The 72,089-nt window shown below is 46.9% G+C and overlaps 2 protein-coding genes across 2 annotated transcripts in view; both read left to right on the plus strand.

Annotated features, from left to right (window-relative positions):
* Nucleotides 1-4,199: 4,199 nt before the first annotated feature.
* Nucleotides 4,200-38,309, plus strand: PSMD12 (proteasome 26S subunit, non-ATPase 12). Its single transcript, XM_077460646.1, has 11 exons — nucleotides 4,200-4,422; nucleotides 9,079-9,138; nucleotides 19,268-19,396; nucleotides 21,885-21,992; nucleotides 22,291-22,395; nucleotides 23,701-23,850; nucleotides 24,159-24,293; nucleotides 26,349-26,461; nucleotides 29,560-29,734; nucleotides 31,419-31,496; nucleotides 37,843-38,309. Exons 1-11 carry the CDS (start codon nucleotides 4,318-4,320, stop codon nucleotides 38,050-38,052), a joined length of 1,368 nt encoding a protein of 455 aa, XP_077316772.1. The 5' UTR covers nucleotides 4,200-4,317; the 3' UTR covers nucleotides 38,053-38,309.
* A 26,550-nt stretch (nucleotides 38,310-64,859) lies between these two features.
* The window catches only part of HELZ (helicase with zinc finger), a gene marked incomplete in the record, with an annotated part of 102,107 nt that continues 94,877 nt past the window's right edge, over nucleotides 64,860-72,089 (plus strand). Inside the window, 1 exon segment of the mRNA XM_077460648.1 lies at nucleotides 64,860-65,018.

A 72,089-nucleotide genomic window follows, 5' to 3' on the forward strand; every position in this document is an offset into this window, starting at 1 on the left:
AGTCCAGCGCTAAAAATAGAAAATAGTCCAGCGCTAAAAATAGAAAATAGTCCAGCGCTAAAAATAGAAAATAGCCCAGCGCTAAAAATAGAAAATAGCCCAGCGCTAAAAATAGAAAATAGTCCAGTGCTAAAAATACAAAATAGTCCAGCACTAAAAATACAAAATAGTCCAGCGCTAAAAATACAAAATAGTCCAGCGCTAAAAATACCACAGTCCCCACTGGGGAAATCATAAGATGTATATCTGTCTCTCAGCCGATCCAACGATCGTAATGCAGCCTCAGTAGTGCAGTAGCAGTATAACGCTCTCTCATGCAGTCATGGTTCATGTAAAATCAATGAGACATACATAGAGCTCTCCGTTTTAACTAAAAAATTGAAAATAAAATTGCTACTTACAAACACAGCACTGAATCCCCAGTGCTGGGATGCCAGGCATTCAGCATTACACATGTAAAACCAGGAAGGTGGCTGTAATGACGTCACTGTACCCTCCCGCACGCGTATCGTCCCTGTGGGCGGGACTTTTTCCGCAAATTACGGGGGCTCGTGAGTCAGCTTCTATTTATATATTCCACCTTACTAAACTGGTATATAAGAACCCGCCCCTACGGCGTGCACCACTGGATATGCCCCAGTTGAAGGCTATTCAGTCGAAATGCGTCGGCCCAGCTCCTCCTGCTTCCCACATTGCTTTTTATACTATTTTTGTGATGACTTTTTAACCTTCACCTGCATTTCATTGTATGGCTATTTTTTTTAATAAACCAATCGTGGTTGACTTACGCCATGTGGGGCTTTGAGTCCTTTTTCTTTCACCATGCTTGAGGATTGATGATTGCCCCCTGAGCACCCCGTGTGGGACCGGTTTGGATTCTTTGGGAATCTCGGCTCTGGAACTTCCATCTAATTCCATCCAGATTGGCGTTACAGTCTTCATGCCTTTTTCCAGCCTGGCATCAACCAGTATTACAAGCCTTCCTGACGCACCGCCGTGTGGTTTGTGCCTCCATCTGTACTGGTAAGAGAACCCGCTCCGTCATCAGAATACGTTCTATGATGTCATCTTCTCCTGCTGTGATCACATGACATTTGCCTCTGTATGGGACTGGCAGCTCTTCCTCTACCCAGAGGACTTTTCATATGAGGACATTGACTATTCCATTTATGTTTGGCATTTGCACATCACTGTGTTATTATACTATATATCATTTACTTATGTTTTTTAGGTTATCTGCGATCTACTGACTTTGATCCTTTCATTGTGTACCTCTGTCTGGGGATTTTATTAGCGCTACACTTATTTTTCAACATATATCTAGTGCTATAAGCCATGTGTTTAAGTTAAACAAAAGTAAAAAAACATATTTCTGCATTGACTTGAAGGTCAGGATACTAGAACCCAGCCAGCACAGAGTCCCCCTTACATCAGAGTGTGCAATATTCCCCCTTACATCAGAGTCTGCAGGATCCCCCCTTACATCAGAGTCTGCAGGATCCCCCTTACATCAGAGTCTGTAAGATCCCCCCTTACATCAGAGTCTGCAGGATTCCCCCTTACATCAGATTTTGCAGGATCCCCACTTACATCAGAGTCTGCAGGATCCCCTGTTACATCAGAGTCTGCAGGATCCCCCCTTACATCAGAGTGTGCAGGATCCCCCTCTACATCAGAGTTTGCAGGAGTCCCCCTTACATCAGAGTCTGCAGGATCTCCCTTACAACAGAGTCTGCAGAATCCCCCCTTACATCAGAGTCTGCAGGATCCCCCCTAAAATCAGATTCCGCAGGATCCCCCCTTACAACAGAGTCTGCAGGATCCCCCTTACAACAGAGTCTGCAGGATTCCCCTAAAATCAGAGTGTGCAAGATCCCCCCTTACATCAGAGTGTGCAGGATCCCCCCTTACATCAGAGTCTGCAGGATCCCCTGTTACATCAGAGTCTGCAGGATTCCCCCTTACATCAGAGTGTGCAGGATTCCCCTTACATCAGAGTCTGCACGATTCCCCCTTACATCAGATTTTGCAGGATCCCCACTTACACCAGAGTCTGCAGGATCCCCTGTTACATCAGAGTCTGCAGGATTCCCCCTTACATCAGAGTGTACAGGATTCCCCTTTACATCAGAGTGTGCAGGATTCCCCTTACATCAGGGTCTGCAGGATTCCCCTCTACATCAGTCTGCAGGATCCCCCCTTACATCAGAGTGTGCAAGATCCCCCCCCTTACATCAGAGTCTGCAGAATCCCCCCTTACATCAGAGTCTGCAGGATCCCCCTTACATGAGAGTCTGCAGGATCCCCCTTACATCAGAGTGGGCAGGATCCCCCTAACATCAGAGTGTGCAGGATCCCCCCTTACAGTGAAACAAAATTCTTATGTAAAGGGGAACATTGAAAATCATGATCTAAGGTGGAACTCTGAGGTAGAGGGGGGCTTTGGTGACCAGAGACCACCTTATATCAGAGACCACTGTGTTCCCTTTACATCAGAGTTCCCAATCACATCAGGGTCCGCAGATTGAGTTCCTCTTTGCACTGTATGGGGGAATCCTGCAGACTCTGATGTAAAGGGGAATGCCAGGAACTCTGATGTGGGGGAGGGGACTCTGGTGACCAGAGACCACCTTCTGTAGAGTGAATATACTAAGGGAAGGTTACTAATATGGGGGGGGACCTTTATATCAGTGCCCCCTTACATTATTGTATTCACCCCCCCCTTACATCAGTGACCCCCCCCCCCCTCAGTCTGACCTGGTAGCGCTGTCACTGACCTCCTCTCAGATGCACCGTGCAGGGATCAGTCAGACGGCTCCAGCTTGGTTGCTCTGGGTTTTATCGTACAGGAGACGGTCAGAGACTGCAGACATAATACAGGAGATGATCAGAGACTGCAGACATAGTACAGGAGATGATCAGAGACTGCAGACATAGTACAGGAGACGGTCAGAGACTGCAGACATAATACAGGAGATGATCAGAGACTGCAGACATAGTACAGGAGATGATCAGAAACTGCAGACATAGTACAGGAGATGATCAGAGACTGCGGACATAGTACAGGAGATGATCAGAGACTGCAGACATAGTACAGGAGATGATCAGAGACTGCAGACATAGTACAGGAGATGATCAGAGACTGCAGACATAGTACAGGAGATGATCAGAGACTGCAGACATAGTACAGGAGATGATCAGAGACTGCAGACATAGTACAGGAGATGATCAGAGACTGCAGACATAATACAGGAGATGATCAGAGACTGCAGACATAGTACAGGAGATGATCAGAGACTGCAGACATAGTACAGGAGATGATCAGAGACTGCAGACATAATACATGAGATGATCAGAGACTGCAGACATAGTACAGGAGATGATCAGAGACTGCAGACATAATACAGGAGATGATCAGAGACTGCGGACATAGTACAGGAGATGATCAGAGACTGCGGACATAGTACAGGAGATGATCAGAGACTGCAGACATAGTACAGGAGATGATCAGAGACTGCAGACATAGTACAGGAGATGATCAGAGACTGCAGACATAGTACAGGAGATGGTCAGAGACTGCAGACATGATACAGGAGATGATCAGAGACTGCAGACATAGTACAGGAGATGATCAGAGACTGCAGACATAATACAGGAGATGATCAGAGACTGCAGACATAATAAAGGAGATGATGAGAGACTGCAGACATACTACAGGAGATGATCAGAGACTGCAGACAAAGTACAGGAGATGATCAGAGACTGCGGACATTGTACAGGAGATGATCAGAGACTGCAGACATTGTACAGGAGATGATCAGAGACTGCAGACATAGTACAGGAGATGATCAGAGACTGCAGACAAAGTACAGGAGATGATCAGAGACTGCAGACAAAGTACAGGAGATGATCAGAGACTGCAGACAAAGTACAGGAGATGATCAGAGACTGCGGACATAGTACAGGAGACCAAATGCGGTCACTAATTACTCAGATAAAAATATATGAATAAACACCTGAAGACCATCAAGCATAATCCATAATTTTATGCCCATCCAGACACAGCCCCTCCCCTCCCGCCCACTATGACACTCTTTCAGTCTCCCCCCCACACCTCTCCCTCAGGACTCTGTCACTTTTTTTCCTCGTTGTTAATAAAGCTTGTTGACAGAAATCGTTCAGTCACTTAGAGAGGGTCCTTCTTCGGTCGGAAGTGACGTCGGCTCGGGCTGTCTTCCTCGGTGCCTGTACTCCCCGTGCTTTCCATTGTCATCCCCCGGGTTTTGTTGTGTCAGTCGGTGTCGCCGTTCTCCCGCCATGGCAGAAGACCGGGAGCTCAGCGAGGGTCGCATCGTCAAGATGGAGGTGGACTACAGCGCCACGGTGGACCAGCGGCTGCCCGAGTGCGAGAAGCTGGCGGCGGTGAGAGGGGCAGGCGGGGGTCAGGCTGAGTCACTCCAGCCCGGGGATTGTAGGCCGCACATGGCTCGGGCTGCCTGTCCGGGGCAACTACAAGGCCCAGCGTGTGGTAGGAGGGGGTGCAGGGGGTTGTAGTTCTCTCTGTGCTGGATACCAGAATCCCGGGTGGGTGAGGGGTTAGAACCTCTGACTTATATGCCCTGTGACACCCACACCCAGCATTTCATAGGAAGTGAGGGGAATTCTCCTAATGGGTGTCACAGGGACAGGAAGTGAGAGGATATTTCCCCAGTGGGTGTCACAGGGACAGGAAGTGAGGGGAACCCCCCCATGGGTGTAACAGGGACAGGAAGTGAGGGGACCCCCCCCCCATGGATGTCACAGGGACAGGAAGTGAGGGGACCCCCCCATGGGTGTCACAGGGACAGGAAGTGAGGGGATCCCCCCCATGGGTGTCACAGGGACAGGAAGTGAGGGGATCCCCCCATGGGTGTCACAGGGACAGGAAGTGAGGGGATCCCCCCCATGGGTGTCACAGGGACAGGAAGTGAGGGGATCCCCCCCATGGGTGTCACAGGGACAGGAAGTGAGGGGATCCCCCCCATGGGTGTCACAGGGACAGGAAGTGAGGGGATCCCCCCCATGGGTGTCACAGGGACAGGAAGTGAGGGGATCCCCCCCATGGGTGTCACAGGGACAGGAAGTGAGGGGATCCCCCCCATGGGTGTCACAGGGACAGGAAGTGAGGGGATCCCCCCCATGGGTGTCACAGGGACAGGAAGTGAGGGGATCCCCCCCATGGGTGTCACAGGGACAGGAAGTGAGGGGATCCCCCCCATGGGTGTCACAGGGACAGGAAGTGAGGGGATCCCCCCCATGGGTGTCACAGGGACAGGAAGTGAGGGGAACCCCCCCCCCATGGGTGTCACAGGCACAGGAAGGGAGGGGGAACCCCCCCCCCCCATGGGTGTCACAGGGACAGGAAGGGAGGGGGAACCCCCCCCCCCCCCCATGGGTGTCACAGGGACAGGAAGGGAGGGGGAACCCCCCCCCCCATGGGTGTCACAGGGACAGGAAGGGAGGGGGAACCCCCCCCCCCATGGGTGTCACAGGGACAGGAAGGGAGGGGGAACCCCCCCCCCCCCATGGGTGTCACAGGGACAGGAAGGGAGGGGGAACCCCCCCCCCCCATGGGTGTCACAGGGACAGGAAGGGAGGGGGAACCCCCCCCCATGGGTGTCACAGGGACAGGAAGGGAGGGGGAACCCCCCCCATGGGTGTCACAGGGACAGGAAGGGAGGGGGAACCCCCCCCCATGGGTGTCACAGGGACAGGAAGGGAGGGGGAACCCCCCCCATGGGTGTCACAGGGACAGGGAGGGGGAACCCCCCCCCCCCATGGGTGTCACAGGGACAGGAAGGGAGGGGGAACCCCCCCCCCCCATGGGTGTCACAGGGACAGGAAGGGAGGGGGAACCCCCCCCCATGGGTGTCACAGGGACAGGAAGGTAGGGGGAACCCCCCCCCCATGGGTGTCACAGGGACAGGAAGGGAGGGGGAACCCCCCCCCCATGGGTGTCACAGGGACAGGAAGGGAGGGGGAACCCCCCCCCATGGGTGTCACAGGGACAGGAAGGGAGGGGAACCCCCCCATGGGTGTCACAGGGACAGGAAGGGAGGGGAACCCCCCCATGGGTGTCACAGGGACAGGAAGGGAGGGGGAACCCCCCCCCATGGGTGTCACAGGGACAGGAAGGGAGGGGGGAATCTCCCTAATGGGGGTCACAGAGACAGGAAGGGAGGGGAAATCTCACAAATGGGGTCACAGGCAGTTACATCCGGGAAGTATTCAGTGTTTCACATTTTATGTTGGCCTTATTCCAAAGTGGGATAAATTTATTATTTTCCTCAAAATGCTACAAACACCCCCCATAATGACAACATGAGACGTTTGTTTGAAATCTTTGTCAATTTATTAAAAAATAAAACAGGAAAATACCCCGTGTACGGGCTCCCCCCCCCTCCCCCACCCCGTGTACACAGGTCTCTCGGGCTCCTCCCCCTCCCTGTATACACAAGTCTCTCGGGCTCCTCCCCCTCCCTGTATACACAAGTCTCTCGGGCTCCTCCCCCTCCCTGTGTACACAAGTCTCTCGGATAGTGGATCTTGTTCCCTTCTTCCCAGATGAGGGGGGAGCTTTGGGTTTCTGGCTCCCCTTCTTCCCAGGGGGTTTGTTGCTTGCTCCCCATTCCCCTTTTTCCCATAGGTCTAGGGTTCCTCCTCTTACAGGGTATGGGGGTGGTGATCTGGCTCCCCCTCTTCCCTGGTGGGGTTGGCCTGCTTCCTCATTCGGGAGGGGGGGGTTTCCCTTTTTGGGGTTGGGTTGTCCCTGTTTGTTCCCATTCTAATCCCCGTGGAGGAGTGTAGTTGGAGCCGACGTCGCTCGGGGTGGGGGGGGGGGTTGGAGGAGCAGCGTAATTGGAGCCGATGGGGGGGTGCAGCTTAGTTGGAGCCAATGTGGGGGGGGCAGGGGGGAGGATTGCAGTTGGAGCCAGTCTCTGGGGGGAGTGTAATTGGAGTCGATGTCTGGAGGGGGCAGGGGGGAGGAGCAGTGTAGTTGGAGCCGATGTCTGGGGGGCAGGGGGGAGGAGTTTAGTTGGAGCCGGTGTTGTGCCGTATAGTGTCCGGCCATCATATAGTGTCCGCGCCGTACTGCGCATGCGCAGTACGGAACAGACGAAGCTTCGGAAAATCTCCGAAGCTGAACGGCGCCTGCGCCGTGAGTGGAGGTGGTAGCCCCACCATCCAAGCGGACATGGAGTTGTGAATATTAGAGGGCCCCTTCGCTCGCCACGTTTCGGGCTCGGCCTCGCTGCGCTCGGCTCTTTTATATTCCTACTCTATGTCCACTTGGATGGTGGGGATAGAACCTGGACTCACCGCGCAGGCGCCGTTCATCGGCAATTTTCGGAATCTGTGTTGCTGTGTACTGCGCATGCGCAGTACGCAGCGGACACTATCGGATGGAGGACCTTATATGATAAGACACCGGTCTCTGGGGGTGAGGAGTGTAATTGAAGTCGATCTCTGGGGGGGGGGCGGAGTCCAGTTGGAGCGGGCCTCTGGAGGGGGCGGACGGAGTCCAGTTGGAGCGGGCCTCTGGAGGGGGCGGGCGGAGTCCAGTTGGAGCGGGCCTCTGGAGGGGGCGGGCGGAGTCCAGTTGGAGCGGGCCTCTGGAGGGGGCGGACGGAGTCCAGTTGGAGCGGGCCTCTGGAGGGGGCGGGCGGAGTCCAGTTGGAGCGGGCCTCTGGAGGGGGCGGGCGGAGTCCAGTTGGAGCGGGCCTCTGGAGGGGGCGGGCGGAGTCCAGTTGGAGCGGGCCTCTGGAGGGGGCGGGCGGAGTCCAGTTGGAGCGGGCCTCTGGAGGGGGCGGGCGGAGTCCAGTTGGAGCGGGCCTCTGGAGGGGGCGGGCGGAGTCCAGTTGGAGCGGGCCTCTGGAGGGGGCGGGCGGAGTCCAGTTGGAGCGGGCCTCTGGAGGGGGCGGGCGGAGTCCAGTTGGAGCGGGCCTCTGGAGGGGGCGGGCGGAGTCCAGTTGGAGCGGGCCTCTGGAGGGGGCGGGCGGAGTCCAGTTGGAGCGGGCCTCTGGAGGGGGCGGGCGGAGTCCAGTTGGAGCGGGCCTCTGGAGGGGGCGGGCGGAGTCCAGTTGGAGCGGGCCTCTGGAGGGGGCGGGCGGAGTCCAGTTGGAGCGGGCCTCTGGAGGGGGCGGGCGGAGTCCAGTTGGAGCGGGCCTCTGGAGGGGGGGCGGAGGCGGAGTCCAGTTGGAGCGGGCCTCTGGAGGGGGGGCGGAGGCGGAGTCCAGTTGGAGCGGGCCTCTGGAGGGGGGGGCGGAGTCCAGTTGGAGCGGGCCTCTGGAGGGGGGGCGGAGTCCAGTTGGAGCGGGCCTCTGGAGGGGGGGGCGGAGTCCAGTTGGATCGGGCCTCTGGAGGGGGGGGCGGAGTCCAGTTGGAGCGGGCCTCTGGAGGGGGGGCGGAGTCCAGTTGGAGCGGGCCTCTGGAGGGGGGGGCGGAGTCCAGTTGGAGCGGGCCTCTGGAGGGGGGGGGGCGGAGTCCAGTTGGAGCGGGCCTCTGGAGGGGGGGGCGGAGTCCAGTTGGAGCGGGCCTCTGGAGGGGGGGGCGGAGTCCAGTTGGAGCGGGCCTCTTGAGGGGGGGCGGAGTCCAGTTGGAGCGGGCCTCTGGAGGGGGGGCGGAGTCCAGTTGGAGCGGGCCTCTGGAGGGGGGGGCGGAGTCCAGTTGGAGCGGGCCTCTGGAGGGGGGGGCGGAGTCCAGTTGGAGCGGGCCTCTGGAGGGGGGGCGGAGTCCAGTTGGAGCGGGCCTCTGGAGGGGGGGGCGGAGTCCAGTTGGAGCGGGCCTCTGGAGGGGGGGGCGGAGTCCAGTTGGAGCGGGCCTCTGGAGGGGGGGGCGGAGTCCAGTTGGAGCGGGCCTCTGGAGGGGGGGCGGAGTCCAGTTGGAGCGGGCCTCTGGAGGGGGGGGGCGGAGTCCAGTTGGAGCGGGCCTCTGGAGGGGGGGGCGGAGTCCAGTTGGAGCGGGCCTCTGGAGGGGGTTATTATTGTTGGTTTCCATCCTCCTGTCCCCTATATGATAATTGTTTTCTTTCTCTTACAGGAGGGAAAGCTCCAGGAAGTGGTGGAGACGTTGCTGTCCCTGGAGAAGCAGACCCGGACGGTGAGTGCCGGTCATACCGCTGTGCCGTGTCCTTCCCGGACTGGATAACTGACAGTCCATTATCACAGAATGATGAGCTGACACTCTTTTCCAGGATTTCGTGCCTATACATCGATCGTTTTGTTTATTCCAATGCAGGCTGGTATCAGAGTACAGAATCATATACAATGACCTTTATTTATAATACACTTCTAGGCCTGGGCAGCAAGTAACTCCTCCTCCTTCCTTATGACCTCAATGTGTACCTTGTGATTGGCCCGGCGTTGTCACATGGGGTTCCCTCTAGGAACTCTGACCAGTCATTATACACTCGCCGGCCATTTTATTAGGTACACCTGTTCAATTACTTGGTAACACAAATTGCTAATCAGCCAATCACATGGCAGCAACTCAATGCATTTAGGCATCTAGACGTGGTGAAGACGACTTGCTGAAGTTCAAACCAAGTATCAGAATGAGGGAAGAAAGGGGACTCTGAACGTGCTATGGTGGTTGGTGGCAGACGGGCTGGTCTGAGTATTTTGGGGATTACAGAGAATGGTGGGGAAAAGAGAAAATATCCAGAGAGCGGCAGTTGTGTGGAGGAAAATGTCAGAGGAGAATGGGCAGACCATCTGTGTACACACAACACATCCAACCTTGAAGCAAATGGGCTACAGCAGCAGAAGATCACATCGGGTGCCACTCCTGTCCGCTAAGAACAGGAAACTGAGGCTACAACTGGCACCGGATCACCAAAATTGGACAATAGGAGGTTGGGGAAAAAAACATTGTTTGGTCTGGATTTCACCTCCGACATTCAGATGGTGGGGAAAGAATGTGGTGCATAGAGCCATCCTGCCTTCTATCACCGGTCCAGGCTGGTGGTGGCGGCGGCGGCGGCGGCACACTTTTCTGGTGGTCGGTTTCTTGGCACACTTTGGGCCCCTTAGTACCACCTGAGCATGGTTTATCACTTCCTGTTCTTGGGCCAAAACAATTTATTTTCTTTCTTCTTAACCACTTGCCAACCGCCGCACGCCGATGTACGTCGGCAGAATGGCACGGGCAGGCATAAGGGCTTACATGTACGTCCCTTGCCTCCCGCGGGTCGGGGGCCCGATCGGGCCCCCGCCCGGTGCCTGCGGCGGTCGGTATTCGTTCGGGAGCGATCCCGGACGAGGGGACGGCCATTCATTCATGGCCACCCCCTCGCGATCGCTCCCGGCGAATGAAATTGTCCGGTGACATCACTTCCTCTCCTGTAATGTAAACACAGGAGAGGAAGTGATGTATTCTCTCCTCCGTGTCGGTAGTTTTCGTTCCGGCACCGAGGAGAGAACATCGGTGAGTTGCACAAGCACTACACTACACAGTAGAACATGCCAGGCACACTCGCACCCCCCCTTTACCCCCCGATCACCCCCCAATTACCCCTGCCCCCCCCCAGTCACAGTGACACCAATTGCTTTTTTTTTTTTTTTTTTTTTGCATTGGTGTCATTTGTGACTGTAATAACTGTTAGGGCAGTCGCCAGTGTCACATAAGGCAGGGTTCACATTGCAGCGGTTTATGAGAACGAATGTGATTCGCACCGCACTGCAGTGCAAATCACATCCGATCTCTGTGCGATTCGAGTTCAGCCATTCGCCGCACCCGCCACACCCGCCGCAAATTCGCACGGGACCCTTTTTTTGGCCCGCAGCAGAATCGGATCGCATGGGTGTTCACACCATGCGATCCGAGTTTGCAGATCGCACTGCGATATGCGAACTGATCTGGGGGTGTCAGTAACATTTCACTGACACTCCCAGCAGTTCGCATAGGGCAGTGTGAACTGCCGCCGGGAGGCATGTGATGCGGGAACCCGCCGCGCATTTGTGGCGTTCCCGCATCGCTCCAGTGTGAACCCAGCCTAATAAGCGATCGTTTTTCTGATCGCTGTATTAGTGTCACAGGTGACGCTAGTTAGGCAGGTAGGTATTTAGGTTCGCCGCAGCTTTTTATAGCGCCAGGGACCCCCATATACTACCGCATAAAGCCCCCTGATTGCCCCCTAGTTAACCCTTTCACCAGTGATCACCATATAACTGTTACAGGTGACGCTGATTGGTTAGTTATTTTTTTTATAGTTTCAGGGCACCCGCCATTTATTACCTAGTCTCACTAGTGTACCCCTAAATTTAGGGGTGTCTACTTTCCAAAATGGGGTCATTTGGGGGGGGGGGGGGTTTGTGCCATCTTGGCATTTTATGGCCTTCAAAACTGTAACGCCCTTAGAAAGCCTGAAGGCGGTGCTTGGTTTTCGGGGCCCCGTACGCGGCTAGGCTCCCAAAAAGTCCCACATATGTGGTATCCCCGTACTCAGGAGAAGCAGCAGAATTTATTTTGGGGTGTCATTTCACATATGCCCATGGCATGCGTGAGCAATATATCATTTAGTGACAACTTTGTGAAAAAAAAAAAAAAAAAAAAAAAAGTTTGTAATTTTCCCGCAACTTGTGGCAAAATATAAAATATTCCATGGACTCAAAATGCCTCTCAGCAAATAGCTTGGGGTGTCTACTTTCTAAAATGGGGTCATTTGTGGGGGTTTTGTGCCATCTTGGCATTTTATGGCCTTCAAAACTGTAATAGGTAGTGAGGCGTGAAATCAAAAATTTACGCCCTTAGAAAGCCTGAAGGCGGTGCTTGGTTTTCGGGGCCCCGCACGCGGCTAGGCTCCCAAAAAGTCCCACATATGTGGTATCCCCATACTCAGGAGAAGCAGCAGAATTTATTTTGGGGTGTCATTTCACATATGCCCATAGCATGTGTGAACAATATATCATTTAGGGACAACTTTGTGTAAAAAAAAAAAAAAAAAATTTTTTTTTGTCATTATTCAATCGCTTGAGGCAAAAAAATAAAATATTCAATGGGCTCAACATGCCACTTATCAATTTCCTCAGGGTGTCTACTTTCCAAAATGGGGTCATTTGGGGGGGGTTTGTACTGCCCTGCCATTTTAGCACCTCAAGAAATGAGATAGGCAGTCGTAAACTAAAAGCTGTGTAAATTCCAGAAAACGTACCTTAGTTTGTAGATGTGACAACTTTTGCGCAAACCAATAAATATACAATTATTGACTTTTTTTTTACCAAAGACATGTGGCTGAATACATTTTGGCCTAAATGTATGACTAAAATTGAGTTTATTGGATTTTTCTAATAACAAAAAGTAGAAAATATCATTTTTTTTCAAAATTTGCGGTCTTTTTACGTTTATATCGCAAAAAATAAAAATCGCAGAGGCAATCAAATACCATCAAAAGAAAGCTCTATTTGTGGGAAGAAAAGGACGCAAATTTTGTTTGGGTACAACATTGCATGACCGCGCAATTACCAGTTAAAGCAGCGCAGTGCCAAAGTGTAAAAAGACCTCTGGTCATTGACCAGCAAAATGGTCCGGTCTGAAGGTGGTTAACCACTTTCAGACCGGACCATTTTGCTGGTAAATGACCAGAGGTCTTTTTACACTTTGGCACTGCGCTGCTTTAACTGGTAATTGCGCGGTCATGCAATGTTGTACCCAAACAAAATTTGCGTCCTTTTCTTCCCACAAATAGAGCTTTCTTTTGATGGTATTTGATTGTCTCTGCGATTTTTATTTTTTGCGATATAAACGTAAAAAGACCGCAAATTTTGAAAAAAAAATGATATTTTCTACTTTTTGTTATTAGAAAAATCCAATAAACTCAATTTTAGTCATACATTTAGGCCAAAATGTATTCAGCCACATGTCTTTGGTAAAAAAAAAGTCAATAATTGTATATTTATTGGTTTGCGCAAAAGTTGTCACATCTACAAACTAAGGTACGTTTTCTGGAATTTACGCAGCTTTTAGTTTACGACTGCCTATCTCATTTCTTGAGGTGCTAAAATGGCAGGGCAGTACAAAACCCCCCCAAATGACCCCATTTTGGAAAGTAGACCCCCTAAGGAAATTGATAAGAGGCATGTTGAGCCCATTGAATATTTTATTTTTTTGCCTCAAGCGATTGAATAATGACAAAAAAAAATTATTTTTTTTTTTTTTACACAAAGTTGTCACTAAATGATATATTGCTCACACATGCTATGGGCATATGTGAAATGACACCCCAAAATAAATTCTGCTGCTTCTCCTGAGTACGGGGATACCACATATGTGGGACTTTTTGGGAGCCTAGCCGCGTACGGGGCCCCGAAAACCAAGCACCACCTTCAGGCTTTCTAAGGGCGTAAATTTTTGAGTTCACTTCTCACTACCTATTACAGTTTTGAAGGCCATAAAATGCCAAGATGGCACAAAACCCCCACAAATGACCCCATTTTAGAAAGTAGACACCCCAAGCTATTTGCTGAGAGGCATGTTGAGTTCATGGAATATTTTATATTTTGCCACAAGTTGCGGGAAAATTACAAACTTTTTTTTTTTTTTTTTTTCACAAAGTTGTCACTAAATGATATATTGCTCACGCATGCCATGGGCATATGTGAAATGACACCCCAAAATAAATTCTGCTGCTTCTCCTGAGTACGGGGATACCACATATGTGGGACTTTTTGGGAGCCTAGCCGCGTACGGGGCCCCGAAAACCAAGCACCGCCTTCAGGCTTTCTAAGGGCGTTGCAGTTTTGAAGGCCATAAAATGCCAAGATGGCACAAACCCCCCCCCAAATGACCCCATTTTGGAAAGTAGACACCCCTAAATTTAGGGGTACACTAGTGAGACTAGGTAATAAATGGCGGGTGCCCTGAAACTATAAAAAAATAACTAACCAACCAGCGTCACCTGTAACAGTTATATGGTGATCACTGGTGAAAGGGTTAACTAGGGGGCAATCAGGGGGCTTTATGCGGTAGTATATGGGGGTCCCTGGCGCTATAAAAAGCTGCGGCGAACCTAAATACCTACCTGCCTAACTAGCGTCACCTGTGACACTAATACGGCGATCAGAAAAATGATCGCTTATTAGGCTGGGTTCACACTGGAGCGATGCGGAAACGCCGCGAATCCGCGGCGGGTTCCCGCATCGCATGCCTCCCGGCGGCAGTTCACACTGCCCTATGCGAACTGCTGGGAGTGTCAGTGAAATGTTACTGACACCCCCAGATCAGTTCGCATATCGCAGTGCGATCTGCAAACTCGGATCGCATGGTGTGAACACCCATGCGATCCGATTCTGCTGCGGGCCAAAAAAAGGGTCCCGTGCGAGTTTGCGGCGGGTGCGGCGAATGGCTGAACTCGAATCGCACAGAGATCGGATGTGATTTGCACTGCAGTGCGGTGCGAATCACATTCGTTCTCATAAACCGCTGCAATGTGAACCCTGCCTTAGTGACACTGGCGACGGGGGGTGATCACGGGGTTAAACCTTTATTGGGGGGGTTAGGGGGGTACATTAGAACTAAAGGGGGCTAACTCTAACTGCCCTAACAGTTATTACAGTCACAAATGACACCAATGCAAAAAAAAAAAAAAAATGACATTGGTGTCACTGTGACTGGGGGGCAGGGGTAATTGGGGGGGTGATGGGGGGTAAAGGGGGGGTGTGAGTGTGCCTGGCATGTTCTACTGTGTGTGTAGAGTGTTGGTGCAACTCACCGATCCGCTCTCCTCCGTGTCGGAACGAAAAATACCGACACGGAGGAGAGAATACATCACTTCCTCTCCTGTGTTTACATTACAGGAGAGGAAGTGATGTCACGGGGGATTTCCATTCGTCGAGAGCGATCGCGAGGGGGTGGCCATGAATGAATGGCCGCCCCCTCATCCCGGATCGCTCTCGAAGGAATGCCGACCGCCGCAGGCACCGGGGGGGGGCCCGATCGGGCCCCCCACCCGCGGGCAGGCAGGGAATTATATATACGCCCATATGCCTGCCCGTGCCATTCTGCCGACGTATATCGTCGTGCGGCGGTCGGCAAGTGGTTAAAGAGGGACTCCGCGTTTTTTTTTTTTTTTTTTTTGAAAAGCCAGCAGCTACAAATACTGCACCTGCTGACTTTCAAAATAGTGACACTTACCTGTCCAGCGCGCCCGCGATGTCGGCACCCGAAGCCGATCTCTAGATCGTCTCTCGGGTCCCGCCGCCGCCATCTTGGCTATGGGAATCGGGAAATGGAGCCTTTCGGCTTCATTTCCCGGTTCCCTACTGCGCATGCGCGAGTTGCGCTGCGCAATAAGGACGCTCCCCGCTGCCTCTGGGATCTGTGTGTTTCCCAGCAGGCAGCGGGGGACCTTCGGAAAGGGGCGTAATCTACGCCCCTTTCCGCAGAGAGCTATCCCGGAAGTGGGTGCAGATACCTGTACTGTACAGGTACCTGCACCCCCCCTCCCCCCTGAAAGGTGCCAATTGTGGCGCCGGAGGGGGGGAGGGTTCCGATGAGCGGAAGGTCCACTTTAGGGTGGAGCTCCGCTTTAAGGTAAAGAAGAGTTTTGGGTGGTCTTTTTGACACCCCCCCCCCCCCCATCTCAATAGAGGACCCGTCATCATTATTTCTATGACAAGGGATGTTTACATTCCTCGTAACAGGAATAAAAGTGATCCAAAAAATAAATAAAGGGACAGTATAAAAATAAAAAGTTTAAAATAAATAAGAAAAAAAAAAGTTTTAAGCGCCCCATCCCTCCGTGCTCATGCGCAGAAGCAAACGCGTATGTAAGTCACTCACACATAAGTAAACAATGTTTAAAACGTAACTCTAAATAGGGAACCTGTAATCATTTTTTTAAAGCACCGTAGTTTGCCGCCATTCCACGAGTGTGCGCATTTTTAAACCACGACCTGTTGGGTATCTATTTACTCGGCCTAACATCATCTTTCACATTATTCCAAAAATTGGGTTAATTATTGTGTGGTTTCCTTTTTTTTTTTTTTTTTTCCCTTTTTGTTCAATCATTAACCACTTCAGCCCTGGAAGGATTTACCCCCCCAACCTCCCCCCCCCCCCCCCCCATTCCTGACCAGAGCATTTTTTGTGATACGGCACTGCGTCGTCGTAACTGACAATTGCGTGGTCGTACGATGCTGTACCCAAATAAAATTGACATCCTTTTATTTTTCTCACAAATAGAGATTTCTTTTGCTGGTATTTGATCACCTCTGCGATTTTTATTTTATTTTTTTATTTTTTTGCGCTATAAACAAAAAAAGCGTTTTTTTTTTTTTTTTTTTTTTTTTAGAATATCCCTGAAAATATATATAAAACTATTTTGTTTTCTTCTCCGTTTTTAGGCCAATAATGTTTTTTCTTTTACATATTTTTGGTTAAAAAAAAAAAATCACAATAAGTGTATATTGATTGGTTTGCTCAAAAGTTATAGTGCCTACAAAATAAGGGATAGATTTATGGCATTTTTATTATTTATTCATTTTTTTAGTAATGGCGGCGATCTTTTTTTTTTTTTTTTTTTTTTTATCGTGACTGCGTCCTCATGTCGAACACATTAGACACTTTTGACACTATTTTGGGACCATTGTCATTTTATACAGCGATTACTGTATAAATGACACTGGCAGGGAAGGGGGGTTAAACACTAGGGGGGAGATCAAGGGGTTAAGTGTGTCCTAGGGAGTGATTCTAACTGGAGGGGGGGGAGAAGTGGGCTACCACTGACATCAGTGATCACTGCTCCCGATGACATGTAGATCATGTCACTAGGCAGAACAGGGAAATATCTTGTTTCCATAGGCATCTCCCCATTGTGTTCGCGTGGGACCCGCGGGCACACCCACAAGGCGGCAAATTTAAAGGGACATAAAAGTATGCCCATTTGCCTGTACATGACATTCTGCTGACGTATGTGCGTGCAGCGGTCAGCAAGTTGTTAAAGTGTATTTCTTTTTCTCAAAAAATTGCATTTGAAAGACTGCTGCACAAATACTGCGTGATATAGTATATTGCAACGCTCGCCATTTTATTCTCTATGGCCTTTTTTTATATATTCATTCTATCTATATGACAAAAGTAAGTACACCCCTCAGTGACATTTCTTCTCTCTTTTCATGTGACAACACTGAAGAAATGACACTTGTCTACAATGTAAAGTAGTGAGTGTACAGCTTGTATAACAGTGTAAATTTCCTGTCCCCTCAAAATAACTCAACACACAGCCATTAATGTCTAAACCGCTGGCAACAAAAGTCAGGACACCCCCTAAGTGAAAATCTCCAAATTGGGCCCAATGTTAGGGGGTTTGAAAGTAATTTTCTATCAAAAAAATAAATACTAATTTTAAACTTGTAAACAAAAAGTTCCAAAAAAGGCCGGGTCAGCAACTGGTTAATCACCGCCGCCTACCTGAGTCTTGTGGCTGACATGTCCATCCAGTTATGACTGCAATGTCCCCATCTTCTAGCCCAGCGGTTGTCAGCTCCAGTCCTGAGGACCCACTAACAGGCCAGGTTTTATGTATTACCTTGGGGGGAGATGCAGACTAGAATACTGCAATCACTGAGCAGTAGATGATCTGACCTGTGATGTATTTCGGTTATCCTGCAAACCTGGCCTGTTAGTGGGTCCTGAGGACATGAGTTGAAAACCTCTGGTTTAGCCGTTTGGACATGCTCGCGGGATGAGCAGGACCTGTAGTAGAGTCGTCCTGGTAGGCAGGAAGCCCTCTGTGCTGTGTGATAACTGATACGATCGGCACACAGGATAAAATCATGGAGTCTTGGCGGAGAGGACGAGAGAGACATCTGACTACATCTGTTGCTCAGCCATGCCCCCCGTGTCCCCCATCTTATGATGGTTCCTTCCAGCAGGATAATGCACCATGTCACAAAGCTCCAATCATCTCACCACTGGACAATGAGGTCACTGTCCTCCGATGGCCTCCACGCTCATCACGTGTCACCATGGACCAAAATCTCTGAGGAACGTTTCCAACACCTTCTATCTATGCCACCAAGAATGAAGGCCAAAGGGGGTCAAACCCGCTACTAGCAAGGGGGGACCTAATAAAGGAGGTAAAACCCACTACTAGCAAGGGGGGACCTAATAAAGGAGGTCCATCCCGCTACTAGTAAGGAGGACCTAATAAAGGAGGTCCAACCCGCTACTAGCAAGGGGGGGATCTAATAAAGGAGGTACAACCCGCTACTAGCAAGGGGGGACCTAATAAAGGAGGTACAACCCACTACTAGCAAGGGGGGACCTAATAAAGGAGGTACAACCCACTACTAGCAAGGGGGGACCTAATAAAGGAGGTACAACCCGCTACTAGCAAGGGGGGACCTAATAAAGGAGGTCCAACCCGCTACTAGCAAGGGGGGACCTAATAAAGGAGGTCCAACCCGCTACTAGCAAGGGGGGACCTAATAAAGGAGGTCCAACCCGCTACTAGCAAGGGGGGACCTAATAAAGGAGGTCCAACCCGCTACTAGCAAGGGGGGACCTAATAAAGGAGGTACAACCCGCTACTAGCAAGGGGGGACCTAATAAAGGAGGTCCAACCCGCTACTAGCAAGGATGACCTAATAAAGGAGGTCCAACCCGCTACTAGCAAGGAGAACCTAATAAAGGAGGTCCAACCCGCTACTAGCAAGGGGGGACCTAATAAAGGAGGTCCAACCCGCTACTAGCAAGGGGGGACCCTAATAAAGGAGGTCCAACCCGCTACTAGCAAGGGGGGACCTAATAAAGGAGGTCCAACCCGCTACTAGCAAGGGGGGACCTAATAAAGGAGGTCCAACCCGCTACTAGCAAGGGGGGACCTAATAAAGGAGGTCCAACCCGCTACTAGCAAGGGGGGACCTAATAAAGGAGGTCCAACCCGCTACTAGCAAGGATGACCTAATAAAGGAGGTCCAACCCACTACTAGGAAGGAGAACCTAATAAAGGAGGTCCAACCCGCTACTAGGAAGGAGGACCTAATAAATGAGGTCCAACCCGCTACTAGGGGATCTAATACAGTGGCCACTGAGTGTATGTCGGGGCGATCACTGGGCTTGTTTCCTCTGGTTCAGCCTTTGAGTGGAAGTGCGGTGGTGTGGGGGGTGTTGGAAGTGCGGTTGGGGGGGGGGGGTTGGAGTAGCGATATCCTGGGATGTAGTAGCACTTGCTGAATTATTTTCTTCCTCCTTGTCCTTCCTATAAAGCTGATTGTGTTGTGTTCTGCAGGCGTCAGACATGGTGTCCACCTCCCGTATCCTGGTGGCCATCGTGAAGATGTGTTATGAAGCCAAGGATTGGGACTCGCTGAATGAGAATATCGCGCATCTGTCCAAGAGGAGGAGTCAGCTGAAACAGGTCAGGTGACACCGTCCGCACATCTCCCCTCCCTGTACCCCAGATTTCCTATAGTCCCCAATCTGAGCCTTCATTCTCTTTGTACTTCAGTACAAACTTCCCGGCCTGTTTGTCCTTATTAACCACTTCAGCCCCAGAAGATTTACCCCTCTTTCATGACCAGGGTATTTTTTTTTTTTGCTATTCAGCACTGCGCTACTTTAACTGGCAACTGCGCAGTCATACAACTCTGTATCCAAATTTCATTTTATCTTTTTTTTTTTTTTTCACACAAATTAAACTTTCTCATTATATTTGATCCCTGCTGGGGGTTTTGTTATGCTTGTTTTGTTTTTTTATTTATCTTTTTCTGTGATATAAACGAAAGACTGAAAATTGTGAAAATAAAAAATATTTTCTACTTTGTTATAAAATACATATCCAATAAAATCTAATCTACATTTTATTTATTTAAAGCTGGGGTCAACCCATTGATTTTCAAAAAACATTTCTATTTCCTGCATACCGGGATTGCCAACTGTCACATTGGTTATGCCCTCAACCAAACTGTCAAACCATCCAATGGCCGCTGTCATAACAGATCACATGTGCAGCATCATGGCAGTTAAAGTTCAAACAGAGGCCAAGATGGCGGCTTCCTTGACTGACAACGATAGGAGGGTTTATTTCCACTTAAGGCTCCTTTTCAGACTACCGCGACTTTAAAGTCATGAGATTTCGCAGCTACGATTTCCGGGAATGTCCGTGTAAACTTGAGGTCTGTGGACCTCAACTCAAATCAAAGTCAGACCAAAGTAATCCAGGGACTACTATGAAGTCACACAGATATGAACGGTACTCATTGGAAATCGTGGGGTATGACTTCTCATGCGACTTTGCAGTCGCAAGACGATTCGTACAAGTGTGAAAGGGGCCTTAAAGTTGCTTTAACCACTTTACCTTCGGAAGGTTTTACCCTCTTCATGACCAGGGCATTATTATTATTTATTTAAAATTTTTTTTTTTTTTTTTCCTTTTGCTATTCAGCACTGGGCTAATTTAACTGGTAATTGCGCCCAACTATGAAATTTGTAATCTTTTTATTTTTTTTATTTTTTTCCCACACAGATACAGCTCTCTTTTAGTGGTATTTGATAACACCGTATTTTTCATTTTTTTTTCATTTTTTTTTTTTATTATATAAATGGAAAAAAAAAAAAAGTAAATTGAAGGAAACAAAAAAATTAAAATATTTTCTACTTTTGTTAGACCATTTATCCAATGAAATCTAAGGAGGAGATCAGGGATTTGATTTTTACAATGATGATCATTGTAACAGCAATATTTTATATATATATTATATATGTGTGAGTGTGTTACATTCATAACAGATGTGATTATGTGGCCACCAGTGCAATACAGCATCATCATATGACTGGAGACAGCTTGTTAAAAAAAAAAAAAAAAATGATATATATATATCATACTGACTGTTGAAAGCATGCTTAAAATGAAAAAAAAAAAAAAAAAAAATATTATATATATATACTTTTTTTTTTTTTCATTTTAAGCATGCTTTCACCAGTCAGTATCCCTGATCATCGCCATACCGGTCATATGATGATGCTGTATTGCACTGGTGGTCACATTATCACAACTGTTATGAGTGTAACCCACTCATGGCAATACAGAACATTGTTATTAGTGCCGGTTCACATGGTGGGGGGGCAACCCAACTTACAGCGTGACTTACCAAGGCGATTTCTGCGCCACTTTGAGAAACTCACAACACCTCCAGGACAGGAAACTGTGGCTTTGGCCGATCACAGAATAATCAGCTCTGTGGGAGGCAAGGGAGTTGCCTGGGTAAATTCTTTTTTTTAAAGTTGCTTCAATATAGATGGAGATCTGACTTGGAGGCGACTTCCATTGAAATCTATGGGTCCAAGTCGCCTGGAAGTAGTACAGGAAAGTAGAAGCGACTCCAGTAGTGTACATTAAGACGGCTCTCGTTTACTTCTATGGCACTTCTTATGTCCAGCAACTTGAGGACTTACAAGTCGGATCCCAAGTTGTTGTAGCGTGAACCGCCACTCACAACAATGATTATCATTGTAACTGCAATCAAAGTGTAAAAAAAAAAATCCATGATTACCCCCCGTGTGTGTATATGTGTGTGTGTATATATATGTATGTGTGTGTATGTATGTATGTATGTATGTATGTATGTTATAATTTTAGTGCTGTGATAGCTGTATCACAGAATGGCAAGCTGAGCTGTTATGCATTCAGTTTTAACAGCTTTGTTGACATTGTGATCACTGTGTCCCCGGATCCGCTTTGTCTGGTCGTGGTGCGGTCATCACATGCGCACCCCTAACCCGGAACAGTTTGGGTGACGTACCTGTACATCATCCAGCCTGCCGCCCCTCCCCCCAGTATAAGTACCATGGGTGTTCGGCAAGTGTTTAACATCCACAGCTTACATCTCTTTTTTTGTTTGTGACAGGCCGTTGCGAAGATGGTCCAGCAATGCTGCAAGTACGTGGAGGAGATCACAGACCTCCCTATCAAGCTGCGACTAATTGATACTCTGCGGACGGTTACAGAGGGGAAGGTGAGAACGGGAATATCATTCCACTCTGCTTCTAAAGCTTTCACAATATTCTTTGATCTGTTGTGAGCTCCCAGTAAGGTAATAATTCCCAATCACCCCAGTATGTATATGGCAGGTGGTTGGATCTGTTCTCTCCTCTGGACCAAAACTGACCGACTTTGTAGGAAATTTTGAATAATGTGGTCTTTGTTTTTTTTTTTTTTCTTTTGGTTTTCTTTTTTGGGCCTGGTTACCCTTAACTCTGCCTGGTGTCTGGATTTTCAGTCAATAAATGCAGCACCGTGTTTTTGTCTTTTAGATCTATGTAGAGATTGAGCGCGCTCGGCTGACGAAGACCCTGGCCGCTATAAAGGAACAGAGCAATGCTGTGGATGAGGCCGCCGCCATCTTGCAGGAGCTTCAGGTAACTAGGAGCAAAGAGTACATAAGTATCCGATGACATCCGACAGGATGTGTGTGCAGATAAATATTAGATCTGCCAGCTGAATTGGCATCCTGAAGACATAGATTATTTTTTTTATTCCTAAGACCTCTTCCAATAGAGTTTTATTTCAGATATATGTGACCCTTCACTTTCTAAAACTGCCACTTCAGTTTAAAATAGAAATTAATGAAAGGCAAAATATTTGTGGATATACATCTATCTATCTCCATTACAGGCATTTGGTATTTCAAATGCCTCTGAACATCCATCCTAAATGGCTTTGTTTTTTTTGTTTTTTTGCTTTCCAAAAAAATCTTCTAAAATCAACTGCTTAGAAATTGCTATAAACGATCCTGTGTACATGTACTGATAAGATAACAACATAGATTAGAGTTTAGGGGCAGCTGAAAAAAAATGCCCAACTGCTCCTAAACGTCTGTTTACCAGCAGCAGTGTACGTGAAGCCTTATGCAATAAAAAAAAAAAAAAAATGTCCCTTTTTGTAAGTGACGTTTGACGTGGCTCCGGTCCTCCAAGGGCATAGAATTGAGGGTAGGCCATCATTCCCTCACTCGACTACCTGCCCATCAGGCCACAGGATCGGGTAGTCTCCGCTGCTTCCAACGGCACCTCTCCTGCTGCCCATAAGTCATCTCGTGGCAAATCCGCCGCAGAGACCACTTATATCTTAAAGAGGACCGTCCACTGTAGAGAAAAATACCAGGTTTATGGCAGCTACCTGCTGCCATAACAACAGTATTCAACGTCCAAGTAGCAACGTATAGCCACGGTTGGGCGGTCCGGAAGTGGTTAAATCTACAGAATATCGGCTCCTGATATCGACCTTAAAGGCAGCTGAAAAATCGGTATCAGCCCTGAAAAAAAAAAAAAAAACTATATCGGTCGATCCCTACTAAGGAGTACCAAGATGGTTGCACAGGACCCAGGTAGCTACACATGATCAGTGGATTACAGCAGGGCAACGCTGGATCCACAGGGCGGGCATTTAAATTGAGGATAAGCCTGAATAACAGGTAAGTGAGAGGGTTTAAAAATAAAAAATTAGGGGAGTAAGTGACGTTTTTCTTTAGAATCTGTGTATTATGTAATTCTAAAATCTTTTAGAAGTTTTGGGCAGATTGTGACATCTTGGCTCTCTTTTAGAAATTGACCTCTTAATTTTGACGAGATACTTTGTTTCCTAAACCTACAAGTATCCGATGGATTGATGTGTGGCCAGGATGGGGGTTGTCGTCTGACACATTTTCTGTTTTTTGGATCCAGGTGGAGACGTATGGCTCCATGGATAAGAAGGAGAAGGCGGAGTTTATTCTGGAACAGATGCGCCTTTGCCTGGCAGTGAAGGATTATATCCGAACTCAGATCATAAGCAAGAAGATCAACACCAAGTTTTTTCAGGATGACAACACCGAGGTAACGGCTGGACGTGGGGTGACACGGGGCGGGGGGGGGGGGGGGTGTAGAATATCAATTGGCAGCTGTCTTGTTGGGGTTGTCTCTTGTCTTCTTTTGGATCGTTATTTCTAAATTATTGGCACTCGTTCTTTAACCCCCTTGAACCTCCGTCCCCAAATTTTAATTTTTATTTACTTTTTAAGGTGTGATTTTTTTTTTTTTTTTTTCAATTTATTTATTTGACTGCTTGTTCCAGTATATGTTTGCAGTTATTTTGTGTCAGGTTTAAAAATGTTAACTGTGTTTCCCTATCTGTTACCTCACAGGAGCTGAAGCTAAAATATTACAACCTCTTGATTCAAGTGGATCAACACGAAGGTTCCTACCTCTCCATATGTAAACACTACCGGGCCATCTATGACACCCCCTGCATCCAGGCCGAGAGCGAGAAATGGCAGCAGGTGAGGTGAACTTTCCCAAACATTGTTGCTTGAAAATCATGACTATGCTGACTTTTCTAGGTAAAGCATGCAACATATGGGTGTCTCTGTACAGAAGCCGTGCTCCCAAATCTCAACTGTAAGGCTTGTTGACACCATACGTGCATGACAACTGATGGGAAAACCGCACAGATACATCAGTTTACATTCACATCTTTTTATGTGCAGACTGACATCACATTCTGTGTCTTCATCCCCCTCATCAGTCATACCCACATCCTGAGACTCCAACATTGTTTCCCCTCAGCAGTGACCCTTTCACATCAGAGAACTCTCGTCAGGGATGCCCACTGTCACCCCCCCAACCCCCTCGTTTGTCTGCCGCCGTCAGTCTCTCCCCTCCTGTCTGTCTGCTGCCTGTCGTTCCCCCCCCCCCGCCATTAGTCTTCCCAACCATCAGTGTCCCTCTCATCACATACCGCCATTCTGTTATCCGCATCTCTGCCCACCATTTGTGTCCCCCTCATTGCATACGCCACTCCGTTCCTTGCTATGAGTGCCCTTCCAGCTTTACAAACCTGCCCGAGGGGCTGCATCCCAGCCACACCCAGCATGAGGAGGAGAAGGCAGGCTGTAAACTCTGAGTGGCGCTCTTCATTCCCTCCCACTTCCTGTCACATGAGAGGCATGCAGAGTGGTACTTTCTGTTTTTGCCTGCGTTGTATTGTGGAACTGTGAGGGAAACTGCAGACATGGTGCATGATCCCGCACAGCTCCGCACCGGACATCCCACCTCCCTTTTCTTGTGAACAAGACATGGGAAACCATTTGTTTTCTGTGTGTCTTGCAGAGACCTGCAATTTTCTGCTGCAGATGTGAATGATCCAAAAGGGGAAGTTCAGCTTATTTGCTGCCTCCTCCGCCTCTCCTCTTTAACAGTTGGCGCTTCTTCTTTTTTTGGGGCGAGGGGTGGGTGCAGCAGGTACCTAGCTTTGACAGTTACCCGATCCAACTTCCACCTAGATTGCCTAGGGAATCGGAGCAGGAGATCACAATTCCCCCCCACTTCACCTGCAGCCTTGTGGGACACATCACAGGTCCCAGAAGACTGCAGGACCATTCACTAAGCGTGGCTGGCGCATGCACAGTGGGAAGTTGGCTGTGAAGCCGTGAGCTTTAATGTGCTGGCATCTGGATCCGAAGTCCATTGAAGAATCAGCTCAGGTGAGGATTGTGTAGGATCCCTGGGCAGGAAAGTGTCCTCATATTAAAAGTTGTTTTTAATTTTGTAGGGGAGACTGGAGCTCCTCTTTTAAAGTGTAAATTCACCTTTACAGAAAATCTGTAAGTGAACTTACACTGGACCCTTCCGGTCCCTCCCTACCGGAGTCCCGCAATCCCCCGCTCTTAGGCACCGGGACATCACTTCACCTGTCTGGGTATTTGAAATCCCTGTGGCTTAATCTCCTATCCACACCTCTTGTACAGACAAGAGTGGGTTCTAATTGGTCAGCACCATCGCATGGATAGCGCTGACCATTCAGAATCTGTCTAGCCCGTGCTGCCAGGAGGCTTTTATATCCCTGGACCAAAGATGAGGCCTCCCGGTGCCTGATGGGATGGGGTATCTCGGGACTGCAATACAGCGGGACTTTGGTCGGGGGGGGGGGGGGGTGTTTCTGGGTGTGGTGTCCAGTGCAAGTTCACCTTACAGATGTTCTGTAAAGGAGAACTTACCCTTTAAGTAGGAGCTCTGGTTCATCTTCCTTGGCACTCTCACAATGCAGTTTTGGCCCCCCTCTGTAGGTTGCTTTAGTATCTACATTGTGTTGAATAATGGGGCAGTGGCAGGGCTTTTCTTTGTGCAAATTCAGATCTGCACAGCCTGTCCTGCATTTTGAGGGGTCAGAGCTGTATGATGTTTGGTATGTAATGATCTCTTATGATGACTGCTATCCCCTCGTTATCCATTCAGTCAAAGCTTTGTTACTGCACAATTCTTATGCTAAGAGCTTCCCCAGGGAAGTATTGCACAGATTTTGTATCCTGATCGGAATATCTAAATATTGTCTCCAGGCTCTGAAGAGCGTTGTACTCTACGTGATATTATCGCCGTATGACAACGAGCAGTCTGACCTGGTCCACAGAATAAGCACTGATAAGAAACTGGAGGAAATCCCGAAATACAAGTAAGTGTGTGTGTGTGTGTGTGTGTGTGTGTGTGTGTCTGAACTGGTCTATTTATACCTGTCTGTGTAACTTTCCAATTTGCAGTGACTGACTGGCAGTGACATCATTTCCTGCTTGTGCAGTTGGCTCGCTGATTTTTTTTTTTTTTTTTTTTTTTTTTAAGAAGTCTCCACTAAGTTGGATTTTTGGCATTCCCTGCAACAAAAATGTAATTTTGTTGCTGAGATACTCCCAATAGGAAATGCCACTTTCCTCATTTGAGCCCTGCAAGTTCAGCAGCTGAATGATAATTATGAAAGCACCTCCATTACATAGTTAAATAGTAGGTGAGGTTGAAAAGACACAACTCCATCAAGTCCAACCCATGTGTGTGATTATATGTCAGTATTACATTGTATATCCCTGTATGTTGCGGTCCTTCAGGTGCTTATCTATCTAATAGTTTCTTGATTCACTTTCCACATGGTCACAGAAAAACACACAGCTATTAATTCAGAATAACAAAAGGGAGGATTCTGCTACAATCCCTGCAATGTAGAGAGATTCCCCCCTGAGGGGAATGTTTATTTTATGTTTATTTTTTCCCCAACAAAAGTGTTGTTACTCTTTAACTGAACAAACTGAAGTTAGAAGCTGATTGGTTCCCATGCACCAGATTTTGTGCTCTCCAACTTTACTAAATCAACCCCAGTGAGTCTATTATACAGTGTATATAGAACGAAAGCCCTTATATCCTTATATATCATATAGATTGAGATATAGATAATTGTTGAAGTGAAATAAAAATACTAAAGCCAAATGGGTTTCAGAAAAAATAATCAAAATCCTGCAAATTCAAAGAGAAAGTGTTCCAACACCATCTGCAGCTTTCCTCAGTCACAAAGAATTATTCTGCGCTTCCTTTTTTTTTTCCCCTTCAAAATTATTATTATTGAGATATACATACATATATATATATATATATATATATATATATATATATATATATATATATATATATATATATATATATATATATATATATATATATATATATATATATATATATATATATATATATATATATATATAAAAATAAAAAAAATTATATTATATCAAAGCATATACATACTATTTCATGATAATACTATTCTTCTTACATACAGCATTCACTACAACATAATACAATTACCACATTATTATACATTTCTCACAGGTTGACATCCCACCTACCATTTAATCCCACTTTCTTTTAAATGTATCATTCCTCTTCTATCTAAAGTCATTGGGGAATTATAACACATCTCCCCTATTTTATAGTACTTTTTGGGTACTCCTCTGTGTTAGTACAACATTTTCTCATAGGTCATTATTTGATTAACTGCTTTTAAGCCATTGATTTAAGGTTGGTGCTAGTGGTTGCATCTATCTTCTAATGATATTTGTTTTACGTGTATGGATAATTTTTCCTGTAATATAATTATATTATTCTCCTGAAAATGATTGAGCTTAAAGCAGTATCTGGTATGCTCCGTAGGCCCCTCCAGCAGCGCTGTCACTGCTCTCTGTGCTTTCATTTTCGCCTGGTCTTCCTTCCAGGTTCGTGGGCTACGGCCATGTGAATGCACGCTGCAGTCACATTCAGGGCACAGTGATCTGGATTGATGGCACACTCGGTGTGCCCCACATTCAGGGCACAGTGCGCATTTCTGTCAAGGACCTCATCAGCTGTGGAAACAGTCAATATCTCCCTTAATAGTCCACGTCTAGGAGATATTCATTGTTCTTACAGGTAGAGCTAGTGTTGCCCTCTGAAAGCAGATCTGCAGGGGATCACTCTCTTCAGGGGGTGTTTAATAGTTGGTGAGGGGGCATTATGGGGCTGTACAAAGCTTCACGGTTGCTGCACATGGACAACTCTGTCAATTGCTTTTGCAGCTTAAAGGGGTATTAAAGTATAGGCTTTTAAAAAAAAAACAAAAAAAAAGCTAAATTATAAAAACATGTTATATTTATTGTATTTTTTTTTTTTCTACAAAGAATTGCGCTTGTAAGACTGCTGCGCAAATACAGTGTGACATAAAATATTGCAACGGCCACCATTTTATTCTCTACAGTGTCTGGGGGGGAAAAAAAAAATTATGTTTGGGGGGTTCTAAGTAATTTTTCTAACAAAAAAAATATAATTATTTTAATATTTAAACCACCCACCAGTTTGAAAAATAGGCCTGGTCCTTAAAGCGGTGTTCCACCCCAAAGCGGAACATTTGGATTGTCATTTTTTTGTGGGGGGGGGGGGGCGGGCGGAGAGTGTGTGTAGCTTCCCCCCCACTTCCTGCTTCCTATCTTCAGCTGCCTAGGCGGTCCCTCCCTGCTGCCATTCTTCTGGGACACAACTCGGGTCCCAGAAGATCGGCTGGCCAATAAGAGCGAAGTGCGACTCGTGCATGCGCAGTATGCGCGCGGCCCATGAAGCTGTAAGTGGTCACGGCCTGGTGCCCACAGTTACCATGGCGATGCAGAGGAGGGCGAGAGGAGCTAGCCTCCGGGCAGCCACATCGCTGGACCGTGGGGCCAGCTAAGTGTCGGTTTAGTAAAAGCCAGCAGCTATGCTTTTTGTTGCTGCTGACTTTTAATAAACTAAAAAATGGGTGGAGCTCTGCTTTAAGTGGTTAAAGGGGGAGTGGTTGGGGACGGTTGTTTTTACTGCCCCCACACAAGTGTAAACCAGGCCTTAGGGTAATGGATTATACTTGGTGAGAGGCTGGGTTATTTTCTCCTCTTCTAATGTAGGGATCTGCAATTAGCGGGCCTCCAGCTGTTGCAAAACTACAAGTCCCATCATGCCTCTGCCTCTGGGTGTCATGCTTGTGGCTGTCAGAGTCTTGCAATGCCTCATGGGAGTTGTAGTTCTGCAACAGCTGGAGGTCCGCTAATTGCATATCCCTGTTCTAGTGAATGATCAGAGAAGGTAGGTTCCCTTCCTGCCTTTCTCTTGTCACCAGCACAATGTAGGATTTGTACGCTTGGGTCATGTGACTTGACATTACACAACAAAGATGTCTTCCTATCTCTTTCTTTTATAATATTTGACTTTTTTTTTTTGTTCTTACCCCAGAGATCTGCTGAAGCTCTTCACCACCATGGAGCTGATGCGATGGAGCACATTGGTCGAGGATTACGGCAAGGAGCTGAGGGAGGGCTCGCTGGACAGCGTGGCTACTGATGTCTTCAACTACTCCGAGGAAGGAGAGAAGCACTGGAAGGACCTGAAGAATCGTGTAGTGGAACATGTAGGTTTTTTTTTTTTTATCTTGGCATGTGTGTTCTAATGAGGTGCAAATCCCCACCGCATTGCAGCAGCTGAAGACACATAGGAGGAAATCTACTAAAGGCCAATAGACTGAGCGCTCTGCAAGTGTAGTTGCTTCAGAGCTTGGCAAACGAGGGAAAGCTCTGCTGACTTCCATCATCCCAATCGTGTGTGTGTTTATTTTTTTTTATTTTTTTTTTCCTTGCATGTGATTGGGTATTTGCTAAGTGAAGCTTCCCCTCATTTACTAATCTCTGAAGCAACCGCACATGCAGATTGAACCGTCTGTTTGCCTTTAGTAAATGAACCCCATAGTGATGTAGCCTGCACAATGAATGTGCCTGCGTTTGTGAGCTCTGGGGCCATTTTTGGAGTGGGACAATCTCTAAGTCCTGGTTCACACATGCGCTTTTTACAGAAACGCGCTACAGTCCTTTTGAAGGAGAAGTACAGGGAAAGCTGGTTTGGCTGTACCTCTCTTCTGTGGATCGAAGTTCATTCTGCACTCCTGTGACCCGTTCTCAGCAGACAGCGGGCAGAAGCAAACATCACACAGCCAGTCCAGGCTTGGGAAAGATTGTGACCATATGATCGAGATCCACCCATATGCCTGGACCAACACCCGACTCAGCCTCTCTGTGAGCCGCTGAGAGCCTTAGCTGGCTGCTCTCGTCCCCTCCATAGCCCAGCACTCCAGTGAGCATGGAGGGGGGGGGGCAGAGCAGTGAGCTGCTGAGAGCCTGAGCTGGCCACTCCCGTCCCTCCACAGCCCAGTGCTCCAGTGAGCACGCGGGGGAGTGGAGAGCAGAGCAGGGAGCCACTGAGAGCCTGGGCCGGCTGCTCTGGTCTCTCCACAGTCCAGTGCTCCAGTGAGCATGGGGGGGCAGAGCAGGGAGACGCTGAGAGCCTGAGCCTCCTGCTCTCACCTCTCCACAGCCCAGTGCTCCAGTGAGCATTGGGGGGGGGGGGGGCAGGGAAGAGGGCAGAGAGCCGCTGATGGCTTGAGCCAGCCGCTCCTGGCCCTCCATAGCCCAGTGCTCCAGTGAACGCACAGGGGTGGGGGGCAGAGCAGGGAACGCTGAGTCGTCTGCTCCCACCCCTCCACAGCCCACCATTCCAGTGAGCACGGGGCATGGGGGCAGAGCAGTGAGCCACTGAGAGCCTGAGCCTCCCGCTCCTCCACAGCCCAGTGCTCCAATGAGCACATGGGGCAGAGATCCGGTGGCTACAGTGACCAGCTCACAGAGCTGTGAGAATCGAGCAATTGGCTGTGTTTGATCGCTTGTTTTTCAGTGTTACAGCCAGCTAGGCAAGTATGATTTAAAAAAACAAATAAAAAATCCATACGTCTCTTTAATCATGTACACACCTATGCTTTTTTTTTTTTTTTTTCAGCTGCTACATTTTCAGAAAGGGTCGGGTAATATCCTAGGGCTGGGTTTATATATCCTAGGGCTGGGTGTATATATCCTAGGGCTGGGTTTATTGGCCTTCTTTATGTCCTGACTTGTCCTCTCACTCTAATATTTATGTCTGTCTGTCTTCGGCAGCCAATGATAGACGAGTGCCGCCACTTCCACTAATCCTCCGATGATGCATTGAATCTAGTGGGATGGGAGGGGCCGTCTGTCTCTCTAACAGCGTGTTGTGTCTTCATTTTACAGAACATTCGGATCATGGCGAAGTATTACACCCGGATCACAAGGAAGCGAATGGCCCAGCTTCTGGATCTCTCCATCGATGTGAGTAATCGGGAGCCTATGTCTGGGGGCGGGGGCTGGTCATAAATCTCCTGCGCCATCCTTGGGCTGTGGGGTGTGCAATTTGCATGTCTTGTATCTGCTTCAAGTTGGAACTCATCCCGTTATCCACTCGCCCTCCAGATTATTCAAACCCCCCCCCCCCCCCCCCCCCTTTTCATGAGCGTGCAATTTTTTTATTTTATTTTTATTTTTTTGTGATACAGCACTGAGCTACATTTGCGCGGTTTTTAGAAATTTAGGCCAATATGTATTCTGCTACTTATTTTTGGTAAAATAAAATCCCAATAAGTGTATATTGATTGGTTTGCGCAAAAGTTGTAGCGTCTACAAACGATCAAATAAATACTTTTATATTTTTATACTGTAATAGCAGTGATCGGTGACTTGCAGTGGGACTGCAATATAGTGGACAATCCGACACGAATTGACACTTTGTGGGAACCAGTGACGCTAATACAGTGATCGGTGCTAAGAATACTGGCAGGAAAGGGGTTAAATGTGTGCCTAGCCAGTGTTTTATATGCACTATGTGTGCTGCTTTCACTACTACTACCCATTCACACCTCATGGTTTTGTAGCTTGAAGCTCCAAAATGCTGGAGGGGGAAAAAAAAAATGAATTATTTTCTATGGAGGCGGCTCACATCTCCACTCCAAAACGCCTGAAGTTCAAACACGTTCTGGAGTGTTTTTTTGTCGCTCGAATCGGGCAGATTTGGGTGTCTCTTTTCACTCATTTGAATTCCCGTAGAAATGAATGGAAACGCGACATTCAGGCGTTTTTGAATGGAAACGCGACATTCAGGCGTTTTTTTTTTTTTTTTTTTTTTTTTTTTTTTTTTTTGTGCCATTTCCTGCTCAAATGAAAAATTTATAATAATAAAATGGTAACATATGAATAAATGTAAAATACACACATAACGAAAAATCATCATAAATGAGTAAAATAAACGATTATGTAATACATTAATAAATAATATCCTCTAACCTTAAATATTAAATACATATACTATAACTCAAACAAAAACATTATTAATAATAATAATAATACAGTGGTACCTTTTTGGATTACGAGCTTACAAGCATTCTTCTGGAATGGATTAAAGGGGTTGTAAAGGTTTATTTTTTATTTTCTAAATAAGTTCCTTTAAGCTAGTGCATTGTTGGTTCACTTCTTTTCCTTTGATTTCCCTTCTAAATGTTTTTTTTTTTCTTTGTCTGAATTGCTCACTTCCTGTTCCTCCTCAGTAAGCTGTTCTGGCTGACTAACCACCGCTCGGATGATGGTGAGAAGTTTACTGAGGAGAAACAGGAAGTGAGATATTCAGACAAAGAAAAAAAAAAAACATTTAGAAGGGAAATCGAAGGAAAAGGTAAGTGAACCAACAATGCACTAGCTTAAAGGAACCTATGTAGAAAATGAAAAAAAGAACCTTTACAACCCCTTTAATCCAAAGCACTCGTATATCAAAGCGAGTTTCCCCATAGGGGGTCAATGGAAACTCAGATAATTTGTTTCACAATGACTGCTATTGTTTGCAGTACCGCATGTGGCCAGAGGTGGGGGGGCACGGGCGGACACACGCCTGCACCCCCACCTCTGCACACCCCATTGGCTTGAATCCTGCTTGTCTTGCGAGACAACGCTCGCAAACCGAGTCAGTATTTAAAAAAATAGCCCATATTGCGAAACCTCATTACTCACAATCTGAGGTATTACTGTAATACTAATAATTCTGATTTTTGTTTTAGGGTGTTTTTAGTTTATTTTATTTTTTTAGGGGGTAAGGGTTTAAGTTGAGAGTTAATTTATTGTTACTTAGTAATCCTTTTATTGAATTTATTTTACATTTATTTATTCATTTATTATTTTTATAATAAAATAATAAATGACCCTAACTCCTAACCCTAACCTAAACAGAACTCCAATCCCTAACACTAACAAAACAAATTCTAATAAATTAAGAAATAAAAGCTAATGGAGAAGCTGAAATGCCCAGCAACAAACGATGCAACAGATAATTGTTTTGTCTATTGGCTAATAAACCAAACAAAAAAACGCAGAAGCCCAAAAAACGCTGCATAGAAACACGCCAAAGATGCCAGCAAATTGCTCGGACGCTACGCTCAGGTGTGAATACTACCTAACGGAAGTACTTTGCAGGGAAACACAATCCGTCACATCCCCCGCTGACGGGACGGAGATCTGCATTGTTCACTTAGGCAGACCTCTGCTCTGTCTGTCTCCTTTCACCGTTCAGCAGGTGCCGGGGAACATCCATTGGCTAGCACCCGCTGATTGGCTTCTAATGTGAGTAGTCGCAGTACAAGCGGCGCGCTCCCTGCCTGGAAAAGCAGATGTGTATATAATATCGAGAGAGAGAGGATATAGATATAGAGAGAGAGAGAGAGAGAATATAGATAGATATAGAGAGAGAGAGAGTGTGTATAGATCGATAGAGAGAGAGAGTGTGTATAGATGGATATAGAGAGAGAGAGTGTGTGTATAGATATATATAGAGAGAGAGAGAGAGAGAGAGAGAGAGTGTGTATAGATATATATAGAGAGAGAGAGTGTGTATAGATAGATATAGAGAGAGAGTGTGTATAGATATAGAGAGAGAGTGTGTATAGATATAGATATAGCGAGAGAGTGTGTATAGATATAGATATAGCGAGAGAGTGTGTATAGATATAGATATAGAGAGAGAGTGTGTATAGATATAGAGAGAGAGTGTGTATAGATATAGATATAGAGAGAGAGTGTGTATAGATATAGAGAGAGAGTGTGTATAGATATAGAGAGAGAGTGTGTATAGATATAGAGAGAGAGTGTGTATAGATATAGAGAGAGAGTGTGTATAGATATAGAGAGAGAGTGTGTATAGATATAGAGAGAGAGTGTGTATAGATATAGATATAGCGAGAGAGTGTGTATAGATATAGATATAGCGAGAGAGTGTGTATAGATATAGATATAGCGAGAGAGTGTGTATAGATATAGATATAGCGAGAGAGTGTGTATAGATATAGATATAGCGAGAGAGTGTGTATAGATATAGATATAGCGAGAGAGTGTGTATAGATATAGCGAGAGAGTGTGTATAGATATAGATAGAGTGTGTATAGATGTATAGATATAGAGAGAGTGTGTATAGATATAGAGAGAGTGTGTATAGATATAGAGAGAGTGTGTATAGATATAGAGAGAGAGTGTGTATAGATATAGAGAGAGAGTGTGTATAGATATAGAGAGAGAGTGTGTATAGATATAGAGAGAGAGTGTGTATAGATATAGAGAGAGAGTGTGTATAGATATAGAGAGAGAGTGTGTATAGATATAGAGAGAGAGTGTGTATAGATATAGAGAGAGAGTGTGTATAGATATAGAGAGAGAGTGTGTATAGATATAGAGAGAGAGTGTGTATAGATATAGAGAGAGAGTGTGTATAGATATAGAGAGAGAGAGTGTATAGATATAGAGAGAGAGAGTGTGTATAGATATAGAGAGAGAGAGTGTGTATAGATATAGAGAGAGAGAGTGTGTATAGATATAGAGAGAGAGTGTGTATAGATATAGAGAGAGAGTGTGTATAGATATAGAGAGAGAGTGTGTATAGATATAGAGAGAGAGTGTGTATAGATATAGAGAGAGAGTGTGTATAGATATAGAGAGAGAGTGTGTATAGATATAGAGAGAGAGTGTGTATAGATATAGAGAGAGAGAGAGAGAGTGTATAGATATAGAGAGAGAGAGAGAGTGTATAGATATAGAGAGAGAGAGTGTGTATAGATATAGAGAGAGAGAGTGTGTATAGATATAGAGAGAGAGAGTGTGTATAGATATAGAGAGAGAGAGAGTGTGTATAGATATATATAGAGAGAGAGAGTGTGTATAGATATATATAGAGAGAGAGAGTGTGTATAGATATATATAGAGAGAGAGAGTGTGTATAGATATATATAGAGAGAGAGAGTGTGTATAGATATATATAGAGAGAGAGAGTGTGTATAGATATATATAGAGAGAGAGAGTGTGTATAGCTATATATAGAGAGAGAGAGTGTGTATAGATAGAGAGAGAGTGTGCATAGATAGAGAGAGAGTGTGTATAGATATATATAGAGAGAGAGAGTGTGTATAGATATATATAGAGAGAGAGAGTGTGTATAGATATATATAGAGAGAGAGAGTGTGTATAGATATATATAGAGAGAGAGAGTGTGTATAGATATATATAGAGAGAGAGAGTGTGTATAGCTATATATAGAGAGAGAGAGTGTGTATAGATAGAGAGAGAGTGTGTATAGATATATAGATATAGAGAGAGTGTGTATAGATATATAGATATAGAGAGAGTGTGTATAGATATAGAGAGAGTGTGTATAGATATAGAGAGAGTGTGTATAGATATATAGATATAGAGAGAGTGTGTATAGATATAGAGAGAGTGTGTATAGATATAGAGAGAGTGTGTATAGATATAGAGAGAGTGTGTATAGATATAGAGAGAGTGTGTATAGATATAGAGAGAGTGTGTATAGATATAGAGAGAGTGTGTATAGATATAGAGAGAGTGTGTATAGATATAGAGAGAGAGTGTGTATAGATATAGAGAGAGTGTGTATAGATATATAGATATAGAGAGAGTGTGTATAGATATATAGATATAGAGAGAGTGTGTATAGATATAGAGAGAGTGTGTATAGATATAGAGAGAGTGTGTATAGATATAGAGAGAGTGTGTATAGATATAGAGAGAGTGTGTATAGATATAGAGAGAGTGTGTATAGATATAGAGAGAGTGTGTATAGATATAGAGAGAGTGTGTATAGATATAGAGAGAGTGTGTATAGATATAGAGAGAGTGTGTATAGATATAGAGAGAGTGTGTATAGATATAGAGAGAGTGTGTATAGATATAGAGAGAGTGTGTATAGATATAGAGAGAGTGTGTATAGATATAGAGAGAGTGTGTATAGATATAGAGAGAGAGAGTGTATAGATATATATAGAGAGAGTGTGTATAGATATATATAGAGAGAGTGTGTATAGATATATATAGAGAGAGTGTGTATAGATATATATAGAGAGAGTGTGTATAGATATATAGAGAGAGAGAGTGTATAGATATATAGAGAGAGAGAGTGTATAGATATAGAGAGAGAGAGTGTATAGATATATATAGAGAGAGAGTGTATAGATATATATAGAGAGAGTGTGTATAGATATATATAGAGAGAGTGTGTATAGATATATATAGAGAGAGTGTGTATAGATATATATAGAGAGAGTGTGTATAGATATATAGAGAGAGAGAGTGTATAGATATATAGAGAGAGAGAGTGTATAGATATAGAGAGAGAGAGTGTATAGATATATATAGAGAGAGAGTGTATAGATATATATAGAGAGAGTGTGTATAGATATATATAGAGAGAGTGTGTATAGATATAGAGAGAGTGTGTATAGATATAGAGAGAGTGTGTATAGATATAGAGAGAGTGTGTATAGATATAGAGAGAGTGTGTATAGATATAGATAGAGAGAGAGAGTGTGTATATGTGTATATGTATGTGTATATATATATATATATATATATATATATATGAGAGAGTGTGTATAGAGATATATATATATATATATATAGAGAGAGAGAGAGAGTGTATAGATATAGAGAGAGAGAGAGAGTGTGTGTATAGAGATAGAGATATATAGAGATAAATATATCTATCTATATATCTCAGCGCTGTCGCAGTAGATGTACAGTGTGCGGTCATCAAGTGGTTAATCGGGGCAGTGTGGAAGCTTCACAGATCTGTTTAGACTCGCACTGGTGGCCCCTCCAGCTGTTGTGAAACTACAAGTCCCATGAAGCATTGCAAAACTGACTGTTACAAGCTTGACTCCCACAGGCAGAGGCATGATGGGACTTGTAGTTTCGCAGCAGCTGGAGGGGCTGCCAGTTTGAGCCCCCCCCCTGATCCAGAGGTACCTGCAATGTGTTGGGAGATGCCAGAAAAATTCCCGATACCAGTTTGGGAGAACATCCTAGCTGGAATGAAGCGTCTTCACCGGTGACGACCTCTGGGAAATCACTGTGGGCTTTACATGTACTTGTGCAGCCAGATAAGTAGGTTTTATTTGTCATAGGAGCAGAAGAGGAGAATGGGGGGCTCGCAATAACTTTCCCTTTCAGTCTCCATTTCTGAGCATATGACAACAAACAGCAGGCAGAGTTCTGCACCCATTCAGGAAGTACTAGACTGGCTATTTTTGTGGCGTAGGAACTGTGATTGATGGTTTTCTGTTCCCCCTTTTTTCAGGAATCAGAAGAGTTCCTCTCTACCTTAGTGGTGAACAAAACCATCTACGCCAAGGTGGACCGACTGGCCGGCATCATCAACTTCCAGAGGCCGAAGGACCCCAACGACCTCCTGAACGATTGGTCGCAGAAACTGAACTCTTTGATGGCGTTGGTAAACAAGACGACACATCTTATAGCGAAGGAAGAGATGATCCACAATTTGCAGTGATGAGAGAAAAATGCGCGTCACGGGAGGCGACTTCTGGCGGGGGTGGGGGCGGAGCCTGTCTGGCACCCATTCCAACACGCTGCCATGTGGTGTGCTGGCACCGTGGGGGGCCCCCCCAGCTGGGGCTGCTTCAGTGTATATCATGTATTTTGTTTTTTTTTGTTTTTTATTGTTATGTTACTTTTTAAATCTCAGAGAATCTAGGGAATGTTTGGTTTAACCGAATAATAATAATAAAATACACATCTGTGTGAGGACCGCGGCTTTGTACAATTTCTTCTCTGCAGCAGAAGGTTTATATTCCACGTTGGCGGTGAGAAGCGGAGTCAATGTATCATCCTGACCAGGCCATTTTTTTTTTTTTTTGGCGGTACGGCAGTGTGTCGCTTTAACTGACAATTGTGCGGTCCTGAGATGTTGTACGCAAACAAAATTGACGTCCTTTTTTATTTATCCCCCCCCCCCCCCCCACAAATAGAGCTTTCTTTTGGTGGATCATCTGCAGTTTTTATTTTTTGCGCTATAAACAAAAATAGAGCGACCAATTTTTGGAAAAAAAAAAAGTCTTTTGTGCTTTTTGCTATAATCCCTAAAAAAAAAAAAGGGAAAAAAATGTCTTCCTCAGTTTTGGCAGATATGTATTCTAATACATATTTTTGGTTAAAAAAAAAAAAAAAATTGCAGTAAGTGTATATTGATTGGTTTGCGCAAAAGTTATAGCGTCTACAAAATGGGTTTATATATTTATGGCATAATTTTTTTTTAAATTTTTGCTTCATTGACGTTTATACAGCGATCAGAGCTAAACATAGCCACTGATTACTGTATAATATAATATGGCAGGGAAGGGGTTAACACTAGGGGGGCGATCAAGGAGTTAAATGTGTTCCCTAGGGAGGTGTTTCTAACTGTGGGGGGGGCGGGGGAGTGTGGCTGACAGAGGAGGAGACAGATCGTTGTTCCTACTTAGTTGGAACACACGATCTGTCCCCTGACAGAATCTGGATTTGTGTGTTTTACACACTCAGATCCCGGTGGTTGCTCTGTCACGAGCGATTGCGGGTGCCTGACCATCATCGCGCCAGCTGGGCATGCGCATCTGCTCTGGGGAAGGGGTTAAAAAGTATCTATCTGGTGGTTTGTGAATTAGAAGTGGTTACATTGTAGGTGAGGTTGAAAAAAATACACAAGTCCAACCTACGGTTCTAATGGCATTCCATGCATTAAGGTAAAGGTAATGCAGCACCCATACTCACACCCCCCCCCCCCACCCACCCACCCCATACAAGCCATAAAAGCAGTGACTTTCCTAGGTCTCTATCTCCTCATTGTCATCACCTCCTGCTGCTGTCCATCACAGCTAGCGAGCCAATGAGGAGAGAGCAGGGGGCAGGACTGAGCCTGTGTGTGTGTGTGGTCAGTGTCCATGCTTGAGAGCAAGCCATCTCTAGTGCCCCCACACCAAGAGGCTTACTATTGGGGGCAGGAGGCAGGATTGCTGGTGGGGGATCCAAAAAAAAGCTTTGGGGCTGCTCTGTGCAATACCATTACACAGAGCAGGTAAGTAGAACATGTTTGTTGTTAACGCAAATTGTAACCTTTAACGCCAGTGTTCTGTCAATTTCTCCAACCCATCAGAAACTGCAACCACATAACTTCCGGTTTATTTTAAACCCTTAGTAATTAGAGATTTTAATGAATTGGTGGCAGCAACGGCATAGAGTCCGGCACAGGAAATTCAGCTGTTTTGACAACACAGCGCCTAAGGGGGACAAAGTTGTCGCTGCCTTGGAGGCGGCCATTTTGTTGGCTAGTACCGGAGCGGAGCAAGAATCTCTGCTCATAATATCGTGCACCGGACTCTATTCGGTTGCCCGGGTTGTGTCCAACCAACAATTTGTCACAAACTCCAATTAATGCCGGTTTAAAGAAACCTGGAAGTTAAGTAGTTGGAGTTTCTGACGGGTTGGAGAATTTGACAGAACGTCGGCGCTTGCTGGCCCTTTTAAGGGGTTTCTGATGCCGGAGGGGGCGGGGTTTATTAACACGTGATTGGCTGTCACTGCGGTCACATGATTGGAAAGCTTTCAATCGCAAGTAGCGAAGGGGGCGCTTTCCGTTGCGCGCTGGGAGCTCGCAGGACGCGCGTGCTTGGAACATGTTTTGTTTACGACAAAGATATGGATGAGCGAGTTTGGGGTGGAGGAACTTTGACCGGCCTTTAGGGACCCGTTCACATCTACATTCTATTGTCAAAAGTATTGGGACACCTGCCTTTTACACGTGAACTTTAACCACGTGCAGAACGTCCCGATATGCGTTGTTATGGCAGCAGCGAGCTACCATAACCCCAGGAACCTCGTATTCGGTCGGCCACAAGATAAAAGTGGTCTCTGCGTCAGATTTGCCATGGGATCACTTCTATCGGTGGCGAGTGAGGGCCCCCCCCCCCCCACCATACTCCGGTGCCCTCCACTGCTTACCGTAGCCGTCACCAGGGTGGAGGCGATCCGATCCTTCCTGTGGCTGTGCATGGAGACGAGTGAGGGGAAGATGGCCCCCGCCCGTCTCCATGACGTTGCCGCTTACCGTAGCCGTCGGCAGCAGCGGAGGCGATCTGGTCCTTCTGGCTGGGCATGGAGATGAGTGAGGGGGAAGATGACCCCCCCCACCCGTCTCCATATCATTGCAGGGCGGAAGCGACGTCATTTCCGCCCATAGCTCTTAAAGGAGCCATATTATTATTATTTATTATTATTATATTTTTTTAATTGCGTTTTAGTGTAAATATGAGATGTGAGGTTTTTTTGTTTTTTTTTTTTAACCCCCCCCCCCCATATCTCATATTTAAGAGGCCCTGTCATGCATTTATTTTTTTTCTCCTCTTCCCTCCCTATTACAAGGGATGTAGACCTATCTCTCCTATCCCATCTCCCATCGGATTGTAAGCCAAAATATAAAAAATGTAATTTTTAATAAGTTTAACCCCTTCCCGCCGAGCGTACGCAGATCTGCGTACTCGGCTTCCGGGGGGTTATACCGGGATGATGCCCGCACCTGCAGGCATCATCCCGGTACCGTTTTTTGCAGCAGGCGATTGGCTATCCAGGCATAACAACCGATGCGGCTAAAAGCCGCTCGGCTGTTATGCCGGAGGAGCGGGAGGGGACGTCCCCTCCCGCCGCTTCCCGCCGCTGTTACCGGTGCTCCCGCTCGATCGGGAGCACCGATTCCATGTCCGATGGCTCCGGCCGCTGGGGAGGAAGTGGAACGAAGCCGTAATCGGCTTCTTTCCAGTCTCCTCATCGTAAACACGGAAGCGACGTCATGACGTCACTTCCCGTTTACTCGGCTGCCAATGGCGCCGGTTTTTAAAAAAAAATATCCGGTATTCAGAATCGCCGTTTTCGGCGATCTGAATACATTGAAGTGTAAAGGAGGGGTGGGGGGTCTTTTAGACCCCCGATCCCTCCATAAAGAGGACCTGTCACCACCTATTACTGTCACAAGGGATGTTTACATTCCTTGTGACAGCAATAAAAGTGATCAAATTTTTTTTTTTTTTTAAACAATTTAGTCATTTTAAAATAAATAAAAAAAATAAATTTTTAAAGCGCCCGCCGTCCCCGCGAGCTCGCGAAGCAAAGAAAACACATACGGAAGTCGCGCCCGCGTATGTAAACGGTGTTCAAATCACACATGTGAGGTATCGCCGCGATCGTCAGAGCGAGAGCAATAATTCTAGCACTAGACCTCCTCTGTAACGCTAACCTGGTAACTGTAAAAAAAATTAAAGCGTCACCTATTGAGATTTTTAGGTACCGTACTTCGTCGTCAATCTACAAGTGCGCGCAATTATAAAGTGTGACATGTTTGGTATCTATTTACTCGGCGTAACATTATCTTTAACATTACGCAAAAAAATTGGGCTAATTTTACTGTTTTGTTTTTTTCATGAAAGTGTCCCTTTTTCCCAAAAAGTTGCGTTTAAAACACTGCTGCGCAAATACCGTGTGACATAAAATATTACAACAATCGCCGTTTTATTCTCTAGAGTCTCTGCTAAAAAATATATATATAATGTTTGGGGGTTCCAAGTAATTTTCTAGCAAAAAATATGGATTTTAACTTGTAAACACCAAATTCCAAAAATAGGCTTAGTCATGAAAGGGTTAAGGTTAAAAAGAGCATATAAAAATATGTATCTCTGTAAGGACGTAGGCAACATGTTCATCCATATGGTGGTCATAACAAACGGGTCAATTTAAGAAAACAAAGCCAATGCACATTTTCTGACACGTTTCGCTGTGATGCTTCTTCAGGGGGAGTGTAGAATACGTCGGTAGTTTCAAGAAAAACTGTACAAGTATGGAAAAAAAAAAAAAAAAAAAAAAAAGGTACAATAAGCATAAATCCAGATAATAAACCATTACATTGCATATAGGAATCGGAGCATTTGTAGGGCATTACAAAAAGCCTTGCTCACCCCGCAAGGGAATCCACCCAAGACCGCCACCGCCAGACGTACATACAGTGTGTATATTTAAAAAATAAATAAATAAAAATGATATAAAGTGTAAAACTAAGAAAAAAATAATAATTTTTTAAATGTGCCTTGCCTCCCGAAGAGCTTGCATGCCGAAGCGAAAAGCATACGTGAGCAGCGCCCGCATATGAAAAAGGCGTTCAAACCACACACGTGAGGTATTCGCCGCGATCGGTAGAGCGAGAGCGATACTTCTATCCCTACAGCTCCTCTGTAACTCAAAACATGCAACCTGTAGAATTTTTATTTATTTTTTTTGACCGTCACCTATGGAGATTTTTAAGGGTAAAAGTTTGTCGCTATTCCACGAGCGGGGCGCAAAAAAGACGTGTTGGATAACAATTTACTTGGCGTAACATTGTCTTTCACACTATAAAATAAAATTGGGCTAACTGTACTGTTGACTTGTTTTTTTTAAATTTAAAAAAGTGAATTTTTTTTCCAAAAAAAAAGTGCGCTTGTAAGACCACTGCGCAAATACGGTGTGACAGAAAGTATCGCAACAACCGCCATTTTATTCTCTAGGCTGTTAGAACCCCCAAACATTATACATTTTTTTTTTCTAAGTAATTTTCTAGCAAAAAAAAAAAATGTATTTAATTTGTAAACAACACATTTAAAAAAAGAGGGCCGGTCCTTAAAGGGGTTGTAAAGGTAATTTTTTTATTTTCTAAATAGGTTCCTTTAAGCTAGTGCATTGTTGGTTCACTTACCTTTTCCTTCGATTTCCCTTCTAAATGTTTTTTTTTTCTTTGTTTTCTTTGTCTAAATTTCTCACTTCCTGTTTCACCCCAGTAAGCTGTTGAGTAAGCTGTTCTGGCTGACTAACCACCAGCTCGGATGATGGTGAGAAGTTTACTGAGGAGAAACAGGAAGTGAGATATTCAGACAAAGCAAAAAAACATTTAGAAGGGAAATCAAAGGAAAAGGTAAGTGAACCAAGAATGCACTAGCTTAAAGGAACCTATGTAGAAAATAAAAAATTTACCTTTACAACCCCTTTAAGTGTTTAATGGCATCCCAGTCTTATGCCCCGTACACACACTCGGAAATTCCGACGGAAAAGGTCCGATCGGATTATATTGTCGGAAAATCCGATCGTGTGTGGGCTCTATCGGACTTTTTCCATTGGAGATTCCGCCAGAAAAAAAATTTGAGAGCGGGGTCTCAAATTTTCCGACAAAAAAAAAAAATTAAAAATCCGATCAGACTTTTTCCAAACGTTTGTAGAGAATTCCGATCGGACAATGTGCCACGCATGCGCAAATCAAATTACAAGACCAAAGCTATTGGCTACTGGCCTCAACGTAGTCCCGTTGTAACGTCATCACGTTCCGGACGATCGGATTTTCTGACAACTTTGTCCGACTGTGTGTAAGCAACATCAGTTTACGAAAAAAATCAGTCGGAAAAAATCGGATGGACTTTGTGGTCGGAATGTCCGACCGTGTGTATGGGGCATTAGTCCAGAGGGTTCAATATTGAGTTGGCCCTTTGCAGCTATAACAGCTGTTCTGGGAAGGCCGTCCACAAGGTTTAGGAGGGTGTCTATGGGGAATGTCTGACCATTCTTCCAGAAGAGCATTTGTGAGGTCAGAACACTGATGTTGGGCGAGAAGGCCTGGCCCGCAGTCTCTGCTCTAATTCATCCCAAAGGTGTTCTATCAGGTTGAGGTCAGGACTCTGTGCAGGCCAGTCAAGTTCCTCCACCCCAAACTCGCTCATCCATGTCTTTATGGACCTTGCTTTGTGCACTGGATCACCTTGCAAAAAACAACCTCAATGTGTGATCCCATTCCTCTATTCTCAGCTGCGTGATTGCTGGGGAAGAAGAAGCAACAGTACACTGAGCTTCCCAGTGACAGGCTGATTATGGGAGGAGAGAAGTCTGTGTTCCCAGGACAGCTAGAGAACTGACCACTCTGGGCTCTACTGTTTTAGAGTGGTCAGTTTTTTTTTATTTTTTTTTATTGGAAACATTAGAGATTTCACACAAAGGAAGCAATAGAAAGCGAGTAGGGGACTGTTTCATACAAGTACATGGTACATCAGACATATAGGGAATAGGAAATGCTGGGGTAAAAAAAAAAAAAAAAACCCTTAAAGTGATTGTAAAAGGGGTGGGGAAAAAAAACAAATGTTCTACTTACCTGCTCTAATGGATTTGTTCAGAGCAGCCCCGATCCTCCTCTTCTGTGCTCCTGGTCCCTCCCTCCTGTTCAGTGCCCCCACAGCAAGCAGCTTGCCATGGGGGGCACCCAAGCCGAGTGACAGCTCCCTATGTCCATTCAGACACGGAGCCCTGGCCATCCCCTTTTTTTCTCCTGATTGGCTAGCTGACTTTGACAGCAGCAGGAGCCAATGGCACCGCTGCTGTTTCTCAGCCAATCAGGAAAGAGAATCTTGGCCGTCTATGATGCTTGTGTGGACGGAGAGCGACCTTTGGGTAAGTGTCAGGGGGGGCTGCAGCACACAGAAGGCTTTTTATCGTAATGCATCAAGATAAAAAAAAAACTGACTTTACAACCCCTTCGAGTTTTATTACAATAAAGGATTAAAACAAAGAATGTACCCACCAATACTATAAATAGATGATATCACAGACAACTTTCACTACAGTGAACCCCAAAAGACTGTTCCGGGGTTTGAAATTCCATATGTAACATACCATAAAGGGTAAAATGTTAGATTAAATAGTACAGGAGGCAGGTGTCCTCGTTCAACGCGTTTCATCGGGTGCAGTTCAGACAGGGTACACTGTTGAAGTAAAACCTATTTTTATTTATTATACAGAAATAACTTGCGCCCCCCCCCCCCCCCCCGTGATCGATGCTTATCCTGCTGGACGTCATATGGCACCCAGTCAGGATAATAAACCCCTTTGCGCATGGCATATTGCTGCATGGCGGACGGGAAGTGGTTAATCTTCAAGTAACAACAAAAATATTCTGTATTGGCAGGCTACTAAATTTATAAATACATAAAGATCTACCCATACTGTCCATCATCCCAACATTGCACAACCTTCAAGTGGTTCTGAAGGCAGAATGTATTAAAATAAGAAGCCTGTGTGCAGCAGCAATACTTACCTGAGCCCCATCACGATCCAACCATTTGGAAGGATCGCCTCAGCTGTCCAGCACTCTCCCTTCTCATTGGCTGAGATAGCAGTGGGCGCCATTGGCTCCTTCTGCTGTCAATCAAAGTCAGTGAGCCAATGAAAAGAGAGGGGGCGGAGCCTGGCCTCAGCGCCGTGGCTGAATGGACACACACACACACACACACCACACAGCAGGGGCTCAGTTAAGGTGCCCCCCCCCCCATAGTAAGCTGTGGGGGCACCTGGCAGGTGGGAGGGGCCAGGAGCGCCGATAAGGGACCCGAGAAGAGGAGGATTGGTGGTGGGGGGGGCGCTCTGTGCAAAACCATTACAGAGCAGGTAAGTGTACCATGTTTGTTATTTTTAAACAAAAATAAACAAGACTTTAACCACTTCAACCCCGGAAAGGATTTGCCCCCTTCCTGACCGGGCCGTTTTTCGCGATACGACACTGCGCTGCTTTAACTGGCAATTGCACGGTCGTGCGCCGTTGTATCCAAACAAAATCGACATCCTTTTTTTTTTTTTTTACCCTACTTTCTTTTGGTGGTATTTGATCACCTCCTGCGTTTTTTTTTTTGTTTGTTTTTTGCGCTAAAAACAAAAAAAAAGGCAACAATTTTGAAATAAACAATATTTTGTAGTTTTGCTTTAATATCACCAATTTTTTATTTTATTTTTTTAAAGCACATTTTTTCCTCAGTTTAGGACGATATGTTATTCTACATATTTTTGTTAAAAAAAAAAACAATAAGCGTATATCGATGGGTTTGCGCAAAAGTTATCGCATCTACAAAATAGGGGATAGATTTGTGTCATTTTTATTATTTATTTATTTATTTCTTTTACTCGTAATAGCGGCGATCTGCGATTTTTATCAGGACTGCTACATTGCGGCAGACAAATCTGACACTTTTGACACTATTTTGGGACCACTGACAATTATTCAGCAATCAGAGCTAAAAATAGCCACTTATTATTGTGTAAATGACACTGGCAGGGAAGGTGTTAACACTAGTGGGGAGCAAGGGGTTAACTGTGCTCCTTCAGTGTGTTCTAACTGTAGGGGGGGAGGGGACTGACTAGGGAAGGAGAGAGATCAGTGTTCATACTTAGTATGAACACTGATCTCTCTCCTCTCCTCTCAAAGAACTGGGATTTGTGTGTTTACGCAATCTCAGTATCTCGGTTCTCGCTCTCTCACAAGTGATCCCGGGTGCCCGGCGGCTTGCTTCAGCTCCAGGGACACGTGACGGGCGCGTGCCTTTTGTGACGTCTTAAAGGAGCAACGTACAGCTACGGCGATTTGCCCAGCTGTGCCAACCTGCTGCAGTATAGCTGTGGCGGCTGGTCGGCTAGTGGTTAATATCACTTTAAAGTATTACTAAACCCACAACAGTAAAATCAGTCTGTATATGCAGTAAAGCATGCTTGGTCTACTCACTGTGGAACCTAAGGGGTTAATCGTTCGCATTGTGTAATAAGGCTGTGTGATCCCGTTTTCTCTGATCCTCCCCTTCTTCTACAGTCCCTAATCCATCTGCTGCTAAGGGAAAGCTGCACATGATAGTACAGGGCTTTTGGAATCACTCTGCACATGCTCAGTTTAGTGTGTATTGCTAGACAGTTTTTTGTTTTTTGTTCCTTGGGAGAATGCGTGTGATCAACACAGGGCCAATCAGCACTGTCCAGACAGAGGGTCAGGGGTCCTGCAGCCTTATAGGACAGTCAGAAAAGAATAAAAACTTCTCCTACAAGCTTTAACCAGACACCGATAGAAGCCGCAAGACTGCTATATATTATGAGAAAAGGTATTTAGCCGTTTATATTTACTAATAATAATTTCCATGTTCTGTGTACTGTGAGAGATCAGCTATAGTGAATGCAGAGTCCTGGGGAGATCAGATATAATGTATGCAGAGTCCTGGGGAGATCAGATATAATGTATGCAGAGTCCTGGGGAGATCAGATATAGTGACTGCAGAGTCCTGGGGAGATCAGATATAGTGAATGCAGAGTCCTGGGGAGATCAGATATAGTGAATGCAGAGTCCTGGGGAGATCAGATATAGTGAATGCAGAGTCCTGGGGGGACCAGATATAGTGAATGCAGGGTCCTGGGGAGAGCAGATATAGTGACTGCAGAGTCCTGGGGAGAGCAGATATAGTGACTGCAGGGTCCTGGGGAGAGCAGATATAGTGAATGCAGAGTCCTGGGGAGAGCAGATATAGTGAATGCAGAGTCTTGGGGAGAGCAGATATAGTGAATGCAGAGTCCTGGGGAGAGCAGATATAGTGAATGCAGAGTCCTGAGGAGAGCAGATATAGTGACTGCAGGGTCCTGAGGAGATCAGATATAGTGAATGCAGAGTCCTGGGGAGAGCAGATATAGTGACTGCAGGGTCCTGAGGAGATCAGATATAGTGAATGCAGAGTCCTGAGGAGAGCAGATATAGTGAATGCAGAGTCCTGGGGAGAGCAGATATAGTGAATGCAGAGTCCTGGGGAGAGCAGATATAGTGAATGCAGAGTCTTGGGGAGAGCAGATATAGTGAATGCAGAGTCCTGGGGAGAGCAGATATAGTGAATGCAGAGTCCTGAGGAGAGCAGATATAGTGAATGCAGAGTCCTGGGGAGAGCAGATATAGTGAATGCCGAGTCCTGGGGAGAGCAGATATAGTAAATGCAGAGTCCTGGGGAGACCAGATATAGTGACTGCAGGCTCATGGGGAGAGCAGATATAGTGACTGCAGAGTCCTGGGGAGAGCAGATATAGTGAATGCAGGGTCCTGGGGAGAGCAGATATAGTAAATGCAGAGTCCTGGGGAGAGCAGATATAGTGACTGCAGAGTCCTGGGGATCAGATATAGTGAATGCAGAGTCCTGGGGAGACCAGATATAGTGAATCCAGGGTCCTGGGGAGACCAGATATAGTGACTGCAGGCTCATGGGCAGAGCAGATATAGTGAATGCAGAGTCCTGAGGAGACCAGATATAGTGAATCCAGGGTCCTGGGGAGATCAGATATAGTGACTGCAGGCTCATGGGGAGAGCAGATATAGTGACTGCAGGATCCTGGGGAGAGCAGATATAGTGACTGCAGGATCCTGGGGAGAGCAGATATAGTGACTGCAGGGTCCTGGGGAGAGCAGATATAGTGACTGCAGGGTCCTGAGGAGATCAGATATAGTGACTGCAGAGTCCTGGGGAGATCAGATATAGTGAATGCAGAGTCCTGGGGAGAGCAGATATAGTGAATGCAGAGTCCTGGGGAGATCAGATATAGTGAATGCAGAGTCCTGGGGAGACCAGATATAGTGACTGCAGAGTTTGGGGGAGATCAGATATAGTGAATGCAGAGTCCGGGGGAGATCAGATATAGTGACTGCAGAGTCCTGGGGAGACCAGATATAGTGAATGCAGAGTCCTGGGGAGACCAGATATAGTGACTGCAGAGTCCGGGGGAGATCAGATATAGTGACTGCAGAGTCCTGGGGAGACCAGATATAGTGAATGCAGAGTCCTGGGGAGACCAGATATAGTGACTGCAGAGTCCGGGGGAGATCAGATATAGTGACTGCAGAGTCCTGGGGAGATCAGATATAGTGAATGCAGAGTCCTGGGGAGATCAGATATAGTGAATGCAGAGTCCTGGGGAGAGCAGATATAGTGACTGCAGAGTCCTGGGGAGAGCAGATATAGTGAATGCAGAGTCCTGGGGGGAGCAGATATAGTGAATACAGAGTCCTGGGGAGATCAGATATAGTGACTGCAGAGTCCGGGGGAGATCAGATATAGTGAATGCAGAGTCCTGGGGAGAGCAGATATAGTGAATGCAGAGTCCTGGGGGGAGCAGATATAGTGACTGCAGAGTCCTGGGGGAGCAGATATAGTGAATGCAGAGTCCTGGGGAGATCAGATATAGTGAATGCAGAGTCCTGGGGGGAGCAGATATAGTGAATGCAGAGTCCTGGGGAGAGCAGATATAGTGACTGCAGAGTCCTGGGGAGACCAGATATAGTGAATGCAGAGTCCTGGGGGGAGCAGATATAGTGACTGCAGAGTCCTGGGGGAGATCAGATATAGTGAATGCAGAGTCCTGGGGAGATCAGATATAGTGACTGCAGAGTCCTGGGGAGATCAGATATAGTGACTGCAGAGTCCTGGGGGAGATCAGATATAGTGAATGCAGAGTCCTGGGGAGATCAGATATAGTGACTGCAGAGTCCTGGGGAGATCAGATATAGTGACTGCAGAGTCCTGGGGGAGATCAGATATAGTGACTGCAGAGTCCTGGGGAGATCAGATATAGTGAATACAGAGTCCTGTGGAGATCAGATATAGTGAATACAGAGTCCTGGGGAGATCAGATATAGTGACTGCAGAGTCCTGGGGAGATCAGATATAGTGAATACAGAGTCCTGTGGAGATCAGATATAGTGAATACAGAGTCCTGGGGAGATCAGATATAGTGACTGCAGGCTCCATATAAAGGTGTGTATTTTTATCATCATGAATAGTAAAAATCCATGCAGTCATCTCAACACCTCTGGGTCGGAGCACAGCAGTGTTCTTGAATAGCTTAGGTAAAAATTCAAATATGAACAGGTAGAAAAGCCCCATTTTTTCACCATAAAACGAGCGCGGCCCTCTACTTCCCCATTCCTGGGCGCACATGTCAGTTGCATTGTAGGGCAGGGGGAGCCAACCTCGGCACTCCTCCAGCTCTGGTCAATTTACAAGTCCCACAAGGCATTGGAAGACCCTGAGAGCCAAAGGCGCGATTCCTGGAGGCACAATGGGATTTGTAGTTTCACCACCAATGATGTCCGAAGTTCGGTCAGGAAAACATGACCTCACAGTGCAGCCGAGGGAGGAGTCTAAACTACACTTCCCAGCAGCCTTTGCAGCCTGGATAATAAATAGGAGTAACAAAGATTCCGGTAGAAATTTCAGTAACAGAGGAGATTCCAGGGTTTCTCCTATAGATGCTGCTACATCCAGAAGGATAATATATATATAATCTGAATATTTCATTTTGAATAGAGTAATAGAGAATAGGTGCAGGTACCCCCCCTTTCCAAGTCACTGCCCCCCAACCTACCTCTGAGCACCCCTTGTCTCCGCCCCCTATCCATCTCTGAGCACACCTTGTCTCCGCCCCTACCCATCTCTGAGCACCCCTTGTCTCCACCCCCTACCCACCTCTGAGCACCCCTTGTCTCTGCCCCAACCTACTACTGAGCACCCCTTGTCTCTGCCCCAACCTACCTCTGAGCACCCCTTGTCTCCGCCCCCTAGCCACCTCTGAGTACCCCTTGTTTCCACTCCCTACCCACCTCTGAGCACCCCTCATCTCCACCCCTACCCAACTCTGAGCACCCATTGTCTCCTCCCCTACCCAATTCTGAGCACCCCTTGTCTCTGCCCCCTACCTACCTCTGAGCACCCCTTGTCTCTGCCCCCTACCCACCTCTGAGAACCCCTTGTCTCCACCCCTACCCACCTCTGAGCATCCCTCGTCACCACCCTCTACCCACCTCTAAGCACCCCTTGTCTCCACTCCCTACCCTCCTCTGAGCACCCCTTGTCTCCGCCCCTACCCACCTCTGAGTACCCCTTGTCTCCACCCCTACCCACCTCTGAGCACCCCTCATCTCCACCCCTACCCAACTCTGAGCACCCATTGTCTCCTCCCCTACCCAGCTCTGAGCACCCCTTGTCTCCTCCTCCTACCCACCTCTGAGCGCCCCTTGTCTCCTCCTCCTACCCACCTCTGAGCGCCCCTTGTCTACTCCCACTACCCACCTCTGAGTGCCCCTTGTCTCCACCCCTACCCACCTCTGAGCACCCCTCATCTCCACCCCTACCCAACGCTGAGCACCCCTTGTCTCCTCCCCTACCCACCTCTGAGCGCCCCTTGTCTCCTCCTCCTACCCACCTCTGAGCGCCCCTTGTCTACTTCCACTAGCCACCTCTGAGCGCCCCTTCTCTCCTCCTCCTACCCACCTCTGAGCGCCCCTTGTCTCCTCCTCCTACCCACCTCTGAGCGCCCCTTGTTTACTCCCACTACCCACCTCTGAGCACCCCTTGTTTTCTTATCCTACCCAGCTCTGAGCACCCCTTGTCTCCACCCCTTAAACACCTCTGAGATCTTCCGTTTGGTTCCACCCTTTACCTAGAGAATACAGAAAAGTATAATTATTTGGTACTAAGTAGTATAGAATTTGCGAATGAAAGGCAGAAAATAGGTCCCCAGCAGCCAGCAACAATAGATCCACACAGCAATTATAGATCCCCTCAACAAGAAAATACCCCCAGCAACAATAGATCCACACAGCAATTATAGATCCCCTCAACAAGAAAATACCCCCAGCAACAATAGATCCACACAGCAATTATAGATCCCCTCAACAAGAAAATACCCCCAGCAACAATAGATCCGCACAGCAATTATAGATCCCCTCAACAAGAAAATACCCCCAGCAACAATAGAGAACACTTATTTTAATTAAAAAAGTGAGATATCAGTAAAGTTAGCCCAATTTTTTTTTACATTGTAAATTATTACCCAACATGTCACGCTTCAAAATTGCGCCCCTGCTGGTGGAATGGCGGCAAACGTTAACCCTTAAAAATAATATAAGGGGGCAAAAGGGGTAACATTCCACGGGCCTCCTTGACAGACACTCCCTGCTACATAAAAATTATATAAAATATCCAATTACATTTTTTTTTATATAAAATAAATATTGAAAAAATGACTCTTTTATTAATTGTATGTTGGGAAGGAATATTTTGCCGGCCATTATCGGTAGGTTTTGCTCTGGACGGGTATATTGTGCCAGGTTTAACCAGCTTCAGCCTATAACAAAAAGGCGGGGCGGGGCTTTTTGGTTTGATCCGGGTGGACTCCCTGATTGGGCGGCTCAGCAGCACGTTCTGTCACCGGCTGTGTGTGATGGACTGATCAGTCTACCGGTGTTTTTCGTCACATATGGCGACCTATCACATTTGGCTACCTGCTGGACCGCGCATGTGCGACGCCGCTGAATGCGGTCCAACACTGTGGCGATCTGCGCTTGTGCAGAATTTTGTGGCCACACCCCTGAGTCCGGGTTCAAGCCCCGCCATCCAAGTGGACGTAGAGTTAGATTATAAATTATGCCGAGCGAAGCGTGGCGAAGTGGTCTTACAACAGTGTTGGAAAGCATATGGCGGCATCGCGCATGCGCACTCCAGCGGGTAGCAAAATGTGATGGGTAACCGAGTGTGGCGTGACACCTGGTCGCTGCCCGTACCATGTGACCGCTGTAACCAATCACAGCAGGTCACATGACAGTTGTAAAAAAAATTGAAGGCTTCCTATCATGCCATGTATCGTGTACAATTGTGTTGCCAAATGTGATTGATCAATGTGATCACATGATGCAGACAGGGCCAATCACAGCTAATCACAACAAAACAAACTGAATGAATCGATTTGATTCAATAAAATGCTTGGATTTAGCAATGAAATCCACAGATATAATCAATCATAAAAATAAAAAAAAATCCTGATTCCCTTCCCCGGAGTAGTGCAATGTTACTATGGTAACATTCTATTGAAATAAAATCATAAAAAAAAAAAAATGTAATGAAAAAAATTAAAACAAATATATTCCATTTTCCGTTTTCTTCTACTGTCCCCAGTCAGTGTCCCTTTTTAATTACCCCCATTTCTTCATTTACCAAAAAATTATGACCAAAAAAAAAAACAACTTCAAAAAACTTGCCACGCCTCTTACTAAATACCTCAGACTACTTTCCAAAAAAGGGTGATTTAGGGAGTATTTTTGGTGTTTTTGGGCCTCAAGAAATGAGATCGCCCGTCAGTGCGTCAGAGTTGTCAGATATACAGTATCTCACAAAAGTAAGTACACCCCTCAGTGACATTTCTTCTCTCTTTTCATGTGACAACACTGAAGAAATGACACTTGTCTACAATGTAAAGTAGTGAGTGTACAGCTTGTATAACAGTGTAAATTTCCTGTCCCCTCAAAATAACTCAACACACAGCCATTAATGTCTAAACCGCTGGCAACAAAAGTCAGTACACCCCCTAAGTGAAAATCTCCAAATTGGGCCCAATTAGCCATTTTCCCTCCCCCCGGTGTCATGTGACTCGTTAGTGTTACAAGGTCTCAGGTGTGAATGGGGAGCAGGTGTGTTAAATTTGGTGTTATCGCTCTCACTCTCTCATACTGGTCACTGGAAGTACAACATGGCACCTCATGGCAAAGAACTCTCTGAGGATCTGAAGATAAGAATTGTCGCTCTACATAAAGATGGCCTAGGCTATAAGAAGATTGCCAAGACCCTGAAACTGAGCTGCAGCACGGTGGCCAAGACCATACAGCGGTATAACAGGACAGGTTCCCCTCAGAACAGGCCTCGCCATGGTCCACCAAAGAAGTTGAGATCACGTGATCAGCGTCATATCCAGAGGTTGTCTTTGGGAAATAGATGAGTGCTGCCAGCATTGCTGCAGAGGTTGTAGGGGTGGGGGGGGGGTCAGCCTGTCAGTGCTCAGACCATACGTCGCACACTGCATCAAATTGGTCTGCATGGCTGTCATCCCAGAAGGAAGCCTCTTCTAAAGATGATGTACAAGAAAGACCACAAACAGTTTGCTGAAGACAAGCAGACTAAGGAGATGGATTACTGGAACCATGTCCTGTGCTCTGATGAGACCAAGATAAAGGTATTTGGTGTCAGATGGTGACAAGCGTGTGTGGGGGCAACCAGGTGAGGAGGACAAAGACAAGTGTGTCTTGTCTACAGTCAGGCATGGTGGTGGGGGTGTCATGGTCTGGGGCTGCATGAGTGCTGCCGGCACTGGGGGGCTACAGATCATTGAGGGGACCATGAATGCCAACATGTACTGTGACATACTGAAGCAGAGCGTGACCCCCTCCCTTCAGAGACTGGACCGCAGGGCAGTATTCCAACATGATAACCACCCCAAACACACCTCCAACACCACCACTGCCTTGCTAAAGAAGCTGAGGGTAAAGGTGATGGACTGGCCAAGCATGTCTCCAGACCTAAACCCTATTGATCATCTGTGGGACGTCCTCAGAGGGAAGGTGGAGGAGGGGAAGGTCTCCAACATCCACCAGCTCTGTGATGTCATCATGGGGGAGGGGAAGAGGACTCCGGTGACAACCTGTGAAGCTCTGGTGACCTCCATGCCCAAGAGGGTGAAGGCAGTGCTGGAAAATAATGGCGGCCACACAAAATATTGACACTTTGAGCCCAATTTGGAGATTTCCACTTAGGGGTGTACTGACTTTTGTTGCCAGCGGTTTAGACATTAATGGCTGTGTGTTGAGTTATTTTGAGGGGACAGGAAATGTACACTGTTATACAAGCTGTACACTCACTACTTTACATTGTAGACAAGTGTCATTTCTTCAGTGTTGTCACATGAAAAGAAAAGATTTACACAAATGTGACTGAAGGGTGTACTTACTTTTGTGAGATTCTGTATATCTGACAACCCTGACGGGCGATCTAATTTTTTGAGGCCCAAAAACACCAAAAATACTCCCTAAATCACCCCTTTTTTGGAAAGTAGTCTGAGGTATTTAGTAAGAGGCGTGGCGAGTTTTTTTAAGTTGCTTTTTTTTTTTTTTTTCATAATTTGTTGGTAAATGAAGAAATGGGGGTAATTAAAAAGTTTCAAGTTTTTTTAATTTTGTTTTACATGTTGTCACCAGTGCAGTACGGCGTCCCCATATAACGGGTGTGGCGGTGATCAGGGACACTGACTGGGGACAGTAGAAGAAAACGGAAAATTGAATATATTTGTTTCAATTTTTTTTATTACATCTTTTTTTTTTTTTTTAAATAACGGTTTCTTTATTTTGAGTATCAACATAAAAAAAATAAACAGTACAGAAGCATAGTAGCAGAGGCGGAATTACAAGACATAGCATGGTTAGAAATAAGCAGGGCTACCCGTGATAATGAGTCAGGGGCGCATACAACAAGGCAGAAGTGTGTGGTCGACCGAGCATGGGGGGGTCACTAAACACATACCGTCAACTGTCCGCTCCCAAACCCGAGGAGCCCGGTAAGTTCTGCCATAAGGCCTATGCATTACACTGAAATCGCAGCAGCAAGAGACCGCCACATATACAATCAAAGTTAGTAGAGAAAGGACAGGAAAGAGATAAGAAAGAGAAAGCCAGTGGTCCATGTCGTCACACCATACCCGGTACACCTCTAATCCTCCAGCAGCCGCCATCTCCTCCAAACCAAATCAAATTCCTCCAGCCTGTCCCGTATTCTGGCAGTCATTTTCTCCATGAGTTCTATGTCCTTAATTCTAGAGTAAAGGGCTTCCATAGTCGGGGCCAATTGGCTTTTCCAATTAAGGGCTATCAAGCAGCGGTGTCACGTACCTAGTAGTTGAGCCTGGAATGCAGGGAGCGGCCCCTCGTATCCCCTGGCTAATGAACCCCTGGAGATGGAGACAGGTATTCAAAAGTTCAGGGGGCACAAGTGCCTGGCGGATGGAGACCGGTCCGGATAAGCAGCAGGGCACCGACAGCGAGTAGGTAGAGCTGATGGTACTTGACTGTAGCAGGCAGGCACAAGTGGATAGACTGGCGGGCAGGTGGACGTCAGGAAATACAGGAACCCCAACGGGTAAGCAGGAACAGCAGGGTCAGGTGCAGGCCGGGTCAGCAGGGATCGATCAGCAAGGTACAAGAGGATGAGGCAGAGACGTGGTCAGACAAGCAGAGGTCTTAGGCAGGCAGCAACGGATCAGGGTCAAGGAACAAGCCGGGTATCAGGAACCAAAGTAACGGGTACAGGTACAGAAAGCAAGGTCACGGACACGCTGTAGACTGGACAGCACGGATGGGATGGAGCAAGTGCCTTAAGAAGACCTTAGGGCGCCAAAACGGTCGTACGACGGGTCAGCGTGCCCCCGCGAGTAGACGTGCGCCCGTTCGTGACCCCACGTGTGTGCGTGCGCTCGTTAATGTTGACGCGAGTGCGTTCGTTCGCTTTAGCGCGCGTCAAGGGGAAACGACGGGTTCTCCACGACAGGCTTCTACGGGTAAGTCTCCTGTGTACGGCCGAAACGCCAGAGTGATCGTGACAAGCGGGCAGCCGTGAGAATGTGTCTTAAAAGCTTCCGGGACGGTTTAGCTATTTTAAGGCTTGACAGGCCGAGTAGGAAGAACTTGGGTTCAAACGGGATAGGCACTTCCAACAAGCGGACAAGGAGCTGTTGGGTCATGGTCCAGAAAGGGAATATCGAGGGGCAGGCCCAATATATATGGAGCAGGGTACCTCTATCTTTTAAGCAGCGCCAACAGCGATCCGAAGTGGTAGGGTAGATTTTGTGCAGGACCGCTGGGGTCCGATACCAATGAAAGGGTATTTTATAGGCATTTTCCTTGTAAAGAGTGCAAAGGGAGGATTTGGCCGCCTGTCGCCACACCCCCTGCCAGTCCTCAAGTGAGAGCTCCTCGCCTAGGTCCCTCTCCCACTTCAACATGTAGTTATGCTTGCCCTTCGTCTGGGAGTGGTGCGAGCTGAGAATGCGGTAGAAGTCCGAAATTAACCCCCTGCGAGTACGTCCGTCCAATATAATCATCTCAAATGGGGAGGGTGGGGAGAATTGAAGTCTCGGGGCTATGGATTGTGCAAAATGTCTTATTTGGAGGTAACTGTAGAACGTCTGTCGGGGGAGGTCATGTTTGGCCTGGAGATCCGAGAAAGAGAGCAGTCTTCTCGATCTGGGGTCTACCAGGTGTCCTAGGTGAAACAGGCCTCGAGATGCCCAGGGCCAGGACATCTGGTGGGTCAAGCTGTCTGGGAGCGTGGGGTTACAAAGGAACGAGGTCAGCAGGGAGGACTCCGAATGTAGCTTGCATTGACGGGACAGCTTCTGCCAAAGCTGGCGGAGGTGGGCCATCGAGCCCAACAACCGGCTAGAGTCAATCACCACCTTCGCCCCCCAGAGCATACTGTTCAGGTGTACTGGAGCTAACCATATTTTTTCTATCTCCGACCACTTGTTGTACGACCGTTGTGGGAACCATGAGACTATTGCCCGGAGCTGTGTCGCCTGGTAGTACCGAACCAAGTCAGGGAACGCCAAACCGCCATCAGAGCGCAGGGCAGTCAAAACCGTGCCAGGAACCCGATGTTGCCTGAAGTTCCACACAAATTTTAGCAGGTCTTTCTGGAGCGTACGGAGGTGGGCATAGGGGATCGGGACAGGCAGTGTCTGAAATAAGTAGAGGAGTTTGGGGAGGATTACCATTTTAATGGATGCGATCCGCCCCGTAAGAGAAATATGGTATGTCTTCCATTTATGGATAAGTCCCCTGATCTCCCTATAAAGGGGGGGGGGAAGTTGGCCTGGTATAGGGTGTGGAAGAAAGGTGTAAGTTGAACCCCTAGGTATTTAAGAGAGGAGGTCTCCCAACGGTAGGGGAAGGCCGAACGCAGATAGGCCCCTTCAGCTAGGGGCATATTAAGTGGAAGGGCTACGGATTTGGATGTGTTGATTTTGTAGCCCGAGATCGCCCCGTATTGATTAAGTTCCGCGTGTAGGTTGGGCAGGGTGGTCCTGGGCTGGGTCAGGGTGAGGATGACGTCGTCTGCAAAAAGTGAAATTTTAAATTCCCAGCCCGAAATGGGATACCCCGAATATCTGGGTTTCTTCTAATGGCCTCCGCCAGAGGCTCAACACAGAGTGCAAACAGCAGAGGAGAAAGCGGACAGCCCTGGCGGGTGCCATTAGTGATAGAGAAAGTCGGAGAAGTAGCATATGGGGTCTTGACTCGAGAGGTGGGGGTGGTGTAAAGGTGTCGTATAGCTTGCAGGAAGGGACCCCGAAAGCCCATACGGGAGAGCGTTGCCGTCATGAAGGGCCAGCTCAGGCGATCGAACGCCTTCTCCGCGTCCAGACTTAGGACCAGGGAGGGGCGGCCCGTCTTGTTTGCGACGTCAATGAGGTCGATGACTTTCCTAGTGTTGTCACCTGCTTGTCTGAGAGGAACAAAGCCTACCTGGTCCTTATGGACCAGGTCAGGGAGGATTGCGTTGAGGCGGTTCGCCAGGATTTTTGTAAAGATCTTAAAGCGGAGGTCCACCCTAAAGTGGACCTTCCGCTCATCGGAACCCTCCCCCCCTCCGGTGCCACAATCGGCACCTTTCAGGGGGGAGGGGGGTGCAGTTACCTGGATAATCCAGGTAACTGCACCCACTTCCGGGACAGCTCTCTGCGGAAAGGGGCGTAACTTACGCCCCTTTCCGCAAGTGCCCGCCCCCTTCCGCAAGTGCCCCGCTGCCTGCTGGGAAAAACACAGATCCCAGAGTCAGCGGGGACCGTCCTTATTGCGCAGCGCAATTCGCGCATGCGCAGTAGGGAACCGGGAAATGAAGCCGAAAGGCTCCATTTCCTGATTCCCATACCCAAGATGGCGGCGGCAGGACCCGACAGACGACCTAGCGATCGGCTTCGGGTGCCGACATCGCGGGCGCGCTGGACAGGTAAGTGTCACTATTTTAAAAGTCAGCAGCTGCAGTATTTGTAGCTGCTGGCTTTTAAAAAAAAAAAAAAAACGCGGAGTCCCGGTGGACTCCCGCTTTAAGGTCCGAGTTCAATAGGGCGATAGGCCTATAACTGGCGCAGGAGGTCGGGTCCTTGTCCGGTTTTGGGATAAGGGATATAAAGGAAGCCAGCATCTCCGTCGGGACAGGGGTCTGACATTTTTTTTTTTTAGGATTTTATTTCAACACACTGTGACCAGAGCAATAGAATGTTACCATAGTAACATTGCACTACTCCGGGAAATGGATCAGGATTTTTTTTTTGGTGTATGGTGTCAGTGCTGGGATTGGTGTGAAGTGTCAGTGCTGGGATTGGTGTGGGGTGTCAGTGCTGGGATTGGTGTCGGTGGTGGGATTGGTGTATGGTGTCAGTGCTGGGATTGGTGTGAGGTGTCAGTGCTGGGATTGGTGTATGGTGTCAGTCTCTGTGCAGGGTGTCGGTGCTGGGATTGGTGTGGGGTGTCGGTGGTGGGATTGGTGTGGGGTGTCGGAGCTGGGATTGGTGTTGGTGGTGGGATTGGTGTCAGTGCTGGGATTGGTATGGGGTGTCGGTGGTGGGATTGGTGTCAGTGCTGGGATTGGCGTGGGGTGTCAGTGCTGGGATTGGTGTCAGTGCTGGGATTGGTGTGGGATGTCGGTGTTGGGATTGGTGTCAGTGCTGGGATTGGTGTGGGTTGTCAGTGCTGGGATTGGTGTTGATGCTGGGATTGGTGTCGATGCTGGGATTGGTGTGGGGTGTCAGTGCTGGGATTGGTGTCAGTGGTTGAATTGGTGTTGGTGGTTGGATTGGTGTCGGTGTTGGGATTGGTGTGAGGTGTCAGTCTCTGTGCAGGGTGTCAGTGCTGGGATTGGTGTCGGTGCTGGGATTGGTGTGGGGTGTCAGTGCTGGGATCGGTGTCGGTGCTGGGATTGGTGTGGGGTGACGGTGCTGGGATCGGTGTCGGTGCTGGGAAGGTGTCGGTGCTGGGATTGGTGTCGGTAATGGGATTGGTGTGGGGTGTCAGTGCTAGGACTGGTGTCGGTGTTGGGATTGGTGTGGGGTGTCGGTGGTGGGATTTGTGTCGGTGGTGAGATTGGTGTGGGGTGTCAGTGGTGGGATTAGTATCGGTGGTGGGATTGGTGTCGGTGGTGGGATTGGTGTGGGGTGTCGGTGGTGAGATTGGTGTGGGGTGTCAGTGGTGGGATTGGTATCGGTGGTGGGATTGGTGTGGGGTGTCGGTGGTGGGATTGGTGTCGGTGGTGGGATTGGTGTGGGGTGTCAGTTGTGGGATTGGTGTCGGTGGTGGGATTTGTGTCGGTGGTGAGATTGGTGTGGGGTGTCGGTGGTGGGATTGGTGTCGGTGATGGGATTGGTGTGGGGTGTCAGTGGTGGGATTGGTGTCGGTGGTGGGATTTGTGTCGGTGGTGAGATTGGTGTGGGGTGTCAGTGGTGGGATTGGTATCGGTGGTGGGATTGGTGTGGGGTGTCAGTGCTAGGATTGGCGTCGGTGGTGGGATTGGTATCGGTGATGGGACTGGTGTGGGGTGTCAGTGGTGGGATTGGTGTCGGTGGTGGGATTTGTGTCGGTGGTGAGATTGGTGTGGGGTGTCAGTGGTGGGATTGGTATCGGTGGTGGGATTGGTGTGGGGTGTCAGTGCTAGGATTGGCGTCGGTGGTGGGATTGGTATCGGTGATGGGACTGGTGTCGGTGATGGGACTGGTGTCGGTGATGGGACTGGTGTCGGTGATGGGACTGGTGTGGGGTGTCAGTGCTAGGATTGGTGTCGGTGGTGGGATTTGTTTCGGTGGTGAGATTGGTGTGGGGTGTCAGTGGTGGGATTGGTGTCGGTGATGGGATTGGTGTGGGGTGTCAGTGCTAGGATTGGTGTCGGTGGTGGGATTGGTGTGGGGTGTCAGTGCTAGGATTGGTGTCGGTGGTGGGATTGGTGTGGGGTGTCAGTGGTGGGATTGGTAACGGTGGTGGGATTGGTGTGGGGTGTCGGTGGTGGGATTGGTGTCGGTGGTGGGATTGGTGTGGGGTGTCAGTGCTAGGATTGGCGTCGGTGGTGGGATTGGTATCGGTGATGGGACTGGTGTCGGTGATGGGACTGGTGTCGGTGATGGGACTGGTGTCGGTGATGGGACTGGTGTGGGGTGTCAGTGCTAGGATTGGTGTCGGTGGTGGGATTTGTTTCGGTGGTGAGATTGGTGTGGGGTGTCAGTGCTAGGATTGGTGTCGGTGGTGGGATTGGTGTGGGGTGTCAGTGCTAGGATTGGTGTCGGTGGTGGGATTGGTGTGGGGTGTCAGTGGTGGGATTGGTAACGGTGGTGGGATTGGTGTGGGGTGTCGGTGGTGGGATTGGTGTCGGTGGTGGGATTGGTGTGGGGTGTCAGTGGTGGGATTGGTGTCGGTGGTGGGATTGGTGTCGGTGGTGTACAGGGTTCATGTCGTGCAATATCAGTGATGTGGGGTGAGATGGAATGATCAGGGCTGATCACATGGTGCAGTAGTGATTGGTGATTGTATTGTCGGTGATTGTGGTGTTTGTATTGTCAGTGATTGCAGTGATTGGTGATTGTAGTGATCTGTGTTTCTATTGTCAGTGATCGTACTATCTGTAGTGATCGATGATTGTAGTGAGTGGTGATTGCAGTGATCGGTGATTGCGGTGTTTGTATTGTCGGTGATTGTAGCGATTGTGATTGTAGTGATCAGTGATTGTAGCGATCAGCGATTGTGGTGATCGGTGATTGTAATGATCGGTGTTTCTATTGTCGGTGATCGTACTATCTGTAGTGATCGATGATTGTGGTGTTTGTATTGTTGGTGATTGTAGTGATCGGTTATTGTGGTGATTGCAGTGATCGGCGATTGTAGTGATTGCAGTGATCGGTGATTGTAGTGATCGGTGATTGTGGTGATTGCAGTGATCGGTGATTGTGGTGATTGCAGTGATCGGTGATTGTAGTGATTGCAGTGATCGGTGATTGTAGTGATCGGTGATTGTGGTGATTGCAGTGATCAGTGATTGTGGTGATTGCAGTGATCGGTGATTGTAGTGATTGCAGTGATCGGTGATTGCAGTGATCGGTGATTGCAGTGATCGGTGATTGTAGTGATTGCAGTGATCGGTGATTGCAGTGATCGGTGATTGCAGTGATCGGTGATTGTAGTGATCGGTGATTGTAGTGATTGCAGTGATCGGTGATTTTAGTGATCAGTGATTTTAGTGATCGGTGAGTGTGGTGATTGTAGTGATCGGTGATTGTGGTGATCGGAGTGATCGGTGATTGTAGTGATCTGTGATTGCAGTGATCAGTGATTGTAGTGATCGGTGATTGTGATGATTGCAGTGATTGTGATTGTGGTGATCGGTGATTGTAGTGATTAGTGAGTGTGGTGATTGTAGTGATTGGTGAGTGTGGTGATCGGTGATTGTAGTGATTGGTGAGTGTGGTGATCGGTGATTGTAGTGATTGGTGAGTGTGGTGATTGTAGTGATCGGTGATTGTGGTGATCGGAGTGATCGGTGATTGTAGTGATCTGTGATTGCAGTGATCAGTGATTGTAGTGATCGGTGATTGTGATGATTGCAGTGATTGTGATTGTGGTGATCGGTGATTGTAGTGATCGGTGAGTGTGTTGATTGTAGTGATCAGTGAGTGTGGTGATTGTAGTGATCAGTGAGTGTGGTGATTGTAGTGATCGGTGAGTGTGGTGATTGTAGTGATCAGTGAGTGTGGTGATTGTAGTGATCGGTGAGTGTGGTGATTGTAGTGATCGGTGAGTGTGGTGATTGTAGTGATCAGTGAGTGTGGTGATTGTAGTGATCAGTGATTGTGGTCATCAGTGATTGTGGTGATCTTACTATCTGTAGTGATCAGTGAGTGTGGTGATTGTAGTGATCGGTGAGTGTGGTGATTGTAGTGATCGGTGAGTGTGGTGATTGTAGTGATCGGTGAGTGTGGTGATTGTAGTGATCGGTGAGTGTGGTGATTGTAGTGATCAGTGAGTGTGGTGATTGTAGTGATCGGTGAGTGTGGTGATTGTAGTGATCAGTGAGTGTGGTGATTGTAGTGATCGGTGAGTGTGGTGATCGGTGATTGGTGAGTGTGGTGATTGTAGTGATCAGTGATTGTGGTAATTGTGGTGATTGTAGTGATCAGTGATTGTGGTCATCAGTGATTGTGGTGATCTTACTATCTGTAGTGATCGGTGATTGTAGTGATCGGTGATTGTATAGTAGGTGATCAGTTATTGTGGTGATCAGTGATTGTAGTGATCGGTGTTTGTAGTGATCTGTGATCGTACTATGTGTAGTGATCGGTGATTGTATGGTCGGTGATTGTAGTGATCGGTGGTTCTATAGTCAGTGATCGTACTATCTGTAGTGATCGGTGGTTCTATAGTCGGTGATCGTACTATGTGTAGTGATCAGTGATTGTGGTGATCGTACTATCTGTAGTGATCGGTGATTGTATAGTAGGTGATCAGTGATTGTAGTGATCGGTGATTGTATAGTAGGTGATCAGTGATTGTGGTGATCGGTGTTTGTAGTGATCGTACTATGTGTAGTGATCAGTGATTGTAGTGATCGTACTATGTGTAGTCATCAGTGATTGTAGTGATCGTATTATGTGTAGTGATCGGTTCCCATCATGCAGTGCGGTGTATGAAGTCGGTGATCGTACTATGTGTAGTGGTCAGTGATTGTAGTGATCGTATTATGTGTAGTGATTAGTGATTGTGGTGATTGTAGTAATCGGTGATTGTAGTCGGTGATTGTATAGTAGGTGATCAGTGATTGTAGTGATCGGTGATTGTATAGTAGGTGATCAGTGATTGTGGTGATCGGTGTTTGTAGTGATCGGTGATCGTACTATGTGTAGTGATCAGTGATTGTAGTGATCAGTGATTGTAGTGATCGGTGTTTGTAGTGATCGGTGTTTGTAGTGATCGGTGATCGTACTATGTGTAGTCATCAGTGATTGTAGTGATCGTATTATGTGTAGTGATCGGTTCCCATCATGCAGTGCGGTGTATGAAGTCGGTGATCGTACTATGTGTAGTGATCAGTGATTGTAGTGATCGTACTATGTGTAGTGATCGGTGATTGTATAGTAGGTGATCAGTGATTGTAGTGATCGGTGTTTGTAGTGATCGGTGATCGTACTATGTGTAGTGATCAGTGATTGTAGTGATCGTATTATGTGTAGTGATTAGTGATTGTGGTGATTGTAGTAATCGGTGATTGTGGTGATTGTAGTAATCGGTGATTGTGGTGATCGTACTATGTGTAGTGATCAGTGATTGTATGGTCGGTGATTGTAGTGATCGGTGGTTCTATAGTCGGTGATCGTATTATCTGTAGTGATCAGTGATTGTAGTGATCGTACTATGTGTAGTCATCAGTGATTGTAGTGATCGTATTATGTGTAGTGATCGGTTCCCATCATGCAGTGCGGTGTATGAAGTCGGTGATCGTACTATGTGTAGTGATCGGTGTTTATATTGTCGGTGATTGGTTCCCATCATGCAGTGCGGTGTATGAAGTCGGTGATCAGGCGTGTTCCCGGCATGCAGTGCGGTGTGATCGGTGGGTGTAGTGTGTCGGTGGTGTGATCGGTGCATGTAGTGTTGGTGTCGGTGCTCTTCCCATCATGCAGTGCGGCGGCTCCTGACAAGTCGATCCAAGATGGCGTAGAAAGTAATGACAGGTAAGTCCGGAGTGTCCCCCTCCTCCCCGTTTCCCGGGACCCCCTCCCTTCCCCCCCTACACTCCCCCGGGGGGAGCACACCGCATCTCCCGCCCTCCTCTCACCTCCGCCGGACTCCTCCTCTACTCCAGGCCCCGGCTCCAGGCGCCGCACCAGGCCTCACCGGGCACCGGAGCCTCCCGGAGGGAGACAGGCGGGAGAGGAGGCCGGAGGGGGCGACATGCAGGACTACCCACCTCCCCCGGGGCCGCCGAGACACCGACCGACCCCGGGGGAGGATATACGCCGGGAAAGACCCGGACCGGGCGGCCTGGCCGACACCGATAGCGGGACCGACCCGATCATCGGACCGTCTTCCCCTCCCCCCAACCGACCCACCGACCTCATCATTGTTATTATTCTCTGTGCTGGACTCCAAATATATCATATATACTCCTCCTGTATACATCACCAGCATTGTATATAATATATACTCCTATATACACCTCCTGTATACATCACCAACATTTGTATATCATATATACTCCTGTATACATCACCAACATTTGTATATCATATATATACTCCTTCTGTATACATCACCAACATTCTATATAATATATACTCCTGTATACATCACCAGCATTGTATATAATATACACTCCTGTATTCTTCTCCTGTATACATCACCAACATTGTATATAATATATACTCCTCCTGTATACATCACCAACATTATATATAATATATACTCCTCCTGTATACATCACCAACATAGTATATAATATATACTCCTGTATACATCCCCAGCATTGTACATAATATATACTCCAATATACACCTCCTGTATACATCACCAACATTGTATATAATATATACTCCTATATACATCACCAGCATTGTATATAATATATATACTCCTCCTGTATACATCACCAGCATTGTATATAATATATATACTCCTCCTGTATACATCACCAGCATTGTATATAATATATATACTCCTCCTGTATACATCACCAGCATTGTATATAATATATATACTCCTCCTGTATACTTCACCAACATTCTATATAATATATATACTCCTGTATACATCACCTGCATTGTACATAACATATACTCCTCCTGTATACATCACCAACATTGTATATAATATATACTCCTATATACATCACCAGCATTGTATATAATATATATACTCCTCCTGTATACATCACCAGCATTGTATATAATATATATACTCCTCCTGTATACATCACCAGCATTGTATATAATATATATACTCCTCCTGTATACTTCACCAACATTCTATATAATATATATACTCCTGTATACATCACCTGCATTGTACATAACATATACTCCTCCTGTATACATCACCAACATTGTATATAATATATACTCCTATATACATCACCAGCATTGTATATAATATATATACTCCTCCTGTATACATCACCAGCATTGTATATAATATATATACTCCTCCTGTATACATCACCAGCATTGTATATAATATATATACTCCTCCTGTATACATCACCAGCATTGTATATAATATATATACTCCTCCTGTATACATCACCAGCATTGTATATAATATATATACTCCTCCTGTATACTTCACCAACATTCTATATAATATATATACTCCTGTATACATCACCTGCATTGTACATAACATATACTCCTCCTGTATACATCACCAACATTGTATATAATATATACTCCTGTATACATCACCAGCATTGTATATAATATATACTCCTCCTGTATACATCACCAGCATTGTATATAATATATACTCCTATATACATCACCAGCATTGTATATAATATATACTCCTGTATACATCACCCGCAGTGTATATCATATATATACTCCTCCTGTATACATCACCAGCATTGTATATAATACTCCTATATACACCTCCTGTATACATCACCAGCATTGTATATAATACTCCTATATACACCTCCTGTATACATCACCAACATATGTGATATATACTCCTATATATACATCACCAACATTATATATGATATACACCTCCTGTATATATTAACCAACATTATACTATATACCTCTCCTGTATACATCATCAATATTATATATACAGCTCTTGTATACATAACCAGTATAATACTATTTATACCTCCTATATACATCCAGACCATTATTTATACTCCTCTATACAGATCACTATAATATGTACTATATACATCCACAACGTTATATATACACCTTCTATATACATCACCATTATATATACACACCTGTATACATCTATCTATATATAATTGTTTTTTTAATTAGTACATATGAAGGGTAAATTATAATCGGTGGCTGCACACCAAATATCTCACCTCCACTATATTATTATTAATTCTGTGATACACCACATGATATATACTCCTCTATTACTGATAATATCTGCTCTACACATCGCATATATACCACCTCCCTTATATACCCTTCATTATATATATATATATATATATATATATATATATATATATATATATATATATATATATATATATATATATATATATATATATATATATATATATATCTCTATCTATCTATATATCTCTGTCTTGGGACACCAATTATTAGCACTCCTCCATTTATATTGGGCTAGATCACCCCTCCCCCATATATATCTCTGATAGAACATTAGTAGTTTGGACAGGACGTGTGACATTCATAGTCCAATATACAGAATCTCACAAAAGTAAGTACACCCTCAGTCACATTTTTGTAAATCTTTTCTTCTCTCTTTTCATGTGACAACACTGAAGAAATGACACTTGGGACAGTTGAGTTATTTTGAGGGGACAGGAAATTTACACTGTTATACAAGCTGTACACTCACTACTTTACATTGTAGACAAGTGTCATTTCTTCAGTGTTGTCACATGAAAAGAGAGAAGAAAAGATTTACACAAATGTAAGTGATGGGGTGTACTTACTTTTGACAGATACTGTATATCACACACAACTTTATTTTCTATAATAATAGTGGCGGGGGGGGGGGCCTGTGGAGGAGAAGGTGGCGGGGGGGGGGGGGCCTGTGGAGGAGAAGGTGGCGGGGGGGGGGGGCCTGTGGAGGAGAAGGTGGCGGGGGGGGGGCCTGTGGAGGAGAAGGTGGCGGGGGGGGGGCCTGTGGAGGAGAAGGTGGCGGGGGGGGGGGGGCCTGTGGAGGAGAAGGTGGCGGGGGGGGGGGGCCTGTGGAGGAGAAGGTGGCGGGGGGGGGGGGCCTGTGGAGGAGAAGGTGGCGGGGGGGGGGGGCCTGTGGAGGAGAAGGTGGCGGGGGGGGGGGGGCCTGTGGAGGAGAAGGTGGCGGGGGGGGGGGGGCCTGTGGAGGAGAAGGTGGCGGGGGGGGGGGGGCCTGTGGAGGAGAAGGTGGCAGGGGGGGGGGGCCCTGTGGAGGAGAAGGTGGCAGGGGGGGGGGGCCCTGTGGAGGAGAAGGTGGCAGGGGGGGGGGCCCTGTGGAGGAGAAGGTGGCAGGGGGGGGGGGCCCTGTGGAGGAGAAGGTGGCAGGGGGGGGGGGCCCTGTGGAGGAGAAGGTGGCAGGGGGGGGGGGCCCTGTGGAGGAGAAGGTGGCAGGGGGGGGGCCCTGTGGAGGAGAAGGTGGCAGGGGGGGGGGCCCTGTGGAGGAGAAGGTGGCAGGGGGGGGGGCCCTGTGGAGGAGAAGGTGGCAGGTGGGTCGTGGAGAAGGGGGGCAGGGGGGGGGCCATGGAGGTGAAGGGGGGGCCTGAGAAAGGGAAGGGGGCAGGGGGGCCTGTGGAGGAGAAGGTGAAGGGGGGTCGTTGAAAAGGGGGCAGGGGGGCCTGTGGAGGAGAAGGGGGGCCGTGGAGGAGAAGGTGGCAGGGGGAGGGGCTTGTGGAGGAGAAGGTGAAGGGGGGCTGGAGGGCCGTGGAGGAGAAGGTGGCGGGGGGGGGCTGGAGGGCCGTGGAGGAGAAGTTGGCGGGGGGGGGGGGGGGGCCTGTGGAGGAGAAGAGGGGCAGGGGGGGGCCTGTGGAGGAGAAGGTGGGGTTACAGGATGGGAGACGTTGATCTCCATATCAGCCCACAATGGGAGGTCATGTATGGAGTGGAGATGAGTATAAGATGTATATTTGCTGTTGGGTAATACTGTGATGGACTTGGGACCATTTGATTGAATCGCACATCAGCGCGCTGCAGCCACATGCATTGCACTCCATTGCAGAGCGTCTTGTGTGAAGGGGTCTCATTCTGCAGGTACTACACCTGCCCAAAGCGATGGGTTAGAATTCAGCATGTTGTACACCCCCTGGCCTCTGTCATTGCAGCTGAGGAGGGAACCGATTTGGTGGGGGGGTGGTAAAATCACAGATCCGTGGCTTTACAGGTCACACGGCTCTCTTCTGATTTATTATAGACCTGCACCCTATAAAATAATCACCTATAATATCCCCAACCCCAATATCTCCATATCACACCCCCACCTCTTTATTATATGTCCGTACCGAGCGTTCTCACCACCACACCCCCCACATGGCTCCGATCCTGCTACCTACCTTCCATACATACCCCCCTCCTGTATACATCTTATCTTCCCCTGGTAATCTCCATATCATTCATCTGACCCCTATACAACGTTACTCTATATATATATATATATATATATCTCTATCTATCCTATACATTACTACTGACATTGTATATACTGTAATACTATGGGGTGAGTGGTCAGGACAGTCCTTGTCATTATTATATGGGGTGTAATATTCTAGGGTGAGTGGTCAGGACGGGCTTTGTCATTATTATATGGGGTGTTATCCCGGTATAGAGGTGTAATATTATGGGGTAAGTGGTCAGGACAGGCCGTGTCATTATTATATGGGGTATTATCCTGGTATAGAGGTGTAATATTATGGGGTGAGTGGTCAGGACAGGCCGTGTCATTATATGGGGTATTATCCTGTATAGAGGTGTAATATTCTAGGGTGAGTGGTCAGGACGGGCTTTGTCATTATTATATGGGGTGTTATCCTGTATAGAGGTGTAATATTATGGGGTAAGTTGTCAGGACGGGCCGTGTCATTATTATATGGGGTTTTATCCCGGGATAGAGGTCTAATATTATGGGGTGAGTGGTCAGGGCGGTCTTTGTCATTATTATATGGGGTGAGTGGTCAGGACGGGCCGTGTCATTATTATATGGGGTGTTATCCCTGTATAGAGGTGTAATATTATGGGGTGAGTGGTCAGGACGGGCCATGTCATTATTATATGGGGTGTAATATTCTAGGGTGAGTGGTCAGGACGGGCTTTGTCATTATTATATGGGGTGTTATCCTGTATAGAGGTGTAATATTATGGGGTGAGTGGTCAGGACGGGCCGTGTCATTATTATATGGGGTGTAATATTCTAGGGGGGTGAGTGGTCAGGACGGGCTGTGTTATTATTATATGGGGTGTTATCCCGGTATAGAGGTGTAATATTATGGGGTAAGTGGTCAGGACAGGCTTTGTCATTATTATATGGGGTGTTATCCTGTATAGAGGTGTAATATTATGGGGTAAGTTGTCAGGGCGGGCCGTGTCATTATTATATGGGGTTTTATCCCGGGATAGAGGTCTAATATTATGGGGTGAGTGGTCAGGGCGGTCTTTGTCATTATTATATGGGGTGTTATCCCGGTATAGAGGTGTAATATTATGGGGTGAGTGGTCAGGACGGGCGGTGTTATTATTATATGGGGTGTATTATCCTGGTATAGAGGTGTAATATTATGGGGTGAGTGGTCAGGACAGGCTGTGTCTTTATTATATGGGGTGCTATATTCTAGGGTGAGTGGTCAGGGCGGGCTGTGTCATTATTATATGGGGTGTTATCCCGGTATAGAGGTGTAATATTATGGGGTGAGTGGTCAGGACGGGCTGTGTTATTATTATATGGGGTGTATTATCCTGGTATAGAGGTGTAATATTATGGGGTGAGTGGTCAGGACAGGCTGTGTCTTTATTATATGGGGTGCTATATTCTAGGGTGAGTGGTCAGGGCGGGCTGTGTCATTATTATATGGGGTATAATATTATGGGGTAAGTGGTCAGGACGGGCTTTTTCATTATTATATGGGGTATTATCCTGTATAGAGGTGTAATATTGTGGGGTGAGTGGTCAGGACGGGCCGTGTCATCATTATATGGGGTATTATCCTGTATGGAGGTGTAATATTGTGGGGTGAGTGGTCAGGACGGGCCGTGTCATCATTATATGGGGTATTATCCTGTATGGAGGTGTAATATTGTGGGGTGAGTGGTCAGGACGGGCCGTGTCATTATTATATGGGGTGAGTGGTCAGGACGGGCCGTGTCATCATTATATGGGGTGAGTGGTCAGGACGGGCCGTGTCATCATTATATGGGGTGAGTGGTCAGGACGGGCCGTGTCATCATTATATGGGGTGAGTGGTCAGGACGGGCTGTGTCATTATTATATGGGGTGAGTGGTCAGGACGGGCTGTGTCATTATTATATGGGGTGAGTGGTCAGGACGGGCCGTGTCATTATTATATGGGGTGAGTGGTCAGGACGGGCCGTGTCATCATTATATGGGGTGAGTGGTCAAGACGGGCCGTGTCATCATTATATGGGGTGAGTGGTCAGGACGGGCCGTGTCATCATTATATGGGGTGAGTGGTCAGGACGGGCCGTGTCATCATTATATGGGGTGAGTGGTCAGGACGGGCCGTGTCATCATTATATGGGGTGAGTGGTCAGGACGGGCCGTGTCATCATTATATGGGGTGAGTGGTCAGGACGGGCCGTGTCATCATTATATGGGGTGAGTGGTCAGGACGGGCCGTGTCATTATTATATGGGGTGAGTGGTCAGGACGGGCCGTGTCATTATTATATGGGGTGAGTGGTCAGGACGGGCTGTGTCATTATTATATGGGGTGAGTGGTCAGGACGGGCTGTGTCATTATTATATGGGGTGAGTGGTCAGGACGGGCCGTGCCATCATTATATGGGGTGAGTGGTCAGGACGGGCCGTGTCATTATTATATGGGGTGAGTGGTCAGGACGGGCCGTGTCATCATTATATGGGGTG

This window comes from Lithobates pipiens, unplaced genomic scaffold (assembly GCF_037356315.1).
Source record: "Lithobates pipiens isolate NorthernLeopardFrog02 unplaced genomic scaffold, aLitPip1_a1.2 Scaffold_28, whole genome shotgun sequence".
In the NCBI taxonomy this organism is placed as follows: Eukaryota; Metazoa; Chordata; class Amphibia; order Anura; family Ranidae; genus Lithobates; species Lithobates pipiens.

What these genes read in the sequence shown, in the direction of transcription:
- PSMD12 (XM_077460646.1), top strand. Translation starts at nt 4,318, where the DNA reads ATGGCAGAAGACCGGGAGCTCAGCGAGGGTCGCATCGTCAAGATGGAG. An exon ending in CCATCTTGCAGGAGCTTCAG is followed by an intron (nt 22,396 to 23,700) that starts GTAACTAGGAGC and finishes TTTTGGATCCAG; the next exon opens with GTGGAGACGTATGGCTCCAT. An exon ending in TTCAGGATGACAACACCGAG is followed by an intron (nt 23,851 to 24,158) that starts GTAACGGCTGGA and finishes GTTACCTCACAG; the next exon opens with GAGCTGAAGCTAAAATATTA.